At 45.4% G+C, this 58,790-nt stretch overlaps 6 protein-coding genes across 16 annotated transcripts; 2 read left to right on the top strand and 4 right to left on the bottom strand.

Moving 5' to 3' along the window:
* Positions 1–5,770: 5,770 nt before the first annotated feature.
* On the bottom strand, positions 5,771–8,912 carry Lrrn4cl (LRRN4 C-terminal like). 2 transcript variants are annotated; one of them, NM_001013019.3, is made up of 2 exons: positions 8,568–8,912; positions 5,771–8,025 (listed from the first exon to the last, which is right to left on the bottom strand). In NM_001013019.3, the coding sequence occupies exon 2, from the start codon at positions 8,018–8,020 to the stop codon at positions 7,301–7,303; it is 720 nt and encodes a 239-aa protein (NP_001013037.1). In that variant the 5' UTR covers positions 8,021–8,025; positions 8,568–8,912; the 3' UTR covers positions 5,771–7,300. The 2 variants fall into 2 exon arrangements, with proteins under 2 accessions (NP_001013037.1, NP_001347557.1); NM_001360628.1 differs by having other exon boundaries at positions 8,649–8,912.
* Positions 8,913–10,996: 2,084 nt separating this feature from the next.
* Bscl2 (Berardinelli-Seip congenital lipodystrophy 2 (seipin)) lies at positions 10,997–22,213 on the bottom strand. 5 transcript variants are annotated; one of them, NM_001136064.3, is made up of 12 exons: positions 21,816–22,213; positions 19,896–20,104; positions 18,256–18,572; positions 16,590–16,671; positions 14,366–14,509; positions 13,356–13,490; positions 13,117–13,214; positions 12,133–12,274; positions 11,947–12,013; positions 11,698–11,766; positions 11,519–11,599; positions 10,997–11,216 (listed from the first exon to the last, which is right to left on the bottom strand). In NM_001136064.3, exons 2-12 carry the CDS (start codon positions 19,968–19,970, stop codon positions 11,095–11,097), a joined length of 1,332 nt encoding a protein of 443 aa, NP_001129536.1. In that variant the 5' UTR covers positions 19,971–20,104; positions 21,816–22,213; the 3' UTR covers positions 10,997–11,094. The 5 variants fall into 5 exon arrangements, with proteins under 5 accessions (NP_001129536.1, NP_032170.3, NP_001277752.1 ...); NM_008144.5 differs by lacking the exon at positions 21,816–22,213 and having other exon boundaries at positions 19,896–20,352; NM_001290823.1 differs by lacking the exons at positions 19,896–20,104; positions 21,816–22,213 and adding an exon at positions 19,112–19,177.
* Gng3 (guanine nucleotide binding protein (G protein), gamma 3) lies at positions 20,434–22,751 on the top strand. The gene is made up of 3 exons (NM_010316.3): positions 20,434–20,689; positions 21,027–21,126; positions 21,409–22,751. The coding sequence occupies exons 2-3, from the start codon at positions 21,028–21,030 to the stop codon at positions 21,535–21,537; spliced, it is 228 nt and encodes a 75-aa protein (NP_034446.1). The 5' UTR covers positions 20,434–20,689; position 21,027; the 3' UTR covers positions 21,538–22,751.
* A 2,785-nt stretch (positions 22,752–25,536) lies between these two features.
* On the bottom strand, positions 25,537–40,279 carry Hnrnpul2 (heterogeneous nuclear ribonucleoprotein U-like 2). 2 transcript variants are annotated; one of them, NM_001081196.1, is made up of 14 exons: positions 38,867–40,279; positions 36,741–36,876; positions 36,374–36,450; positions 36,011–36,150; positions 35,369–35,459; positions 35,162–35,274; positions 34,557–34,820; positions 34,287–34,409; positions 33,580–33,708; positions 32,868–33,036; positions 29,730–29,930; positions 28,719–28,792; positions 28,348–28,455; positions 25,538–28,225 (listed from the first exon to the last, which is right to left on the bottom strand). In NM_001081196.1, exons 1-14 carry the CDS (start codon positions 39,396–39,398, stop codon positions 28,145–28,147), a joined length of 2,238 nt encoding a protein of 745 aa, NP_001074665.1. In that variant the 5' UTR covers positions 39,399–40,279; the 3' UTR covers positions 25,538–28,144. The 2 variants fall into 2 exon arrangements, 1 of the variants encoding a protein (NP_001074665.1); XR_003952813.1 differs by lacking the exon at positions 28,719–28,792 and having other exon boundaries at positions 25,537–28,225; positions 38,867–40,226.
* A 47-nt stretch (positions 40,280–40,326) lies between these two features.
* On the top strand, positions 40,327–50,614 carry Ttc9c (tetratricopeptide repeat domain 9C). 2 transcript variants are annotated; one of them, XR_386507.4, is made up of 5 exons: positions 40,327–40,659; positions 40,996–41,244; positions 43,644–43,826; positions 47,842–48,045; positions 48,764–50,614. XR_386507.4 is itself a non-coding variant. In NM_027412.3 (4 exons), exons 2-4 carry the CDS (start codon positions 41,007–41,009, stop codon positions 47,934–47,936), a joined length of 516 nt encoding a protein of 171 aa, NP_081688.2. In that variant the 5' UTR covers positions 40,386–40,659; positions 40,996–41,006; the 3' UTR covers positions 47,937–50,605. The 2 variants fall into 2 exon arrangements, 1 of the variants encoding a protein (NP_081688.2); NM_027412.3 differs by having other exon boundaries at positions 40,386–40,659; positions 47,842–50,605.
* Positions 50,615–54,826: 4,212 nt separating this feature from the next.
* On the bottom strand, positions 54,827–57,191 carry Zbtb3 (zinc finger and BTB domain containing 3). Of its 4 annotated transcripts, XM_006527420.4 has the most exons (3): positions 56,995–57,191; positions 55,759–56,706; positions 55,450–55,535 (listed from the first exon to the last, which is right to left on the bottom strand). In XM_006527420.4, the coding sequence occupies exons 2-3, from the start codon at positions 56,653–56,655 to the stop codon at positions 55,506–55,508; spliced, it is 927 nt and encodes a 308-aa protein (XP_006527483.1). In that variant the 5' UTR covers positions 56,656–56,706; positions 56,995–57,191; the 3' UTR covers positions 55,450–55,505. The 4 variants fall into 4 exon arrangements, with proteins under 4 accessions (XP_006527482.1, NP_598520.1, NP_001091707.1 ...); XM_006527419.2 differs by lacking the exon at positions 56,995–57,191 and adding an exon at positions 56,867–56,879 and having other exon boundaries at positions 54,827–56,706; NM_133759.4 differs by having other exon boundaries at positions 54,834–56,706; positions 57,149–57,167.
* Between the last annotated feature and the right edge of the window lie 1,599 nt (positions 57,192–58,790).

The raw sequence follows: 58,790 nt of genomic DNA, 5'->3' as shown, positions 1-58,790 counted from the left end.
ATGTTGGTGCTGGGAATTGAACTCAGGACCTACTGGAAGAGCAGTCAGTGCTCTTAACTGTTGGGCCACCTCTCCAGCCTGTTTTATTTTATTTGTAGACATATTTTTATTTTATGTATATGGGTGTTTCACCTCCATGTCTGTCTGCGAACCATTTAGTGCCTGTTTCCCATCGGGGCAAGAAGAGGGTTATGTATCCTTGGAACTGTAGTTACAGATGGTTGTGAGTCACCATGTAGTTCTTTGGAGGGGTCAATCGTGCCCTGAACTCCTGAGCCATCTCTCTGGCCCCTACTTAATTTTTCAAAGTTAGCTGGAGAGATAGCTGTGGGTACCAAGAACCAAATTCTTGCCTATTTGGTGTGAGCCTGGCCTTTAGCATCTGAACCATCTCTCTAGCCTTATGTATACAGTGTTCTGCCTGCATGTATGTCTCTATAGTTAGAAGAAGGCACCAGATCTCATTACAGATGGTTATGCGCCACCATGTGGTTGCTGAGAATTGAACTCAGGACCTCTGGAACAGCAGTCAGTGCTCCTAACCTCTGAGCCACCTCTCCAGCAGCCTGATTTGCTTTTTATTTTTTGTGTATGGGTGGTTTTGTTGTTGTTTGTTTGGAGACAGGGTCTCTCTCTACATAGCCCTGGAACTCATTCTCTTTACCAGGCTGACCTTAACCTAACAACATCATAGAAATCCTCCCTGCCTCTGCCTCTTGGGTACTGGAATTAAAGACCCGAATCACCATACCTAGCTTAGATTTATTTTTATTTTACTAGTGTGGGTGTTTTGCTTGAGTGTATGTCTGTGCACCATGTGTGTGCATTGTCTGTGAAGGCCAGAGCTGGGGATGGATTCCCTGGAATGGAGTTAGAGAAGGCTGTTAGCTGCCATGTTTGCAAGAGCTCTTAGCGGAAGTGGCATTTCTCCAGCTATTTATTTATTTATTTATTTATTTATTTATTTATTTTGGAATTTGCTAAAATCTTTATTGCATTTACTGAGAAATCACAATTTCTCACAGTAATTCTCCAAACTTCATTAGAAAGGTTTTGGAAGCCAGGCAATAGTGGCGCATGCCTTTTATCCCAGCACTTGGGAGGCAGGGGCAGGTGGATTTCTGAGTTCCAGGCCAGCCTGGCCTACAGAGTGAGTTCCAGGACAGCCAGGGCTATACAGAGAAACCCTGTCTCAGAAAACAAAAAAACAAAAACAAAAACAAAAACAAAAACAAAAAAAAAGAAAGGTTTTGGATACCAGGTGGTAGTGGTGGTGTGAGTCTTTAATCCCTGCACTCAGACTGCAGAGGCAGGTGGATCTCTGAGTTTGAGGCCAGCCTGGACTACACAGCAAGTTCCAGGGCAGCCAAGGCAACATAGAAACCCTATCTCAAGAAAACAAAAACAAAAACAAATAAATAAAAATCCAACCAACCAACCAAACAAATGGTTTTGGTTGTATATATATTAAGCTTCATTTTATTTAAAAATTAATTATACTGGGCCAGGCATGGTCACACATGACTCTAATCTTAGCATTTGGGAGGCAGAGACAGGAGAATGTCTGTGAGTTTGAAACCAGCCTCACATTCCAGGAGAGTCAGGACTATGTAAAAAGAACCTGTCAAAAAATAATAATATAAATCAATTATAAATTATGCTTAAAAAAAAAGGAAACAGAATCTCTCAAAAAGTAGGAAAATACTAAATTCTGGTAAATCCCAGCATGATCCCTATAGTACTTACTGCCTATCCTCTGCGGTCAGTGGCTCCCTCTGCAGGAGAGAGTGTGTGCTCACGTGGGACACATTTGTGTATTTGGAATACTTCGTTTTGCTGACTAAGAGAATTAGAAGCTTCAAAATATGTAAAATAATTTCTTCCAGATAAACTTTAGGGTCAAAAGGTCTGGAGAAATGGCTCAGTAGTTAAGAAGATTGGCGGTTCTTCCAGAGGACCAGGATTGAATTTCCAGCACCCACATGGTTGCTCAGGACTACCTGTAACTCTAGTCCCAGGGTGTCCAATGCCTTCTTCTGGCCTCCTCTGGAACCAAGCACCTACATGGCACATAGGCATAGAGGCAGGCAAAATATCCATATATATTAAATAAATAATTAAAAAAAATAAAAACATCAGCCAGGCGTGGTGGTGCACGCCTTTGATCCCAGCACTCCGGAGGCAGAGGCAGGTGGATTTCTGAGTTCCAGGCCAGCCTGGTCTACAGAGTGAGTTCCAGGACAGTCAGGGCTACACAGAGAAACCCTGTCTCGAAAAACCCAAAAATTAATTAATTAATTAATTAATTAATTAATTAAAATAAAATAATAGCATCAAAACAACAAAACCCCAGAGTTTCTGTGTAGCTCTGACTGTTTTTGGAACTTGCTTTGTAGACCACACTGGCCTCAAAACCCAAGATCCACCAACCTCTGCCTCCCAAGTGCTGGAGTTAAAGGCGTGCACCACCGCTGCGTGGCCGGTCTTCCATTATTTGACTGCCATATTTAGTGACCACATCAGAAGCCATTGGTAGACAATTTTGTAGTTTAATCACTAACCCCTCAGACTTCCTTCCATATCTGAAGCAGTCCCATATCCCACACCTGGGGTTAAAACAGAAACACATTCCAATAACATAACTGTGTTTTTAATTAATTAATCAATTTATTTATTTATTAATTTTTTTGTTTTTCGAGACCAGGTTTCTCTGTGTAGCCCTGGCTGTCCTGGAACTTACTCTGTAGACCAGGCTGGCCTCGAACTCAGTAATCTGCCTGCCTCTGCCTCCCATAACTGTGCTTTTAAAGAAACCAAAATTCTCACTGCATTGCCCCTTCTGTTTTATGCCATTAATTGTACTGTGCTTAGTGAGAAATTGTAAACAGAGACATGATCAGTTGGGTCTCTTATCCACTCATCCATTGGCACTGTCTCACATCAGGGTCTGATATGGCTTTGTTTACAGCTGAGACCAATCTTTGTAAGAACGCTGTGAAGGCTTCCTCAGAGCCTTGGAGAATCTTAGTGAATGAGGTGAACCTTTTCCCAGGCTCCTCATCTTCACCCCAAGCTCTTATAGCCATCTAGCGACATTATGCTAGAACAATGTCAAACTGAATCTGTTCTTTAGGTCAGAATACTGTCCTTCACCTAGCAGTTGATCTTTAGTGATATTCACTCCTCTTGCTCTATGGTATTCAGTATTCCTGGCTTCCTCCCTCCACCAAGTTAACCATTGTAACCGCTGACCAGTCTCTAGCACAGCTATCACCAATTCCTTCCAATATTGGGAAATAATTCTATTTTGGTTAGCCCAGTTACTTAATATTCATTTTACGTAATGAGAATGCATTCCATTGGAAATAAGAGCTTCTTTAAAATACCTCAGATCTATCTTTTCTATAGGATGCCACATTATCTCATCATGATCAGCACCATTAGCAGTCCTGTGCTGTACAATGTACTGGGAAAACTGATGGTGACTTTGTAATCCCAGGCCCCTCCCTCCTCTGGCAGCACATTTGGCTCAAGGATAACCCTTTCTCTCAAATCAGCCTGAAGCTCCCACTCTCAGTCGCCAGATCTGAACCTTTTATTTATACTTTTTCTGGCACTACTCTCTGCCCAAGTGCTTCTACCTCTACCTGAAACCTCTCCAGTTGCATGGTCACTTCTGTAACCCTTTCAGAAATGAGAGAATAGACTTTTCTGGTTTCCCATTTTATCATTTTTATTCCTTCATTTCCATTCACAACTTTTTTGTTTTGTTTTGTTTTGTTTTGTTTTGTTTTTCGATAGACCATTCACAACTTTTCAAACTGCTCAGTCATTCATTCTCTCAACCTTTGTTGAGCTTTGAGACAGGACATGAAGAAGGAGGAGGAGGAGGAGGAAGAGGAAGAGAAGGAAGAAGAAGAGGAAGAAGAAATAGAAAATCCTCTCTGGGAGCAAAGTAGTGGGGGAGGGAAAATCATGTTTCCCATTCTGCCTAGTGCCCATTTGGCGCCACTTATTACCATAACTATACTTTTTGGCTACCATGGGTTCTTTTATCTACCACTCTTATTCCACCCCAATCCCTTTCAACCCAACACTAGGTAGACAAGAAAGGTTAAAGGGAAAAGGAGGCATAAATCGCTCTCTTTTTTAAAAAAAGATTTATTTATTTATTTATTTATTTATTTATTGTATACAAGTACACTGTTGCTGTCTTCAGACACACCAAAAGAGGGTGTCAGATCCCATTACAGATGGTTGTGAGCTACCATGTGGTTGCTGGGAATTGAACTCAGGACCTCTGGAAGAGCAGTCAGTGCTCTTAACCGCTGAGCCATTTCTCCAGCCTAGAGGCATAAATCTCTTTAGACTACTTCCTGCTGATTATTAGCATCAAGTTCCTTGGGACAAGTCCAATCTTCAGGATATCTCCAACCAGCAATCCAGCAAACAGCAAAAGCAACAGTAGGAATCAGCCTGCTGCAGCAGCCCCTGCAACCTCTTGGGGCTCTGGCATTTTTATACCCTATCAAAAGTCCCCAGAATTATGTGCTGCCAGAGCACAAGAAAAATCATAGCTGGTTGCTGTTGACAATCTAAAGCAGCCCTATATCCCACACCTGGGATTAAAACAAAAACGTGTTCCTATAACATATCTGTGTTTTTAAAGAAACCAAAATTCTCAGTACTTTCCATATAGAACTCATAACAGCACAAGTTTTTCTTAATTAACTGTGAAGCCAACATACTCACCTGGGAATGCATGCTCTTTCTAATTAAAGATGATAGAGCTATTTTCTCATGCTCTAAATGCTCACCAAGTAGCTGAGGCAAAGCCTGGGAAGGAAAGCAGGGCTAGACTAAACCATGTGAACCCTGCTTGCAGAAGCAAGTGTACTGGAACCTGCACGGGCTGCTTGGTGGTGCTCCAGGTGAGTGCCACACTGTCACCCACATGCACGGTGCTGAGGGCACTTAAAAGACTCCTGTTGAGGTTTGTAAATACCTGCTTAAGAGCAGTGCTAGTTTTAGTGTGTGTTAAAGCTAAAAGATGAACAATGATTCTTTCTTTCTTTTTCTTTTTCTTTTTTCCTATTTGTCATCTATCTATCTATCTATCTATCTATCTATCTATCTATCTATCTATCTATCTATCTATCTCTATTGAGACAAGGCTTTTCTGTGTAGCTCTGCTGTCCTGAAACTCTCTATGGACCTCCAGGCTGACCTCCAGCACAGAGATCTTTCTGCTTGCCTCTGCATCCCAAATGCTGTGATTAGGGGGTGCACCACCACCACCTAGCTTAAACAATGATACTTTCAATGAGAATAATAGACAAAGAAAACCTGAGCAAGTAACCGATTCTGTGACAAGGCCTCACTGGGTAGGTAGTCAGTCCTACTTGGCCTGGAACTCTGCAGCCCAGGTTTTTCACCAATTCACAGAGATCCTCCTGCCTCTGCCTCCAAAGTGCTGAGATTAAAGTCTGTGTACCATTACATCTGACTTCAGGGGTGGCTTTAATTTTTTTCCTAGGTTCCCTTATTCACTTATTGAGAACTTGGGTAATAATAGCTTTGTTTCCAAACAACCAAACACCAAAACAGCCCAGGGTGGTGGCACACACCTTTAATCTCAGCACTCAGGAAGCAGAGGCAGGCTCTGTGAGTTTTAAGCCAACTGGTTCTACATAGGGAGTTTGGGACTATAAAGGGCTATACAGTGAATCTCTGTCTCAAACAAACACAACACAAAAGTCTGTATATTACTTTGAAAAATAGTCATACCTTTAATCTTGGCCAAAAGTCTAAGTCATAATGAAAAAAATCTATATGGAATTAAACAAGATCATGAAACTGAAAATGTAATGATTTTAGATTCCCTTTAATGTTAATACAGTGGAAAAACAATTACACAAAGTTGTGGGGAGTCATTGGTATAAACTGTTAGTTACAAATAAAACCACTGCTGGGCGGTGGTGGCGCATGCCTTTAATCCCAGCACTTGGGAGGCAGAGGCAGGCGGATTTCTGAGTTCGAGGCCAGCCTGGTCTACAAAGTGAGTTCCAGGACAGCCAGAGCTACACAGAGAAACCCTGTCTTGAAAAAACAAACAAACAAAAACCCCCAAAACAAACAAGACCACTAACTTATGTAGCCAGAAGCTTGGGCCCTGTCTCCTCCAGCCCATGCTGATTTTTAATCCCCAGCTTCCATAGCCCCAGGTGGAGTCTGAGCAGGATCATCCTTAGGAAGGAAACAACAAGTAGCAGAAAGACAGAGCTCCAGTCTCCACATCTACCCTGCTTATTCTCAAAATATGCGTGGAAGCCACCCACAGTCGCAGAGTCCTTTTCAGAATAACAGGTGTTGGCAAAACTCAGCTTATTCTCAAAATATGCAGGGAAGCCACCGACAGTCACAAAGTCCCTTTGAGAATGATAGGTGTTGGCAAATCAGCCAACAGGCCAAATGTAGTCTGCTGCTTGCTGTGAGAGACCTATGAGCTATGAACAGTTTACATTTTTAAACAGCTACACTTCAAATTAATTTTTATTTTATGTGTATGAGTGTTTTGTCTCTCTCTGTGTGTGTGTGTGTGTGTGTGTGTGTGTGTATGTATGTATGTATGTATGTATGTGTGCGTATGTATGTGCCTGATGCTGGCAGAGGTCAGAATTAGACACTGGATCTCCTGGAAATGGAATTACAGATGGTTGTGAGCTGCCATGTGGATGCTAGGAATAAAATTCTGTCCTCTGGAAAAATAGCCAGTATTCTTAACTGCTGAACAATCTCTCTATCCCGCCCCACCTTTTGTTTGTTTTGCTTCTGTTTTACTCTTTTTGAGACAGGGTCTCACTATATTATCTGGGTTGGCCTGGAATCTTTCTATGTAGATCAGGCTGCTTTGGAAACTCAGATCCGCCTGCCTCTGCTTCCAGGGTGCTGGAGACTAAAATTGTAAACCACCATGCCAGGCCTTTAAATAGCTCCATTTTAACTGGCTATATATAAGTTCATGTATAATGTCTGTAATTTTACCCCTTCAAACCCATAAAGCTTAAATCATTTTCATCAGACCTCCAAGGAATAATTGCTACTTTTTCTAACCCCCAACAGGGAAGGAACATAGTGACCAGTTAGGGACTAACCAAGCCCTCAGTGCTGAGGCTAATTGCCTGGGCTTCCGCTCTGGCTTGGCTGTGCCTCTGGTTGCCAGGTGGCAACAAGCCCCACACTCCTCCTGGGAGTGGGTTGGGCTCTCCAGATGAGTTGTTTGTAGTCGAGGGGACTCCTGTCAGAGAGCTTCTGACGCTTGGGCCATACCTTGACGTCGGGGGCAACCCCATCGCTCACGAAGGCAGAAATGCCAAACCAGGGCTGCACAGCTCAGCAGAGCTAAGGCTGTGCCCACTCCCACGGCTGCATAGACCAGGGTAACAGGCTTAGGCGGCATGATAAACTTGCGACAGGGCCCAAAGGAAGGGCCAGTCCAGTTCTCAGGACCCTCGACTTCTGCCCCAGGAACATTGCTCTCACCTGCGTCATTAGCAGCCACCACGCAAAGGACATAAGCAACCCCAGGCTTTAGTCCCTTCAGCTCTGCTCTTCGAACTGTAGCATTGAGAGGGGCACTCTTCTGTGGAGCCCCGTTGCTTTCCCAAAGCAGAAGCCAGTAGTGGCTGACTGGAGAGAAGGGAGCACACCAGTGAACCACTGCGTAGCCTTCTTCAGCCATTATTTGCACTTCTCCCAGGCGAGGAGGCTCTGGCTGTTGATCTTCCCTGGAGAGCCCTGGGCACAGGCAGGCTACTGGCCCAACCTTCTGCAGCTCCTGGCAGGACACCTGCAGGTGGCGGCAACGGTCATAGTCGCAACGGACAGCTAAGGAAGGTGTAGCTACTGTCACATCATCCTCTTCCCCTTCCTGGTAGTCTTCCAGGGTCAAGATCTGAGGTTGGGAAACCAAGGAGGTGGTCATGGCTGCCAGCCACAGAAGGGAAAGAGAGCCCAACATGGAGTCTGGAAGAGAAAGAGTGAATGGGTAAATGCTGTCAGCCCTGTCTTCCAGGGCTATGTGAAGTATGTGAAAAGTACACTATGTGAAAAGTACAACATAGAATCAAGACCGAAAGAGGTGGGCTGAGACATACAGTCATTGTCAACTGGCTTTTCAGAAGCCAGTGTTCTGGATTTTTGGCTGGTCTAAGGCTGCCCTTCAACTCTGTCTACACCTCCAAATCATTAGAATTATTAACATCACAAATGACTGCTTTGTTTGGGATAAAAATAATGAAATACGGCCCCACAGGAGAGAGAGATGTTTGGGAAGCACCGTGCAAAGTGCTAGAAGCAGGCATCTAATGGATAAACAAAAGTGCTGGGGAAAGAGGTAGAGGAAAGGATTTATTCAGTTTGGGGAAGAAAGGTGGACTGAGTCCACAGCCATCCTGAGAAATAACCAATCTAGAGCAATGCTTAGTAAGATTTACAAAAATCCAGAGAGAAGGCAGGAGATGAAGGAAGAAAGGGCGGCGGTGGGCACTGGAGTCCTCCCTCCCTACCTGCATTTGTACAAATCCCGCTCAGGCAATTCAGACTTCTCTCTGTGCACCCTCTTCCCGGGACCCACAGTAGCCCCTCACCAGTGGGTAGGCCTCGTCACAGTGAGGGTTTGCCCCCAGATATCCGTGGCTATCAGGCGGAGAGGCCACTGTCAGGTTGTATCTTCAATTCTATTTTGGTTGAGAACTTTTATACTCCTCAACTCTGATGTCATCACCTAGCCCCTGTGTGCCAAGAAGAGGGCTGGTTCCCTCAGAGGGACTGAGTCACGGGGCCAGGGAGAGGGGAAGCCACATGCAGCGGTTTCAGCTGGAGGCCAGGATGCCTGGGTTCTGACAGAGGAATGAAATGTGGAAAGCAGCCAGGAACTGAGAATCCAAAGGCTGCAGTCATGTGAAAGGATGGGGAGAGGAGTATTATCGGAGGAGGGAGGGAGGGAGGGCACCTGGCTGGTATCAGACAGGAAAACATCTGTGGATGGCTTGGGGCCTAAATTACAAAAAGCTGTTTTGGTAAAAATCCTTCCGCGTTCATGGCAGTCATTTCCTGTCTTCTGCCTCCCAATGGACAGAAAAGGGAGGGGTGTAAAGTCCAGAGTGATGCTCTCCGGGCACGCCCTCCTCTGACCCCCTCCCCTGAGGGAGATGAGAATCACATGCTAGAGCAGGATGCCTCTTACTGGCCAGGACAGGGTTTCTTCCCCAGGTTATGGACGGAAAGAGCTACATTGAGTGTGGTGGTGCATGCCTGAATTTCTTAGCACTAGGGAGGCTGAGGACGATCACTAGGAAACAGCCTGCGTAACATAGTGAGACCCTACCTCAGAAAATAAGCCAAAGCCATAACGCTTGTAATTCAGTACTTGGGATCTGTGGCAGAAGAGTTGCTAAAGGTTTGAGGCCAGCCTCTAAGAATGTTTAAAACTTAATAATAAAAAAGGAAGAAAACAGCCTGGCGTGATGGCTCATGCCTTTAATCCCAGTACTCGGGAGGCAGAGGCAGGCGGATTTCTGAGTTCGAGGCCAGCCTGGTCTACAAAGTGAGTTTCAGGACAGCCAAGGCTACACAGAGAAACCCTATCTTCAAAACAAAACAAAACAAAACAAAAGCAGTACAGGGCTAGAGAGATGGCTTAGTAGTTAAGAGTATTGGCCAGGGGGCTGGTGAGATGGCTCAGTGGGTAAGAGCACCCGACTGCTCTTCCGAAGGTCCAGAGTTCGAATCCCAGCAACCACATGGTGGCTCACAGCCATCCGTAACAAGATCTGACTCCCTCTTCTGGTGTGTCTGAAGACAGCTACAGTGTACTTACATATAATAATAAAATTTAAAAAAAATGGCCCCGTGGGCTTATATATTTAAAAAAAAAAAAAAAAAGAGTATTGGCCAGTCTTCCAATTTCAAATCTTAGCACTAGATGGTGGCTGTGTGGGCTGGTCTTATGTCAAGTTGACACACAAACTAGTCATCTAAAAGGGAGAAATCTTGAGACAAGCTCCACAACATCTGGCTGTAAGGTATTTTCTTAACTAGAGATTGGTGGTGGAGGGCCCAGCCCATCATGGATGGGGGCATCCCTGGGCTGGTCATCTTTGGTTCTATAAGAAAGCAGGCTGAGCAAGCTAAGTGGAACAGCACCCCTCCATGGGCTCTGCATCAGCTCCTGCCCCCAGGTTGCTGACCTAATTTCCTTTGATGAACAGCAATATGGAAGTGTAAGCCAAATAAACCCTTTTCTCCCCAACTTGCTTTTTGGTTGTGGTGTTTTATCACAGCAATAGAACCCTAAGACAGTGGCTTATTCACAGCCATGTATCTGCAGTTCTGGGAGATTAAATGCCCCCTTCCAGCCTCCAGTGGTACCCAAACTCACATGCACAGAATAAAAAATAAAACACTTAAAATGGGAACACACTGGGGGGCTAAAGAGATGTCTGAGTAGTTAAGAGTGCTTGCTGGCTGTTCTCAGAGAGTACAGTTCAGATCCCAGCACTCATGTGGGGAGGCTCACAGACACCTGTAACTCCAGCTCCAGGGGATCTGACATCCTCTTCTACCTCTCTCTTAGCAACCCACATGTCCATACATCCAGAGAAGCAGCACACATACACAGATATAAAAACAAATAATAAAAAACTGATACCCAGGGCTGGAATGATGGCCCAGTGGTTAAGAGAGTTTCCTGGTCTTACAGCAGATATAGGTTTGGTTCCCAGCTTCGATATGGTAGCTCATAACTCTCTATAACTCCAGCCTCTGGGGATCTACCCTCTTCTGACCTTACGGGCATTTGCACACATGTGGTGCATATGTTTATGTAGGTTCATACAGAGATACATAAAACAAAATCTTCCATGACCCAAGTTTGACTCTGCGGAACCCACATGGTGGTGGATGGAGAGAACTGACTCTAAAATATGTCCTCGGATGTCCACACAAGCAGCTGCCACAAAATAGTTTATTAAGGGAGCAAGGGAAAAGGTGTATGATGGGAAAGCGCTGGAATGTGAGGAATTCACCCTTTGTTCAGGAACTGGAGCAGGTCGGGCGTTGCCTGAGGCTACCCAGAGTCTCAGGGGCAAGGGCAGATGCTGAGGCAGAGGTAGGTGGGTTGGCCTCTGTCAGCAAAGCTGCATCTTCCCAGGAGCCTGAAGCAGAGCCAGAAAAGGGCCAAACAAAATGTGAGTGAGACAGGCTAGGAGGGGTGGGATAGCATCCCCACCACCATCACTCCATCACACATCCCCACCACCATCACCCCATCACACAGTGCCCTCCCCATCACACAGTGCCCTCCCCATCACACAGTGCCCTCCCCATCACACAGTGCCCTCCCCATCACACAGTGCCCTCCCCATCACACAGTACCCTCCCCATCACACAGTGCCCTCCCCATCACACAGTGCCCTCCCCATCACACAGTGCCCTCCCCATCACACAGTGCCCTCACCATCACTAGCCTCTGGCTCTTGCTCCTCCTCTCCATTCAGGGGCCGCTTCTCTGGTTTCTCTTCCTCAGACAGCTGGCCCTCTTCAGCCAAAGGGAAACAGAGGTGAGACAGAAGGTGAGAGCCAGGCACTGCAGGTGAGTGCTGGGGATGAGGAGCGAGGAAGAGGAACTGAACATACCTGTTCCTGAGGGATCTTCAGGGCTCTCACCATCCTCCGTCACATCCGACTGCTGGGTAGATTCCTGACCTTCAGGTTCCACAAACAGAGGACAGCTAGGGTCAGTGGTTATCCTTGGCTTGCAGTGCCAACTCTACCTCTTCCTCGAATCCTTAGTTCCAGAGTACTGCATACTTCATAGTGGAGGCAGGCCAACCCTCTAACCCAGCCAGCCTACCCTTCAAGGATACTGTCAACCAACCAGGTTACCTGGCTGATGGCGCGAGATCCGACGCGGGGCCCCGTGGTGTGAGTTATCCCTTTGTCGGATATTAACCTGTGGAGCAGTAACCACTGAGCAGTGAGGCCTGACTCCCCTCCGCAGCAATCATACCCTAGCCCTAACATGCCCCTGACCACCAAGGGAAGAAAAACGGGGCCTTTGCCCCTTGAGACCTGCAGAGAGAAGCGGTGGCGGGGCCAGACAGCACCCCACACCCACTGCATATAGCTGAAGAGCACGATGACGCTGAGGAACGTGAAGTTGCTGGCCACACCCACGAAGGCGCAGGTCATGGGGAAGTTGTACAGCAGGTACCTGAGGTGAGAAACAGGGTCAGGAAGGGAACAGCGGTTACTGGATAGCACTCGACACTATCACTCCAAGAAGATTTGTAGGACAGCCTGAGTGAGGATGGCTGGAGCTGCCTTCTGCCACTGTGGCACCCACTCCCCTGCCCAGGTTCCAGACCACCCTGCACCAGGTTCTAATAAAGGCCAAGGATTCCAGGCCATCTCAGAATCACAAGGCCACAGCATTTCAATGGCTTCGACTGTAACTCCTCTAGTCACTCCAATACTTTCTGAGCCAGTCCAACAAGGCAGTGGATTGCACGGAGATTTTATTGGGCCAGAGTGGTTGTGTGTGTATACGGATCTCACTTTGTTGTCTGAGAACCAGGGGCTAGACACGGGACTACACCCGGCTCATCGGATACTTTTCGTTTTCCCTTTTCATTATTTATGTTGAGAGTCTTGCTTTGTAGTTCAAGATTTCTTGCCTCAGGCCCATCCAGTGCTGGAACGAAGGGGTCTGTCATCTCCTACAGGATATTCACATCTGTATATGTCTGAGTATTTGCCTGGATGTACGTACACATATCACATGGATGCCTGGTGTCCCCAGAAGAATAAATGAGATCTCCTGGAACTAACCTTGTGGGTGCTCTTAAACCCTGAGCCATCTCTCCAAGCCCCCTTCACATGGCATTTTTAAGAAGCTCTCTTGAAAGGTGACAAGCACAGTGAAGCCAGGGAGAACCACCTCTGGCCTTTGTAAAATATGATGTGATTGTTACTGGTCACCTCTGCCTGGAACTCTCTTCATTTTAGGGCAGGGTATAGGAAAGCTGTCGATGTTTCCTTCCGTGGCTTTTTTACCTGAGCCCAGTGAAGTGGGCATGGATCCGGAGGTAGGCTCCATACATCTGGATGCGCTTGCTGTGGATCTCAATAATTGCTCCAGTTGTTGGCACATACTGCGAGGGTGCAAGGTGAGAGCAGAGTCAGTATGAGGTCTACTTCCAGTCTGTGGCTCTTGCAGTTGACTGTCCATGGGCTTCTCAGGTACAATCTTGGGCTCGTTGAAGAGTTGTCTCCTAACTCTGTCAGCCACTTACCGAATTCTCCCTATAGTCAGAGTAGAGTTCTACTTCCAGGAGCTGCTTCTGTTCAGCGAAGCCAAACAGCAGGAGGCTGGAGAACAGCAGCGTGTCGAGCACCTGGAGCAGCTGCGAGCGGTAATGCAGCATCACCTGACGGCCGAGAGGACAGATTGGGGACAGGCGCTGGGTCCATCTGCCCATGCTAAGCAACACGCTCGCTCGCTCATTCCAGGCTCCCTGCTCCTTCACTTTCTCTCTCTAACTTCCAGTCACCACCTACCCAACCTTTCCACCTGTTCTAGTAACACTCCCTACTTCCTGACCCCATTTCCTAATTCCAACACAGAGAAAGCCCCTCTCAAAAATTACCTCCCTGAGGTAAGCAGTCTGCTTGCACGTGGTCTGCCTTCTGGGCTGGGATCTGTGTCCCAGCATCCCACCTAAAGCTTTCCTCAAATGTGGTGACTCTGTTGACAGTTTACCAATGGGGCTCAGTGTTGAATGAGTGTTCAACACATGCTAGTAAGAACCCAGCATTTCTTCCTAGTCTTGTTAGGAAGAAGTTACTCTAAAACTCTAGCAATTAAGTCAGTTATCTCAAAGCTGGTATGTTTCTGGTGTCTGCTTGTTTTAAGAACAGCTGTATTGGGCTGGGGAGATGGCTCAGTGGTTAAGAGCACTGACTGCTCTTCCAGAGGTCCTGAGTTCAACCACATGGTGGCTCACAACCATCTGTAATGGGATCTGATGCACTCTTCTTGTGTGTCTGAAGACAGCGACAGTGTACTTACATACATACAATAAATGAATAATTTAAAAAAGGATACCTGTATTATTTACCCTGAATTTGGGCACACCATAGGATACCAGTGTTTGGCAAATGTTAAGCTTATTAAACAGCTTCTTCACTTATCTGGTTTAGGCCTGATCTCAGAGCCAAGGAGGTCTTCTTTTGAAACACTAGCCCGATATTCTGATTCTCCCATCATTGTTCAAACATTCCAGTATTGTCCATAAACACTTACTGAGCGTGAAGAAGTGGAGATGATTCGGCCACCTCTGGTATAACATGAAACAGTGACTAAGAACATGCCCAAGTCTTGATTCACAGGGGATTCGGGCAGTTCAAGCTCTAAGGTGACTCGATATGGCTGTCCATACATCAGTACCTGCCCAAGGTAACACACATCTTGTTAAAAAAAAAAAAAAATTGTGGTGTTTTGAGACTGGCCTGGAACTCACTCTGTAGATCAGGTTGGCCTCAAATTCAGAGAGCTGCTTGCCTCTGCCTCCCCAGTGCTGTGATTAAAGGTATGTGCCACCGTGCCTGGTATGTCTTAATCTATTTTTTTTTTTTTTAAAATGTACTGTCTCTGCTTAAGAACTCAACAAAATCCCTTTGGTCTTCTCATTGTTTAATCATGATTTGATGCTGCCCCCTGCTGGTCACTGGACACCCTGGCTTTCCAGACTTCTATTTTGTTTGCTGGTTTGATTTTATTTGGGGCCTAGGGGTTGGGTTGTCAGGTAGAGAACCCTGTGTTTTAAGTGGGTCTTGCTACATATCTCTGGCTAGCCAAGCACTGACTACAAAGCCTCAAATTCATAGAACTTCACTTGCCTCAGCCTCTGGCGCTGACATTTTAGGCTTGCACCACCACATTCACCCTGTGAGCTCTTAGGTCTGTCTTGGACTACTATGTTTACGAGAAGTGCCCTGTTGCATTTCTTTTCCAAAAGTGAACAGTCACATTGCCAACTGGGGCATCTGTGATTCAGGCCTGTGTGCCGCCGGAGCTGTCCCCCTGGGCCTAGTCTGCCCTCACTTGCTAATTAAGCAAGTGCTGCTCTGCCTCCCTAGTCAGCTCTTGCACAATCACTGCAGTGGCAGATCATCTTGTTATCCTGGTCTTTCTTCATTTTTAAAGGCAGAGTGCTTATTAATTTAAAAAAAAGATTAAGTTTGTCTATTTATATCAGTATGCGTGCAACACTGAACTTATTAAAAACAATAGAACTGCCTGGGGCGGCAGTGCATGGTTTTAATCCCAGCACACAAGAGGCCAAAGGGAGGAGGAGAGCTGTGGATTCAAGGCCAACCTGGTTGAAATGGCCAGTTCCAGGCCAGCCAAGGCTACATAGTGAAACTCTGTCCCAAATACATGCATCGAATGATATGACGACGACTGTATACCTTAAGAGGTAAACTGTATCTCATATAAATTTTAACTTAATAAACCTATTAAGAGGGTCTGGAGAGATGGCTCAGCAGTTAAGAGCACTGACTACTCTTCCAGAGGTCCTGAGTTCAATTCCCAGCAATCACATGGTGACTCACAACCATCTGTAATGGGATCCCAAGCCCTCTTCTGGTGTGTAAGAAAAAAAAAAAGAAAAAAGAAATCCAAGCCTGGCACGGTGGTGCCCACTTCCTAACAATCCCAACGCTTAGGAAGCCGAGCACGTCTGAGGTTACTCACTTCCAGTCTGGATTGGTACATGGCGTACCTTTAACTCCAGCACATAGGAGGCGGAGACATAGTGACCATAACTTTAAGGTAAACTACTTTTTATTTTTTAAATAGTCCAGGCTAGCCTTTCTGCCTCTACCTCCCAAGCTCCTTTGTTTTTTTTTTAATGAGAGGCCTTGAACTAACTTATTCAGGATGCTCTTAACTCCTAAACTCAAGATATCCTCCCTTGCGTGGTGATGGCCACACTTAGGAGGCAAAGGCAAGTGGATCTCAGCGTGCGAGGCCAGCCTGGGCAGCATCCTTCTATGTTAAGTATTGTGATTATAGATGTGTGCCACTGTGCCAGAGCTGATATTCTACTATAAAGTCAGTTTCTTCTTAAATACCACTTTAAAAAAATGTTCAAGTTAAGACTGACAACTAGAAAAACCTCATTTAATAAAAAATGACATTAATTCTCAAAGTCCTTTTTTGTTTTATTTTTTGATATCAAGGGACATTTTAAGCTTGTAATTCTATTTTTTATCAGAGCCTCTAGAGAGATAGGGTCTGGCTATGAAGCCCAAGCTGATATCAGATTTGGAATAATCTCCCTGTGTCTTTTTCCTCCTAGTGCTGGCATTACAGATATGTATCACAGTGACTGGGACCAACTTCCAGATTTTCTTTTCCACCCGTTTGCGTCAGAGCCTTTCTCTTCAATCTCGGTTGCTCAATCCCTGCTCTCCCCATCTTCCTCAAGCAATCAAAGCCTCTGTCTAGTTCTCATACTCACCCGATCACGTCCACTCTTAGCCAGTGAGACATTGGCAACAGGGAAAGAGCAGAGAGAGGCGGTGGAGGAATCACAGTCTGTCCTAAATGAGAAGGGATGAACAATGCTTTGTGAGGTGCCAGCCTGCCCAGCCTACCTGCTCACACACCTAGTCTCTAGGGCCCCTCCCCTCACTCATCCCTTTTCCCCATTACAGGAAATGGAGAACAGAAGTGGACACTAGAGTCAGGAGATCCTAATAAGACTTTCATTCTCTTCCTCATGAGAACAGAACCCATAGGGAGGAGCCGAAGGACACTCAGGGTTTCTATAGGCTCCCTTGAAGATCTCAGGGCATGTGGATTTTAGGGTCCCTCTCCTAAAGAGTCTGATTCAGCAGTTCTGGACTAGGTTGGAAAAAGAAATTCATCCTAAAGGACCTATGGATATGTCTTTTAAAGATAAATTATACGCAAAACTGCACATAGTATATGGTACACAGCTCCTACCTCAGTATACATACATATACCCCATGTATGTAAGACTCGTGCTCCCTTGGGGCTGGAGAGATGGCCCATTGGTCAAGAGCACTGGTTACTCTTGCAGAGGACCTGAGTTCAATTCCCAGCAACCACGTGGCAGCTCACGACCGCCTGTAACTCCAGTTGCAGGGGATCTGACACCTTCACACAACCACACGGGCAGGCAAAACACCAATGCACATGAAACAAAAATAATTATTAAAAAAGGATTCATGTTCCCTAAGTGTTTACATGGGTCTACCTTAGAAATGACAACACAAGATTAGGGATTTGGGACAGGGGAAAAAAAGGTTTTAAACCAATGATCATAAAAGCGTTTTCTGTATATGTTAATTTGTCTCATAGCCATTGCTGGGAGACATACAGAGACTTTGGCAGTGTGAGTAAAATGGATATGAACTCGAAGGCTAGGTTAGCAGTAGGACTGCCTTGGGTTACTGAATGTACCATTGGGGGTGAGTGGCAGTACACTAAAAGGCAAAGGAGGTATTTCCTAATAGCTCACGTGTTAATAAAGCCAGTGTAATTCTTAGATGCCATGGCAGTTGAATTGGCTCAAAGGTTTCATGCAACCTCAACAGAACAGACGCTGAGCCCTACTTGGTCTAAAAGTGATTTTTTTTTTTTTTCGAGACAGGGTTTCTCTGTGCAGTCCTGGCTGTCCTGGAACTCACTCTGTAGACCAGGCTGGCCTCGAACTCAGAAATCCACCTGCCTCTGCCTCCCAAGTGCTGGGATTACAGGCATGCACCACCACTGCCCGGCTAAAAGTGACTTTCTTTTCCTAGTCTTTTTTTTTTTTTTAGACCCCTTTGAGACAAGTTCTCAACCTGTCTTCCAGGCTGGCCTGGAACTCATGCTAATTCTCCCAACTCAGCCTCCCCAGACTGGTATTACACACGTGACCAGGCTCTTTTTCTCAGTTCTTAACCACAATTTCCAGCAGAGGCAGACCTAGAACCCTAAAGCCCTACCAGCCCAGACCTGCTCAAGCCTTGGCTCAGGAGGGCAGAAGTCCTGATAGCACACTAGAATAAGATTTCACCCTCGGTCAATACTGGGATTCAACAGAGGAGAGACTCCACAAGTCCCTGAAGTAATTTTCAAGTTAAGATCCATCTACTTGAATGGAGCAGCCTTCTCACCTGTAGTGGAAGTGCACAGGGCTGAGGTGGCTGACCGTCGGCATGTAGGAGTAGTAGAAGGAGCCATAGAGGAACACAGACACCCAAAGCAAAAGAAGGATGGTGCAGAAGAGCACCCCAAACTGCAGCATCAGCCTGCGGGCACGGCCTGCCAAGACGTGGCCCACTTCCTGGGCCCACAGTAAGGCGGGGACTGGTGGGTCATTGACCATGATGGGGACAGCAGGGGGTCTGGCCCCAGCCTCAGGCTTTGAGTTCCTGGCTGGTCTTCCACAGGGACGATACCCTTGGCCATGGGATAGGGCAGCTGAAGGTTCCTGGAGAAAGAGAAGGGAAAAGACAGTTTCTTTTCCAGGGTAGCTGGAGACAAAAAAGCTTATTCAACTGGCTTTGAAAACTAGAGGTAGCAGGGCAAAGCAAAGTCATTGCTTCACATGCGCTTCTCTTCCAATTACTCCTTCACCTCCCTCCACTGAGTGTGCTTCCAGCCTCTTCCTCCAGTTTCGGGAGCCTGGGACAAACCTCCTTGATACATTCACAGAAGTATAACGTACAGAGAACGAGGCCTTTAAATCTCTCTCGAAACCCAGATGACATGGATCCAAAATGCCAGAGGTTTGCAAGGAGGTGAGTGACTTGCCTAAGGTTGCACAGCCGGCCAGTCTGGCTCAAAGCCAGCAGCCTTAGAGCAGTCAAAATTGCCTCCCAAGAGTTTCTTTCCTCTGCCTGGACCTGTGCTCGCTCACGGAGGAAGTGACCCCTACCCCCGCACAGCACCCTGTGGCCGACGCTGCGGCGCCCACCCCTGGGGTAATGCGGTGTACACCAGATCGCCACCGCGGCGAGGCAGACTCACCGGCCTCTCGCTGCCCAGGCAATATACAGAAGGCAGTTCCGGCTGCCGAGGAAGCCCCGCCCAACTGTCAATCGCCTACAGGGGCTGAGCCTTGCATAGAGGGCAGAGCCTGTAAAATGCTTTGCTCCCCAGTGTCTCTGCCCATTACACTTTAGTTAAGTGACCAAAGGACCCATTATAATCTCCAACGCAGTCTGGGACTCCTTGGTCCTCCTTTCCAGGCCTCAACCACAACCCTCTGCCCATACCTTTACCACCTGTCTTTTCAGTGTGATTGAATGGAGGTGTGAAATAAATGCTGATTTTGTTTTGTTTTGTTTTGTTTGTTTGTTTTTTGTAAATTCAGTAGAGTTCCTTGGGCCTGTAGGAGTCCAACTGGAGCTCAGAGAGCCTTGCACCCTGCCAGAATCTGAATCTTGTGTGTTGTGTGCGCAGATGGTGCCGTCCGCTAGTCAAGCGTGGCGGCATTTCAACCCCTTTCAGTCTCCAGTTTTTATGCTGCGTGATTGACCTTCTGTGACCCACGTGATGCAGCCAACCTCAAAATCCCTACAAAAAACCATGAGACTAGATTTCTGATGGTGGCATCGTCTGGATAACGTCCTCCAGGAGGCAAGGCCAATGCACATCTTTTTGAATAGTAGTAATCCACTCAAATTACATGAAAAATTTCCAATCGATTCCCTATTTCCCCAGTGCCAACTCTTGCCACCCTACTCCCCACTCCGAGAAGCCCACCTGTGTTCACAACATTCACACTAACTCTCGTGGCAAGGTGCCTTACCTCGTCTTTGTCTGATCCTTTGATCTGGTCTCTGCATGTCTCTCTTGCCCCAGCTTCTCTTCTTTGATGTATCATTTCTTTAGCTATCTTCCTGATGGGTTACCTCTGGGTCTCCCAGCTCGCGTCACTCACGTGGTAGAAAGTGGTGATCTAGAAGCTGATCACCTGTAGAGTGTTACATTTTCCTAGCTCTGAAGAACGGTGGGTCACTGAAAGAAACCAAGATTCAGGTGCTAAGTGCTGTGTCAGGGTGGGGGTGGGGGTGGGGGAGCAGCAGCCCAGCTGATGTCAGACTTTCAAATGAGCAGGGTCTTCCGCAGTGGGGACAGACTCTAATGCAGGGGCTGTCACAGGCCCAGACCACCCCATTTGAGAGGGGAGCCTGCTTCTGCCTCAGGCCCTTTGGGGAGCTATCTAGTTTAGACTAAGGACTTGTACAATGGCAGGGGCAGGTAGTGAGAGAGCAGCAGTGAGGGTGTGCACAGGGGATGCAAACAGCAGACTGACTCCCCCACTGTCCAGGCAGTTGGTATGCGCCAGAATCAGCAGCTCCTTCTAGCATCCTTCATCCTTCAGGTACCAGCCATCTGGGCAGAACTTAAGCTGTGGAGACTGAGACCACCCCTCCAAGGATCTCGTCTGAGCATCTCTAGTGACCTTCTCTGCATTAACTGTCAGTGCTACGGATATTTTTAGCTCCAAGTCCTGGCAGGGTGGGGCACCTATCTGAGGCAGGGTTTGGTGCCCCCTCCCCACTGACCCTACATCCCTGGCTGCCGCTGCTGTTACTTCAGGTGAGTAGAAAGCAGCTTTTTTTCTCTTCAGGGCTTGAGGGGGGACAGGTGGCTGATGTGATTTCATCAGGGTGGGGCTCTTTCTGACTGAGGCTTTCATTGCTGGTAACATATTTGGCTCAAAGACTTAAAATCCTTAAATCGTTTGTATAATTTGATGACCAGGACCCAGGGGTTAGGAGAATATTTCATTTTATCTTCTCCATTCTCCCTACTTAAAAAAAAAAAAAAAAAAGAAAGAAAAAAAAACCTGGGATGGCCACTGGAGAATGGGGGCACAATCCCAGGTGTGTGGTTGTGAAGAGCTGAGTGTTTCAGCTGACTGTCTTTACTCCAGGATGAAAGGGGAGACCCCCGTTAACAGCACTATGAGTATTGGTCAAGCACGCAAGATGGTGGAACAGCTTAAGATTGAGGCCAGCTTGTGCCGGATAAAGGTGGGTGCGACCCTGGCTCCCATCAGCCCTTCAGGGCTCAGCTGTGGGTTTGCAATACCCTCCCCTCCCCCCTCCCCCCAAGAAAAGATGCTTCTTTTCTTGACACCCTGAGGTCAGTGGCAGAAACTGGGCTTTGTCAGCAAAGTTGTTCCCGAGGACTGGCGTTGGGGGAGAGGGCTGTCTCAAAGGGCACTAGAAACAAAAAGATAGTCTATTGGAGAAGAGAACTGCAGTCCCTTTCAGGAATTCTGGTTAATGTATCCCTTCCTGGCTGGGTTCCAGGTGTCCAAGGCAGCAGCAGACCTGATGACATACTGTGATGCCCACGCTTGTGAGGACCCCCTCATCACTCCTGTGCCCACTTCCGAGAACCCCTTCCGGGAGAAGAAGTTCTTCTGTGCGCTCCTCTGAAGAGCGGTGGACCTCCTCTGAACTCATCGCCCCCTCCCAGACCCGCCCTTAGATTGGAAATTGTAGTAGATCACTTCTACCCGCATTTACCCGGAGATTATTTGAAGCACAAGGCCCTCCTTACCCATGTCTACCCCATCTCCTCACCCTTTCAGGCTAACTCCAAGCACCTTCTACTCTATCTATAAAGGGACCCCGCTAAACTGCCAAAATCCTGCCTGTTTCCCTCGGTGATCCATCCGTTCAGGCAATGGAGAGGGGGATGCCCGGGTGCTCACCTGGAGCTATGAAAGGTAAAGGCATTTGAAGAATAAAGTCATTCAGAGCCTCAGAGGACAACGTCTGTGTTAGCGTTCTTGGGAAAGAGGATCCTTAATCGATACACTTGCCATATCCAGGGAACAGGGCCAGTCGAGCCCGTTAGACATTGTAAGGATTGGAGATCGCAAAGTATAAGGTGCCCGAGCGCCCCCAGTGGGGGGTTGTTAAAACGAGCGCTCAGAAGCCGCGGAGCATTCACACGAGCGCGCAACGTAAGCGGCGAGAACCACACAAGGGCGAGCAGGGTGGGTTTCCGCAGGCCCAGGGACAGCAGCCCCGGGGGGAGGTGGCCCGAGAGGCCGTGGGGCGGGACAGGGCGACTCGGCGCGGCAGCCAATGCCCAAGATGGCGGCTGCCTGTTCGTACCCGCATGGAGGCACGCGCCGAGGGTGCTCTTAAAATGGCGGTCCCCAGCGTTCCCAATAGGGAACGATCCCTTATGCGATCCTCTGGTCTTAAAATGGCTGCCCCTGCCCTCTCAAAGTCAGAGTCAGGTTCTCTGTCCCATAGAATCTGGAACTAGACATGCTTTGGAGACCAATCACGGGGAGTGGGGATGGGGAGACACCTAAAGCAGTCATGGGTTCTTAAGTTCAGTGTGGTGACCAACACTCCGGAGGTGTTGGACACACACAGAGGCAGATGGATCTCTGAGTTCCAAGCCAGCCACGACGACACACAATACACAATGAAATCCTGACTTAAAACAACCAGTCACTAGGACTGGGACCCAAGAAGCCCAGAGTGAGTTTTGCATAAGAATCTCGCCTGAGTAGAGGTTCCCTTTGAGGTGTATGTAATAACACAAATGTGTTAAACAGGCCATCTTGGAGCACCCTGTTCCTTGGTCTCTGTGGGATCTAAATAAGTAATAAATTTGTTTTCTTGTTGAATTGGGGCTTTTTTATTTTCTCCTCAAGGTAACTGAAAACATCACAAGGGTTCAGAATGTCGTCTGACTGGAAACCATGTCTCAAGAATGCCTCCTAGAGTGAGATCCCGGCAAAGGGTTAGGGGATCCAGGCCACCGCCTAGAAGCTTTTTGGTCTGAGTGAACGTACATATATGTTTTGGATCCTGGGCTACATTTAAATGTCCTAGTTGTTTTGTTTTTGTTTTTATTCTTTTTGGTTTTTCGAGACAGGGTTTCTCTGTATAGCCCTGGCTGTCCTGGAACTCACTTTGTAGACCAGGCTGGCCTCAAACTCAGAGATCCGCCTGCCTCTGCCTCCCTGAATGCTGGGATTAAAGGCGTGCGCCACCATGCCCGGCTGTTCTAGTTTTAGGTGACAAATCGTTCTGGGTAGGAAGGTCTAACTATTCCCTGGGTGTCATAACCAAATGGCTGAACAGGTACAGGTGTTTGACTGCAGGCCCAGTGAGTTTCAACCATCAAGGTGGTGGGGGAGAACTCAAGAGTTTTTCTGACTCCACAAGAGTACCCTGCACACTCTCTCTCTAGAGCGCGTGCATGCGCACACACGCAGACTTCAGTATTTTATAACCTTTGCTCCTTCTTTCTTGTGAAAACCCCAGGAAGGATCCTTGTTATAATCCCTGCCTGCTTACAATGTCTAGAATGCAATAGGTGCCTAATACCTAATGAATGTTTTTTTCTATGTGTATATGCTTAAACTGTACACAGGGAGTAGCAAGAGACTAAAAAGACTAATCTCTATCAGCTCAGATGTGGTAAAAAGCCAAAAGTGCTTAAAATGTGTTATTAGGTTAATCCTTGCCCTACCTTATCCTCTAAAATACCCATCTTAGTTTTCTCATGCAATTTGATACCTATTCAAATTAGGAGTGACTATCTGGTTGAGGAGAACCAGGCCTAGCAACTCGTACAGACAAGGTGTAAGCTGTTTCAGAGTAGGGCTAGAAGAGGGTTCTCAAAGGAGTCACATGGTGGCTTACAAACTGACCTTAACTCCACTTCAAGAGGATCCAATGCCCTCTTCCTACTCTGCATGCACCAGACACAAGCATGGTACACACAGATATATGCAGACAAAACATTCATGGGTATAAATCTTAGGAATAGACCATCAGTGGATTGAGACAGGGTCTGAACTCCTGATCCTCCTGCCTCCCAACTCCAAGTGCTCAGATTACATTCATACACCAGTATAAGCTACTGTTGTTTTTGAAACAGGGTCTTGCTCTGTAGGCCAAGTTGATCTGGAATATTCTGGTTTTGAATTCATAGCATTTCTCCTGTCTTGGCCTATCTAGTGTTAGGACAAAGGCATTCGATATCACGTCAGGCTGAACACTAATTATAATCAGCTCCAAAATGCCAATAATGGAGCCTAAGATGGTTCAGTGGGTAGAAGTTCCTGTCATCAAGTCTGATGACTGGATTCAATTCCTGAGTCCTAAATGGTAGAAAGGAGACTCCCAAGTCATCCTTCGATCTTCACAGGTGTACTGTGGCTCATGCGTGCTAACAGGCAAAAAACCCAAAGTCCTCCTGAGCCTGGTATGGTTGCAGCCTAGGCTACAATAGCCAATACCCAGCTTCAAAACAACAAACACAAAACAAAGTTTCTGTAGCTTTCATTCTTCAAATTCAATAGAAAAATGAAGACTTTCCTTCTTAGGTAATATCACATACTTAATGGATTTCATAAACAAAACATCAAAAATCTAACTGATTATTTTAGCAGAGCCCAAGAGTTAAATTTTCCATTCTAATGGCTCAAGATCTTAGTACAAGAGGGATAGAGAGATGGCTCAGTGGTTAGGAGCACTGGCTGTTCTACTGGCTGTAGAGAATCAGGATTCAGAGTTCCTAGCACCACCATTTAAAAGGATTTTTTTTGTGTGTGTCTATTTTAAAATTTTGTATTTATGGTTTTGTTTTTAAATGTTGTGTGGTTCAGATACACCAGAAGAGGGCATCCGATTCTATTACAGATGGTTGTAATGTGCCATGTGGTTGCTGGGAATTGAACTCAAGACCTCTGGAAGAGCAGTCACTGCTCTTAAACCACTGAACCATGTCTCCAGCCCTAGCACCACCATTTAAGCTCACAACCATGGGACACTGCAGTTCCAGGGGATCCAATGCCCTCTTCTAGCCTCCGAAGGTACTGCATATGTGGTAGACCCAGATGCAGGTAAAACACTTGTATATATAAATAAAATTAAAAATAAAGATGTTACTCTAAGCACACACCAGGTTGACAGATTCCTATGTAGCTAGTCCCAAGTGAAGGCGTAGAGAAGAGCACAGCTGTCATATACAGAGGCCATCCTCGGCTGTAACCAGTGCATCTTGATAACTAAGCACTAAAAAATAGGTGGCTTGGCATGTCACCAAAGTTTGGCAATTTGTGTTTGGTCCTTGGAACCTGTATAAGGATAGGAGAAAGACTCCACAAAGTTGTCCTCTGACCACCATGTGACTCATATCCCCATTTTCTGCATGTACACTCGATCCCTGTGCACTTCTGTGCACATACCAAAATTTAAAATAGGTGATTAAGATGGTTATAGTGACAAACATGTATAAATGCAGCATTTTGGGTTTTAAGGCATGATGATCAAGAGTTCCAGGCCAGTCTGAGATACAAGGAGATTCTGCCTCAAAAGAAATTATTTTGAAAAAATACATTTTAAAAATAAACACCTCCATGATCATTCCAGTCAGTGCAGCCACAGGAGATAGGAAAATTCAATCCAAATGGTTATTTATTCTAAAACTGGAACTACTGTGTCTACATTTTTTGCCAGAATGGTGTAATGAGAACAGGGTAAGAGTTACATATGTAAACAATGACACAGTTACATTTTTAAAAATGGAACCCCCCTCCCCCGTTTTTTTACTGGCCACTTCCAAGAATGCTTTACAGGTTGTGCAAAAACATTTACAGGCTCCATGTGGTGTTTGTTTGTTTACAAGCTTTTCCATCTACAACTACAACAGACATCTGATAAAACACTAAACAACTCTTTTAAGGAAAACAAAACCAGGGATTCCTCTTATTACCATAATCTACACCCCACACCCGTCCCAATAACATTTCTTTTCATAATAAAAACACAAGACAGAAACAAAATGCAGACGTCCACTTTGATGCAGGAGACCTCCTGAACAGACCCAACAAGGATGTGGCAGTGTCATTCTCCATTCCACTAGAAAAACAGCTTTTTTTAAAAAAAAGGACTTTGACTTTTCTGGTGTTGAAAATCAACAGCGAGTATACTCTCTGACCCATGTTGCCTCAAACTTCAGTGTTAAGTTTTTGCACTTTTGAGGGCTCTACCACCTAAAATCCAGATCACAGAGTACCGTCAAAGTATTATTTGTTGGAGGACTAAACATCTGAAGGGACAGCTTCTGCCTCTGGAAATTAAGTTTCCTATTCTAACATAATCTTCTTCTAAGGGGATTTCTTTGGGCTCCAGTTTCTATCTTCCTGCCCTGACATTATAAACAATGCTTTCTTGAACTCCCTTTCTAATACCAGCGAGTTACAAAAGATGCATGCAATCATTCCACCCACTGCCACACACAAACCCATCTGTGGCACCATAGGGACAAGTGCAATAGAAAAGACACAGTATGAGCACGCTTCTCTCCTCCCAGGCCCACTGCAGCCTTGGAAAGAGGTCCTTGAGCAGAACGGTGTGTCCTAACAAACCAGGACTCAGAATGAGGTCTGCACACCCTGAGAAGCCTTGCCTGCGTGGGAAGGACATCAGGACAGGGAAGATTCAAATCTCAGCACAAGTTTAAACAAGAGAACTGCTCAGGCAAGGAAGTGGAAGTGAAGTATGTCCTAGTAACTCAGCCCAGAGATTTTCTCACCAGGAAGTGTTGTAGGATGCTGTTGCTGAGTAAGCTTTTAGCTAAGCAAGATGATGATTTAAATTGAAGATCAATATTGAAAGCGCATTGCTATATCCTGCTCACATTCTTGAACCCAGCAACCTGTAGCTATTCTGTCAAGAACTGGGAGGGTGTTGTTAAAGTTACAAACTATATGATCCCAAATGAAGTCTCTTGATAAGAGGCCTCTCTGAGGACTTGAAGGGAAGCACCCTTGAAGGAATCCTGTTTCAACAAGTTGGGAAAAGGTGTTTCCTTGCACACACCCATACACACATTCACATAGTCTTTCCAAGTTTCTGCAGCCCAACTGAGCTGCCTCCTAACCCCACAACCCCTTTCTACTCTCTACCTGTGTATCAAAACAAAAACAAAAACAAAAAACAGCAGCAGGGCAGAGCCCCCTACATTGTATAAAATAGTTGCAATTCTCAGCACCTGGGCCTGACAGCCCACACCACAGGATTCACCTATATACATATCTTGACGCAGTAAACAAAAGTCTTGCTGCGTTTCTGTGAGCTGAAACCCTGAGAATCATTCCTTCCCTCACACTTGTAAGAGGCAGGCAATATTAGTAAATGATTCCAGAGATCTCTTGCCTCTATCAACTAGGAAGACAGAGACTAGGGACTGGCAAATCACCATCTTCAGACTAAGGGCTGTGTTCCCACCCTCCTCCAGACTTTATAGGAATTTACTGAATATAATATAGATAGGGACAAAGTATTATGCTCTGCAGTCCCCAAGAGCCCCCGTTCCCCCTTGGCCTGGGAATCCTATATACTAGAACCACCCAACTAGCAGTCTCTGTGCCTTAGGCAGACAGCACAAAGGCACAATATAAGTGGACAATCTATTACCTCAATAGCCCAAGAAGGAAAGGTTGGTAAAGAAAATACAAACGGTTAGTTGGTGCAAGTGATTCATAACAGCCAATTGTTTATTTCCACTGCCCTGTTCACAGGCACCCCCTCTGCCCCTGCTCCTGTCTCCTCTGTTTCCGCTCCTAACTGCTAGCAGATTCCCTCATGCTGTTCCCCTTCTCCCCACAACACTCTCCCTTACTGGGCTACCAATCCACCTGTCTTAGAATGCTGGAGGTGTCATTTTTAGTTCTTTTCCTATCCAGCTGCAGGGTACAGAATAGGCAGCTCTAAGTGCTGCTTTCTGTGCAAACGGTTTTTTTGATTACAAATAACCTAACTAGGTTTGAAATGTTTTATAGAATAAGACAATATTTTTTTCAACAAACTTTAAAAAAAATGTACAGTTTTGTTTCCACTCCCCCCTCCCCCACCCCTACTTGCACACCCTCCCCCCAACCACCCCTCCCTGGCAGCTCAGCCCCACCCCGACAGCCCCTGTTTTCCTTGGTTGTGTTTTAGGGGGTGCCTGGCACCCCCAAAGATTCAGCTTCATGGCTGACAGGCGAAAACAGCAGGGGCTTCACCGATACCCTTGGTAACCGTAGTAATTCCTGTAGTATCGGTCTCTGTCCTGTTGGTGGTGGTAGTAGTAATTCTGCCACTAGAAGAGAGGGAAACCCCATCACTTAGAGCCAGAGCTGGCTGACGATGAAGAGGCACGACACTCATCCATCCAGCGGGTCCTGTCCCCTTCACCCTCAATCTACCCAAGATAATACTCACATCCCGGTTGTATTGTCTGTAATAGTCTCTGTATCTGTTGTACTCATAATCTCGACTGTAGAATCGTTCATAGTCACCTCTGTATCGATCATAGAAATTACGGTAGCCCTGAGGAAGGAGAGAGAGGAGTGTTGACGATATATGGGTCTTCAAAAGTACACCCCAGTTTCCCATTACTGAACAAGAAATATTTCATCTCGACACTGTAAGCAGGGTAAATTCTTTTCCCGGGTTAAATTCTTCCAGATAAACATATTAAGTGGGCAAAACCCTAAAGCCCTAAGAAAACAGCCCAAACCCCTCTGCTCCCCCAAGTCAATAGGAATGGCTTCACAGCCCAGAGGGAGGAGCAGAAGGAGAGCTGCACTCACCCCTCTGTTTCCAGACTGCCCCCAGTACTGCTGCCCGTAGGCCCGGTTGTCGTAGCCTCGGCGCTGCCCGCCCACTGGAAGAGAAATGGAGAGGGCGCTCAGACAGCTGGCATGGGGTCCTGGCTCCACATCTGAGTGGAAATCAAAAAGCTGGAGCCAAAGGCAATACTACGGGAGGAGGAGGCTTGCTCTGGCCTGGCTCACACACTGTTAATTAAAGCACCAGCCAGGATCTTTTATTAAAAGAGTCTGAGAGGGGAGGGCACAAGAATAGACACAAGAAAACAAAGCCACCCTGATTCTGAAGCTCTCCAATCCTGCAAAAACATCTTAGATGACAAAAGGATACATGGCAGATGTAGAAACGTGAGTAAAAACTGCCACTCACAGGATCAGACTCTCAGCCCAGAAAGGGGTCAGAGATGTCTGTCATATAGCCTATACCTATCACTGTACAGAAAGAAAACAAAATCTGCATTAATCAAGGCTAGGAACCCGTTATTCCCAGTGTCTAGGACATAGCTAGCACTAACCACCTTCTGATTTACAGTTGCACACACATAAACACATACTTTAAAAAGAGCAATTATAAATATACACTGGGGATTTAACTGACAAACTAACTAGACATTCTGAGGGAAAATTAATCCCACTAATAACTAACTTCCTTTGTAACAATCTAAAACGAGGAAGAATCCATTCAGTTTTGTCTGTGAAACTGGACTGATTTAATAAAGCATCAAGTGATCTTAAGATGAGAATTAGATCTCACTGCACATCCTTAAGACTGCAGTGAAGTGGGGAACCAACTTGCTTGCCTGCATGGAAACCAGGCATATGAGGAGGCTCTGTACTGTTTCAAGGGATGGTATTTCTGCCCCCCAGTAACTATTTTCTGGCTGAAAGACTATGGGGAAAGCTTATGAAGCAGGGGGTAAAGGGCACAACAAGAAGAAAGAAGCTTCATCAGGAAAGCTGCTCACTGTGGGCAGCCAGGTCTCTAGGACTCACCATAGCCTTGGCCTCGGCTTCGGTTCTGCCGGTTTCTCTTGTTGCGGTTGTTCCGGCGGTTTGTACGCTTCTCAGAGGGGGGCAGTAGCTTCCTTGCTTCCTCCTTGTATTTAGTAACAATGGGTTGAGCTTCCTCTTTTTCCAGCTCCCCATATGTCACCTCATCCATATAGTCGCATTTCTCAGGCAGAGAGAAGTTGGCTATAAGAATAAGAGAGAAGCTTGTGGGCCTAGAAAGTGCACAGACAGGGTAAGAATGCATGAAAATCTACCAGAGGAAGCATACTTTAGTTTTGGGTGGTTTGGGGATCAAACCAGGGCTTTGCAAATGTTAATTAAGTGCTCTCTCACTGAGCTGTATCAAGTTTTTGTTTTGTTTTTCACTTTGAGACTTAAGTTATAAGGCTATCTAGCCTTAACTGCCTTGGCCTCTTGCCTCTTTGGGAACAGCATTATAGTTTCGAGTCTACACCCAGTTATTTATTGAGACAGGAGCTTTCTACATAGCCCAGGCTATCCTGGAACTCACTATGTACATCTGGCTTCAAATCCAGAGATTCACCTCTCTGATGGGATAAAAGATGCACCATGCCCAGCTTTGTTGTTAATAGTCTATGTCTAAATCACACTGCTCCTTTGCAGACAGGGTCATTCAGTGGGATTTCAGAAGTACACAGGGTTCCTGGCTTGTTATCTGGGTATGTGAGTACTGGGATCAAAACTCCAGGCTTCAAGGGCTGAGACAGGTTAGCTCTTATGTCTTTTTTAGACATAAGGCCTCACGCATCTCAGGGTGGTCTGAATGTTTCTACCTCCTGCCTTCTGAGAACTGGGATTACAATTATTGCTGTTGTTACCATACTTTGCTTCTCTTTTGAGTTTTTTTTCCTCCACTCCTTTGAAATAGCTTTATTATTATGTATAACTCGGGCTGGACTTTCGCTTGCTATACAGTTTGTGCCCACTTCAAACTCAAGATCCTCCTGGCTTACCCTCCCCAAGTGACAGGACAACAGGCCTGTTCATCAAGCAAGCCAAGCCTAACACTTCAAAGCTTAACTCAGTAATGCTCTAAAATGTGCTAAGCTCATACCAACTCATCCTGAAATAAACAAACAACTGCTTTTTTGAGACATGGTCTCATGTAGCTCAGGCTGGCCTGGAACTCCCTTATATACTTGAGGATGACCTTAATCCTCCTGCTTCCAATCTCACAAGTACTGAGATCATAGGTAAGTATCACCATGACTTTCTCCCCCTTTGTAAAGGCAGGGTCTGTTCATATAGCGCAGGATCATCTAGAACGCACAACAATCTTCTTGCCTCAGCCTTCTGATGCTAGGCAAGTGCTACTATGCCTAAACACAAACTTTCGTTTCCCTAAAGTGCAATAGCACAAGATAAGGGGCTATCTGGAAACTAGATTAACAAGTTCTTAAGTAATCTGCAATAGATTCGCAGTGAGCTATCAGGAACACAGGCTAAATGTAATCGAGAAAGTTTTGGTGTTACTTAGAAAAAAACTGCTCAGGAGAGATAACTCAATATTAAAGCATCTTGTTGTCCTTGTAGAGGACCCAGGCTCAGTTCCCAGCACCCACACAGTACTTATAACCATCTCTAGTTGCAGTTCAGGGGCTCCTGATGCCGTCTTCTGACTTCCAAGGGCACCACCACGCACACATTTAATACATATATGTAGGCAAAATACAGAAATAAGTAAACCTAGAGAGAGAAGGGTGGGGAGAGGGAGAAGAATGTGGTCTTAAGTAGTCTGCCTGGCCTATAACTTCCTGTCTAGACCAGGTTGGTCTCAAGTTCATAAAGATGTACTTGTCTCTGCCTCTGCTAGGATCAAAGGCAAGCACCACCCATGCCTGGACAAGAAGTAACATTATTAGAGCTTCAAGCTGGGACTGAGGGTATAGGTGAGGGTATCACACTTGCCTCACATGTACAAGGCCCTGGGTTTCAATTCTCAGCACAACCCACTCCATATATACACACAGTTACACAAAGAGGCTAAAAGCATCTCCTTGCCACTAAAGGCCTCTCATCTATCAGTTACACATGATGGCCAATTATACTATCTGCCTGTATTTGGACATCAAGTTCATAGACTGTGTCATAGTGAATTTGATTTCAATTATGATTCTCACATTAATCCAGCTATCCGTATCTTATAAAACTGTACTAAATTCCTCCAAGTGCCTGAATATTTATTTGCCAGGTATGTTAAAATTAATTCTTATAAGTTCAGATGCTCCTGGTCATCGATATGAGAAGTGACTCCCACAGCCAGGGGTTATGAGTTTCCATAGCCAGCAGTTCACAGGGTAAGTGGGCACCTAAGCTAAAGGAAAAACGATGAAAAATACGATCTCAGGAGAACATGAAGCAAAAACAATGAACATATTTAACACTGCCTTAAAAGGACAGTACACTCAGGCAAATACCAAATCAAGAAAATAAACAAAAATGAAAACAAAACATAAACCTATTAGCACCCCAGAAATTAAGGCACAGAAGACAGACTTCTATCACTACTGTATTTAAATTTAAACCCAAACAATCATCCTTGCCATTTTCATGGAGTATCAATCCTAATTTTAAAATCTGAGTTATGAGGGTGAAGTTCATTTCATATGCTGATATTTCCCAATGACGAGGGCAGTGCTGGACAAATAAGTAAATACCTCTTTAAATCACTGACTCAAGCGCTTCCTTAACTTCAAGTATCTTGTTTGGATTTAAACATCTCATTTCTCATTCTACCATTTTTTTTTGAGACAGCCTCTCATTTAGCTCAGATTAGCACTCATCTTCCAAGTGCCGAGATTAGAGGCATGCATCACCCTGACTTTTTTCCAACCCCAAATATGGTCCTACTGTATCAGGATGGTCTCTCCTAACTCATAGTCTTCTTTCCTGAACATCTCACGGGCTGGGATTACAAGCACATGCTGCCATGTACAGTTATTTACCCCCTTGCTCTCTACTCATTAGTTTACCTACAGTGGTTCTAACTATTAAATTGCTCTTAAATGTACACCTTAGATGTGGAGAGTCACTCTTGGTGATAAGCAAGGTTGCACTAACCAGGGAGTGGATTCTCTCATCCGTAAAATTCCAGCTCACCTTTCATCTCCAGCATTATAGACTCAGGCACATCATCTCCCTCCACTTCTTTCCTCAACTCCAGCCTCCTCTTCCAATCTTCCTCATTAGGAACAACTACCACCACCTTCCTGGAGAATGTCTTGAACAGCAGTAACTTCCTTCGTTGGCCAGAGTTGTACACATTACACTAGTAACAGGAGTAATAACATGTTTAAGGTTAAAAGTCACTACTCAACTTATGAAAGAAAACTTTATCTTTATAACTAAAGCATCAGATTAGAAGTCAATACACAATTTCCTTTAATAATAATCACTATTATCATTGCGTTGTGGTAATCAGGACCAAAACTAGAGCTCTGCATATGCTAGAAAATTGTTCTACCCGTGAGCTATAACCCCCACTCTCCTTTAATTTTTGAGATACTACTTGACAAATGATATTTCACATATCAGGAAAACTGAAGTTAGAGAGGTAAAAGACTTGTCCAAAAGCTAGGATAGATTGAAGAATTCAAATGGAATGAATGAATCCAAATCTCCTTTCTCTCCATCTACCACCTGAGTTCAGACACTCTCAGTAAACTGTGTAAGTATATTACATAACTCACAAGCAGAGAGTCATTAGGTAACCTGAGTCTATTCCTTAATTCCGTTCTACATGTGATCCCAGACTAACTTTAAAATAGATACAAGATTTTCATCTCTGGATCCCCCTTGAATGTCTGTATACCTGATCAAGAATAAAATTCCTCTTTGATCGTGAAGCAATCTGGACCAGCTTACTAAGGCACTGGGAGGCTTGCTGAACTAAGAGGTCTCGGCTTTTGGGGTCCATCTCTGGCTCCTCAAGTCCCTTCATCTGATGAGTGAGAAATGCAAAGAGTTACACAGCAAGTTTAAGAGTCCAAGTCAGAGAGACGGAGCATGGCAGGGTAGGAGAAGAACCAAGATGGTTTTGGACATGTGTCCGGGTGGCATTTACCAGCCACAAGTAGCTATGATTTCTCAAGGTTAGAAATATTGGGATAAAGCTCTTATCATTATCAATTGGCTCTGAAATTATTGTATTGGCATCTTGTAAATTGTGATATTATTGATACATAAATCTGATGGTTTAAAAAAAAAAAAAAAGAGTCCAAAAGTCAACTATTCAAATTCTACAAGTGTCACATGAACTCATCACACTGTTAATTTCCTGTAGTAGTCACTTCTATATTTAACCTGGATTTATTTCAGATTGTATGTTTGCAGAAATTTGACAATCCAGGAGAGGTGGGGCATATCTTAACACACTGACAGTGTGTGGTGTCTTTGTTCTCATACACTTCAAAGACCCCCCCCATCCCTGACTAAGAACAGGCTATCAGAGATTTTCAGTGTCTCCACAGCAAACACCGTAGCTGACTAGTCACCTTTCCCCACCTCTCAGCAACTGACCCTCATTTGCGTGAGAACAGTCTCAGCTCCCAGAACATTGTATCTTCTCTCAGGGTTGTCTTTTGCGTATTTCAGTGCCCACTGGGTCTTTCCAGATCCAGGAAGTCCCACCATCAGAATCACCTGCAAGTAAAAGAAACAGGAATGAAATAAAAATCAATCAATTTTATAAAATCTTTCTTTAGAAAATCTTGTTATATTTTCCCTATCCAAGTTTGAAAGTACATATCCACCACTCTCCTAAAGCATGAAGCCTAGACTTGCGCATACCTCACACTCCTCTATGGTCTTGGGAGGGACTGCAGTCCGCACACGTTCCTCAACAGGCACAGCATGGATGAACACAAACTCTTCTGGTGGTGGGAAAAAGGGCTCCTCCTTCTGACCAAAGTTTAATTCTACGACACAATTCTTGCAAAGGACATGGGGTAGAAGGGCTCGATCTGCCAGAGACTCCTTGCTAATTCGGAATGCCACACCCAAGTCTTCTCCATTCTTGGAGAAGGAAAGCTCAACTTCTTCAGTCTCAAAATTCTACAAGGACAGAAGCACAGGAGCACGTGCAGGTTGATAGGCTTTAAGGACAATCACGTATTACCACTTATTTATTTATTTTCTAATGTTAGGAGGATGGAGAGATGGGTCAGATAGGAGAGAACTGTCCTGACTTCCACATAAATATTTTGATATGCACCCTCTCCCACAAATAAATGTAGAAATAAGCAAATAAATGAATGCTGGGGCTATTGCACATCTCAAATAACCAAGCAATGCATCAAATGTATAAAAGTCCATATTGATAGGAAGCATAGCAGAATCCTCTTAGCCTTTTATCTACCCTTTGCTACAAATTCACAATTTTCAGGAACACTCACAGCAAAACAGCCAATAACATCATTCTCCCCAAAAGTCTGGCCAAATTCCTCAAACTGCCCGTTTTCTGCCTTGAGTCCTCTTCCGTCAAAACCGTAGGAGAACTCGTCTTCACCTAGGAGAGTCAACGATCAATCATCTGCCTGCCATGTCTCCAGAGTAGGCGAGATGGTAACAAACACAAACAAGAAGTTACAAAATCACCTTACCAAGCTGTGAACAGGAAAAATCAACAGACCACCCAACTCTAAGGAGAGAGACTTCTGTGCAGCCTTCTTTCATTGGGAGATTCTGAGTTACCTGGTCAAGTCAGAAAATGAATTCTTAGATCTATGACAAATGCAGGTACAAAGTCAAGAGTTACAAATTCATATACAAATTGGAAAATAAAAAAATCTCAGCTCAATACTAGAAAAAGAACTTTTACTAAACCTAAATCAAAGTTTGTGGGCCTGGGACTATAGCTCAGAGATACAGTGCCCAATATGTACAAGGCACTAAGATCAATCATACCAGCACATAAAACAAACAAACAAACAACAAGCCGGGCATGGTGGTGCATACCTTTAATTCCAGCACTTAGGAGGCAGAGCCAGGTGGATCTCTGAGTTCGAGGCCAGCCTGGTCTACAGAGTGAGTTCCAGGACAGCCAGGGCTACACAGAGAAACCCTGTCTCGAAAAACAAAAAACAAACAAACAAAAACCAAACAACAAAACAAAGTTGTAAGAGTCAATTTGTTGTTCAGTGTTAAGGGTATGTTCAAGCAGGCTGACCTTTCTGCACTAATGAAATGGTGGGTAGGAGTCTAATACACAGTTTAAATTAATAAACGCTTTAAGAATGACTTACCTTGGCTTCAAAGCATACTTTTCCCTTTGTTACTCCATAAGTACTTCTTGCCCCAGACCAAAGGGTAGGGAACTTTTCTGAGAAGAGCGGCTGGCCTCCATATCGGTCTTTGCTTATTTGAAAATGGAGATCCGAGGTATCTGTTAAGAAGATGCAACTGGCTTACTGCAACGCTCAACACCAAGAAGTGCTGAGCCAACAAATACAAACACTGTCCAGGTACCCACACCACGACATTTTACTCTCAAAAGTCACTTTTAGATAGTCCAGAGGCTAATAATGCAGGAGGATCACAAGGTGGAATCCAGCCTGAAATACACAACAAAGCCCTATCTGAAAACACAAAGCAATCTTTATACATACACGTGTCCAGGTTCACAAGCGTCTGGTCCTCCTCTTCATCTTTTGCTTCTTCTTCTGGAGGTGGTGGGGACTTTGAGCTACAGGCAGGAAAGCAAATGCAACATAACCAAAGCTACCTTCTTTGTCTGTGAGGTATTTGTGTGGCACTGTCCATTTTAAACTATTGGTGAATTACCAAGTTCCAGCAGACAGCTTCTTTCAGTCAATGAGAAAAGGGAATACGAGTTTCCATCATAGATTTACTCTAAAACTTATGCCTATAAGGACCTAGTCCAGTTTTCAATCCACCCCTCCTTCCACACTGCAATCAACAATAGGAATACCAAAAGCAGAGCAGACACTCCCATCAAGGGAGTGTTTCCCTCACCGGCTGTGGTAAGCCTCCTCTCGGAATTCATAGTAAGCTCGGCCATGTTCATCCTTCTCATCCCGCTGTCTCTTTACCCCCCGCCGCTCACCATCTGAGCCTGCTGGTTTTGACTTTTCACTATCTTGGTCATCTCCTACAAAAGGGAGGGAAAGAAAATCAGTAGTTTTTATACTGGAGCGTACAATGAGCTCAGAACTAAGAGAATCTAAGTAAAATTTAGGAAACTGAGGGTATCTGATTGAGACAAAGTGTTCCTATTATATCCATGTTTTATTTCCAAATTTCAAAATCACTGATTAAGATGGGCGGGGGGTGGGGGTAGGTTGGGATGGAAACCACTATGGGCTTATTAAATTGGTCAATTTTCCCATTCTAAATTTATCTACTTCAATCAAGCCAACCTGGCACATCTCCCCACTGATATGACAGAAAAGCATCCCTTAAGTCTTTTAAAAACCTTCACAGGTGAATTTCAATTCTCATCAGATCTGGAGTTATGTCAAGTACTTAATGACTATTTTCTAGCACTTTTCAGCAGTTACTTGACACAGAAATCTCACATTTTCTTTAAGAGACTACCTTTTCTGCATTAAAATGCACAGTCTTACAGTGGCAGGTGTATTTTTAACAGGAACTTGAAAGTTACCAGAGAAATTCTTAGGTCACAAGCAAACCATAAATAACACTGCATCTTTACTGCATGAAATTTGGGGCAGGAAGGTGGTGTTATATATTAAGTAACATTCTTTTGTTGTTGTTTCTAGACAGGGTCTCACTATGTAGTTCTGCTTGTCCTAAAACTCACTATTTAGATCAGACTGGCCTCAAACACAGAGATCTGCCTGCCTCTGCCTTCAAGTGCTGGGACTGAAGGCCAGTGACACCAAACCTGGCAGTAACATTCTTTACACGGAGTAACACATGGAATTTTTCCTTAGGCTTTCATGTTTTGAAGGCTTAAGTGTTTTCAACAATTCCTTTAAAACACTCCCTTATTCTTTAATGCTTTTGATCTGCTATTTGGGATAACACAAATTAAGGGTTATGTAATAGGACCTCAGTCCCAGGACATCGGACACAACAAAAACCCCGAACACTATACTTTGCATACAATCATTGTAAAATAGATTCCAATTTTATAACACTAAGATCCAGAACAAAAACCAAGAAACAACGAAACAGTACAAAAAACTCTAAGGCAAAAAAACCTACTTGGAAGTAAAACTTAGAAGCAGCTCTCCCTCCTGACAGTCACTATAGGTTAGCTCTAACCATGCAAGCATTTCAAAAGGAGAAAGTCGTTAACTCCTGGGGGAAGTTTCCACAAACCTACCACAAGGTTACTCCACTAGAACCCCTAAATCATTTCAGCTCAGTTAGTTAGGAGCCTTAAGGGCACCAGTGTAGAATAAGTCTATAAATATGCTTATTTACAGCCTGGACAGGAGACTTAAAATATAAACACAACAGGGACAAAGTAAAAAGCCCCAGTCAAGTAACTAACATTCTACTAAAATGTTACTAGACTAAGTTTCTCTTTGCTAGTTAATGATTAAACCCAAAAGGCTCACACACTGTCTCCGACGGCTTAAGCAGGAAGGAGCAAGGTTAAATATCCAGAGTCTCTTTGAAGACTAACTTGGGTTTGACAGAGCAGCATTTCACGGACTGTTTTTTGCTTAACATTTTTAAGGTAAGGAACGAACTGTCAGGCCTTAGCTTCCAACTGGTCTCGGGAGAGCGCCAATTTTTCAGCATATTTGCGGCTAAAGGTATTCTGCTAAAGAGGGGTGGGCACCAGAAGACTGATCCACAGGTAGCTCGAAAGCCACACACACACACACACACACACACACACACACTTCCATCCACTAACACCAAGGAACCACGTTAGGCAGGAACCTCCCTCCTGCAAACAGTGTAAAGACAAGACGCCCAAACCTTCAAAAAGATGGACAGCGGATGAAAGCCACCTTCCCAGGAGAATCTCATCAAAAAGCCACTAGAACAGTGCACTTTCGGGCAAGTGGAAACAAGGAATCAGATAGCGCGGTGCAGGGTGGGGTGCTGGATCGGAGACGCACCCGGCAGGTTGAAGCCCGGCTTGGCTGCCAGTTCCTCACCTTGTTCCTCTACGGCCTTGTCACCCGGTGCCTCGGATCCCGGAGTCTCGTCTCCGCTCCGTTCCTCCGGCCCGTCTTCCTCCCCCTTGCCGTTGTCATGCTCTTCGCCACCATTTACCCCACCTGACCCAGCCGTGGCCTCCGCCGGTGTGTCGGAAGCTTCGGACTCGGCCTCCATGGCTGACGTCTCCGGGGGCTCCGGAGGCGGCTGCGCGGCCTGGCCCAAAGCCTGAGCAGGTGGTGGTTCCTCGTCTTCGTCCTCAAGCAGCGCCTCCTCGTCCTCCTCCTCGTCGTCGTCCTCCTCCTCCTCGTCCCCGCCCGGGCCTCCGCCCGACGCGGCCACAGGCCGAGGCTCCGCCTTGCAGGCCCCACCGGGCCCGGCCCCACCAACGCCGGCCTCGTCCTCCAGCATCTCAGCATCCAGTGCCTCCTGAAGACGCTGCGCCAGATCCATTTTGAGGCCGCGCGAATCCAGGCCCCGCCGCTGAAGCTCCGACCGCAGCTCGGTCACTTTCAGCCGCTTCACCTCCATCGCCGCCGTCGCCTCCTCCGCCTCCCGCCGCCTCCTCCCCTGCGAACTGTCGACCGAGCCCGACCGCGCAGGCGCCGCCGCCGCCCGCCTCCGCCTCCCGCGCCAGCACTGAGCCCGCGCTAGCAAGCGCACGCACACAGAGGCAGAGGCCGCGCTGTCTTCGCGGCGTGTTTATGTCGCCTTCCTCCTGCCCTGCCCCTTTCGGCTCACTGAGCGCAAAACAAGACGGCGAGGAGCAGCTTCCGACACACTCTGTACTCGACCGCGGGGGAGTGCGCGCCGAGGACGACGGAGTTCCCTCACTTCCCCTCCCTCCTCTCAGAGATCCGGGCCAATCAGCGCAAGCGGCCTAACCGCGCAGCCGCACAGGGGCCTGAGTCGGGCAAGGCTGGCTGCGGCTCAAGTGCCTCGTAGCACGGAAGCGTGAGCGCGCTCCTCTTTCCGTACTTCAGTCGTAGGCTCTGCGCAGTCGCGCCGGAGTCCCGCCCATCTCAGGTCTCTTACTTCCTGCCCGCTCCCAATTACCGGAGCACCCTAGGGCTTACTCGATGTCCTCTCTTGCTTATTCTTTGACTGTAACTTCTGAGACTAGTAACCGAAGCCAAGCTGGAAGGATGGGTGGTGCAGGGTTTTCGTAGCCAGGAGGGAAAGGCCTTTCCAGCATCAAGGGAGAGAGAGAGAGGGAGAGAGCAATGCCGGGACCTCTTTCTGTGCTTAAACATCTACCCAGCAACAGAGGCGCCAACCCCACCCCTTCCTTCTCTCGTTGGCCAGCTTGAATCGTAGTCTGTTGCTCTGATTGGTCCTCCGATATCGTGCGGCTTTTTTTCCTATTGGAGAAGTGGCCGGGAATTTTTTTTTTCCGGGTTGGTCCGCTGGGGAGGCGGGGCCGGTTCTGCGGGATTACTTTTCTAGACTCCTTTCTGATTGGGTGGCATGACGCAATGCGCGTGCCCCGTTAGAGGCTAAACTGCTGGCAGGTCTGGTCTCTTCCTCTCTGTGCTCCTGCAACTTAAACCGAATTCCTGGAGGAGTCTTCCGGCTTGGGCCTCCGCTGTGGTGCGGTTGTTGGGCACAATGCTTCCGGCCTCTTGTGCCTCACTTGTGGACTGGAGACTCAGGCCTCACTCACTTCGGTTCCTCAATTAACAGCAGAACCATCAACAAATGTTTGTTGGATAAGGACAAATAAAGAGATTGGAAAGGAGCGAAGCCTTTTTGACTTGTTTCACTTGTTCCCGCCTACTCCATCTTCTTCCAGGTCAGGGGGTGTGCCTCAGAGAAAGAAGGAAACGAATTTTGCGGGCGGTCACACACTTGGAACGTTTAGTCGGGCCTTTGGATTTCCCTAGTGTCTGTAATCACGCCGGGATCTCTTCTAATGGAACTCATTTGGTCAATGGCCTCACTATCCTCACATCATTCCTTTTTTTAGTTTGCGGTACTTCTGGAAACTGAAAACTAGCACAGGAGAATAGATGGGACTAGTAAAAACAGCAAAACCCACATCCCTGCGAGCTTCTTGCTTACGAAATCGATGCTCTAATCATTTATTTTGATCCCATTCTACTGCTTCAGTTTCTCTTTCATTTAACAGTTCCAACAGTCATGGAGAAGCGCCTTCAGGAGGCTCAGGTATACAAGGAGGAAGGAAACCAGCGCTACCGGGAAGGAAAGTACCGAGATGCTGTGAGTAGGTACCATCGAGCTCTTCTTCAGCTGCGGGGTCTGGACCCAAGTCTGCCTTCCCCTCTTTCTAGTCTGGGACCTCAGGGCCCAGCTCTCACACCGGAGCAAGAAAACATACTGCACACCATCCAGACCCACTGCTACAACAACCTAGCTGGTAAGTATGGGACGAGCGTGGGCAGAGAATCAAGACCGCAGGGCCGGGCAGTGGTGGAGCATGACTTTAATCCCACTACTCAGGAGGTAGAGGCAGTTCAAATACAGAGTGAGTTCCAGGACAGTCAGGGCTACACAGAGAAACCCTGTATCAAAAAGCAAAACAAACAAAAAAGATAGAATCATCAAGCCCTGTGAACATTGGAAGATGTTCTTTTTCACTGCCACCTGGCTATTTAGCAGTCGATTGAAACCTGTTTCCAATTTGTAGAGTATTCTAAAAGCAAGCGGGATTTCACAAACCTCACCTGAAACTACTTCCTGGGCTCTAAAGCCCAGATATCTTGATTTGGTGGACCTAGAATGGGTTTATTTCGAAGAATGATGCTAACACCTGTAATTGCAGCACTGGAGAAGTCCAAGTAGAAAAATGGCTTCAAGTTTGAGAGCCAGACTAGCCTGTGATGTGTGCTAATACCCTAATTCAAACAAGTAAGAATTAACTGTATCCCGTCGTGGTGGCGCAAGCCTTTAATCCCAGCACTTGGGAGGCAGAGGCAGGCGGATTTCTGAGTTCGAGGCCAGCCTGGTCTACAAAGTGAGTTCCAGGACAGCCAAGGCTACACAGAGAAACCCTGTCTCAAAAAAACAAACAAAATAAAAAACAAAACAAAACAAAAAAAAATAAATTGAAAAATGGAGATAGTCATAGTCCTGGGGATGTTTCGTTTAAGGGATGGTTACATAGGATTCATAGATGTGACATTTATGACGTAGAATGTCAGGTATTTAGGTCACTACACATTGATCTATGTAACTGTCATAACAGTTCTTTCAGTTTAGTCTAATGAAATCATATCTAGTAATGAGTAGATTTAAAATTATACCCAAACAGCCTTAATTCCCAGAGCTTAAATGCTTCTTGCAAGATTCTGTGCCCTTTAAAAAACAGAAAATGCACTAAGGAATTTGCCAAAGATCACCTTTCTTAGAGAAGCCTTCAGTCACTAAGCAACAGTTTAACTTCACTTTTTCTCTAGCAGTTTGATTTTCTTCAAAGTATATTTAAAATTTCATTTGCTTGTGTATGCTTTCCACTTTGTGGTGCCCTGGCAGAATTTAATCCTTGCTTGAACTCAGTTGCTCCTCAGTAGAGATCAGTGAAGCCTTCCATCCTAGAGTGCTTTCCCTAAGCTGGTAAAATCCTGCCTCAAAGCTGGGGCCCGAAGCTAGAGCGGCACAATAGGATTGAGTGTGTTGTGTCTTAGCCAGTGTCCTCCTAAGCTGTTAAATCAGCTCCCTCCTCTCTTAAGCTCAAAGACCTCTCCCTTCTAACCTCTGTGAGAGGGATTTCCCACCTCAACCAACACCCCCACCCCTGATGGCTAGCATTACTCAAAGATATTTCTCGTGAAATCTGTTTTGGCACATGATGAGATGTCCAATCAAGCCTGGAGGTGGAGCACTTTCTTATTTAGACTAAACAAGTTTAGAGAGATGGCCCAGTAGTTAGGAACTCTGGCTGCTCTAGCAGAGGATCAGAGTTCAATTCCCAGCACCCACATGATGATTTACAACCATCTGTAACTCCAGTCTCAAGGGATATGACACTGCCCTCCCTTCTTACCACCTCAGGCACTAGGCACACACATGGTTCACGTACATAAATAGCGGCAAAACACTCAAGAGGGTGTGTGTATGTGTAAAATCATCTAGATGCTTGCCTTGTTCTCTCTACTCTTTGCTCCTGGTTTAGTGTCTGATCATAATCAGTGCTTGGTAAGTACTTACCAGTTGAAATTTTGAAGCTAAAGTGCTGGATTAATTGACCTGTGGAGAATACCCCATGTAAATAAAGCCTGCTTAGTAGGGGTGTTATAGCAGGGATGCAAGCATAGTGAAGGCTTGTTAATGGCTTCATTCTACCTGAATCTCTGCCACCTGAACATGATTTAGTTATGTTTTATTTTTTTATTTTTTTTTAAAGATTTATTTATTTATTATATGTAAGTACACTGTAGCTGTCTTCAAACACTCCAGAAGAAGGAGTCAGATCTCATTACAGATGTTTGTGAACCACCATGTGGTTGCTGTGATTTGAACTCCAGACCTTCAGAAGAGCAGTCGGGTGCTCTTACCCACTGAGCCATCTCACCAGCCCCTTATATTTTTAATTATACTTAATTCTGATAGCTGTAAAATAGAAAGTCTTTTCCTTACTTTTTTTACTTTTAAAAAATAATTATGAGCTGGGTGTGGTGGCGCACGCCTTTAATCCCAGCGCTCGGCTATAGAGACACTTGAGCTTTAGTTAATAAATGAAGGCCATGAGCTGAGCAGTGGAATCTCTCTCGTGTATAATAAGCCCTCCTCCTTTTTCCCTTTAACTTGGCCCATTAGCCTGTCTCCTCCAGATGGAGCCAGTGAACTATGAACGAGTGAGGGAATACAGTCAGAAAGTCCTAGAACGACAACCCGATAATGCCAAGGCCTTGTATCGGGCTGGAGTAGCCTTCTTCCACCTGCAAGACTATGACCGGGCTCGACACCACCTGCTTGCTGCTGTCAATAGGCAACCTAAAGGTAAGTGAGAGATGAGCATATATAAAATTGTCAGTACAAAGAAGGGATGAGTGATCAGGATGATAGTGCTAATTGCTGTGTAATTGACATTGCACACTGTATACATCATGTATTGAACTATATGCACCATTCACATTGTTATGTACATCTATTACAAAGCAACAGAAAAATACTTCTTAAAGAAAAAGAAGGGGTAGGGATGGATAGGGGTGTGTGTGTGTGTCTTAGTTGGTAGGCATGCACAAAGCTCTGATTTCAATCCTCAGCATTGCATAAAAAGCATATGTAGTGCTGTGCGTGCCTGTGGTCCCAGCACTTGGGAAGTAGAGGCAAGAGGATAAGTGTCTGTTAGTTACATAGGGAGTCTGAATATGGCTGGAGTCTGAATACATACATACATACATACACTCTGTCTCAAAACAAAACTTCCTCATTCTGGGTGGTTGCATGTCTTTAATCCCAGCACTCAGGAGGTAGAGGCAGGCAGATCTCTTGAGATTTAGGCCAGCCTGGTTTATAGAGTAAGTTTCAGGACAGCCAAGGGTATACAGAGAAACCCTGTCTCAACAAAACACCCCCCACCCCCAAAAATTGTATTGAAGTAGTACCCATGGAAAGGAAGTGTTAGTTTATTTAACTTTTCTACCTTTTTGTTTTTTTCTTTTTTTTTAAGACCTATTTATTTTTAGATATACCAGTGTTTCACTACATATGTATTGTTTACCGCTTTGTTGGTGGTGTGGACCTGGGAGAGTGGGGCTAAAAATGAGGTCACTGAAGTCTTCTTATTCAGTAGCCAACTATACTAAGAGCATTAGACAATTTATACTCTGCGGGTTACAAGAGCAAGCCACACAAAAAACAAACAATAGTAATAGCCTGCTGTAATGAGTGAATTAACACCAGTTCACTCCTATCCACTGTACCTAGGAGGGGCACATTTTAAGAGCAATTCCTTGTTTTTGAAAACATTGAGATCACAGGACTCTTACTTTCTTGGAGTTTTCTCACAGCACTCAGAATTCTCCTCACACAACTTCATTCTTGGACTGTGTCCCAACACTATAGCTGTGCACCACATGTGTCCCTGGTGCCTTTTGGGCCAAAAAGACAGTCATTCAATCTTATGGAACTAGAGTTACAGCCTGTAATGAGACACCACGTGGGTGCCAGAACTGAACCCGGATCCTCTGTAAAAGCAACGAGTTTTCTTAATAGCTGAACCATCTCTTCAGCCCTAGTTTTTAACTGTTTTTAAAATCGTTACTCAGTCCCAGGAAGGAACCGGCAAGGTGGTCATGAAAGTCTTTGCTGGGGAGCTGTCGGCCCTTGATAGCTGTCAAAAGAGGCAGAGTTAGTTGTCTATGAGGTGATCCCCTTGGAGGTCAGCCACACTCCAGCACAGGCCCCATTCCCAAGAGTAGTTAGACAACACAAACTTGACTAGATGGGGCTGAGGAAGAAGAAAACTCAAAACTTATGTGGGGAGAAAGTCAGGGAGGGCAGAGACAGCAGGATAGATATGGGAGGAGTTGGAAAAGAGGGGAATAAAATTAATATGTATTGTGTAAAATTCTCAAAGAATTAACAAAATATTAATTTAAAAATACATTTCCTTGGCAGTGGTGGTATATATATCTAAGAAAAATGATATATATATATATAACAAAGTGTACACATAAATAAGTTTTCCACTTTTGTGGGATTTTTGAGGTTTTTTTGTTTTTACTTATTGTGTGTGAGGTGGGGGTTGGAGTGGTCACAGGCCACAGCTCGTGTGGTGGCCAGAGGATGGCTTGTAGGGACTGCTTCTCTCCTTCCGCCGTGCGGGTTCTGCTTGTCAGCCTGGCTGGCAGCAAATGCCTTTACTTACTGAGACATTGTGTTAGTCCATGATTTTGTTCTTTTGAGACAGGGTTTTCCCTTCATTGCCCCGGCTAGCCTGCAGCTGCATCCCTAGTGCCAGCCTCCCTGAGGAGTGCTAGCTTTACAGGAGTTTACCGCCCACTCAGAATACTCCTGTGCTCTTGTTTCCACAGGAAAGCAACTATTTGTCCTATCTATGTCATTAGGAATATTTATGCTTAAACAGGCATATGCATTAATATTCCCTGTATCAGCTCTATAGGCCAATGGTTTATATATACAAGCCTGTTTCTGTTGATTTTGCTGTATTATAGATCAAATGTAGGGCCTTGTGCCTACCCTGCAAATACTCTACCCCTGTGACATCCCAGCCAGTTTATTCTGTATATGTAAAATATCTACTACCACCCTACCCCTTTTCTGTTTTGCCGCTGGGAACTATACTCGGGACATTACACCTACCAGGTACTGCACCCACGTCCTTTTAGTTAAATTAACTAATTTATTTATTTTGGAGTTTTGTAGGACAGAATTTCACTAGAGATCAAGCTGGATTGAACTTGGCCATCTGAACTTTTTTGTTTCTTTTTTTTTCTCTGTATGTGTGTGTGTTTGGAGACAGGATCTCCTGTAACTCAGGCTCACCTCAAGCTCAGTTTGTAGCACAGGCTGGCCTTGAACTTCTGATCTTCTCCTCTACTTCCCAAGTGCTAGTTTAACAGATATGTACCAGTTTAGGAGTTTTACTTTAAAGCCCCTACCTTTTATAGAAAGAGTGTTAATGGATCCCTGTAAATGAACTTGATCATCGCTGTTCAGCCTACTCTCCAGACAGGAGCTGGCCTTTTGCTCTACGTAGTATTTTATCATTGAGCTCAGGTAACTCCAGGTGTGACCTAGAAAAACAAGCTACTGACTGGGAGAATTTCAGATCTGGCACTCAGTTTTCAATACAGAAGGGACACTGAAGCAGATGGCAGGTTCATTTCTATATCATTTCTGTATTGTTGGTTTAACACTGAATATGGTGTCGTTCTCTATCCCCTCTGCACCCCCCCCCCATTTTATTTTTTTGACAGGGTCTCTCTTCTTTGTTCTAGCTGTTCTAAAACTCACTATGTAGACCAGGTTTACCTCAAACTCAGGTCCAATTGCCTCTGCCTTCTCTGTGCTGAGCTTAAAGGCCACCAACTCTGTTGCTTTCCTTTTTTCATTTTTTTTTTTTTAAGATTTATTTTATGTATATGAGTACACCATTGCTCTCTTCCGACACACCAGAAGAGGGCACCAGTTCCCATTATAGATGGTTCTGAGTCACCATGTGGTTGCTGGGAATTGAACTCAGGACCTTGGGAAGAGCAGCGGTGCTTTTAACTGCTGAGCCATCTCCAGCCCTCTTTTTTTCATTCCTAAAGCCACTACTGGAAGTTAAGAAGCAGAGGAACTCCAAACATAACAGTGTAATAAAATTTCTCTAAATTAAATGAGTGTTAAAGCCACTACAAGCTAATGAAGGAATAAAAGCCATTTGTTTGTTTTTTGTTTTTTTGGTTTTTCGAGACAGGGTTTCTCTGTATAGCCCTGGCTGTCCTGGAACTCCCTCTGTAGACCAGGTGGACTTCAAACTTACAGAGATCTGCCTGCCTCTGCCTTCTGAGTGCTGTGATTAAAAGCATGCACCTGCCTCTGCCATCTCTCCAGCCCCTTGTTTAATTTTAAGCTGGGTTTGGTGGTAGAAGCAAAAGAATCGGGTGTTCAAGGCCATTTTCAGATATAGATCAAATTCAAAGTCAGTCTCTTAATAATAATAACTCATAGTGGCATTAAAAATAGAATTTACGCTGGGCAGTGGTGGCGCACGCCTTTAATCCCAGCACTTGGGAGGCAGAGGCTGGTGGATTTCTGAGTTCAAGGCCAGCCTGGTCTACAAAGTGAGTTCCAGGACAGCCAGGGCTACACAGAGAAACCCTGTCTCCAAATAAATAAATAAATAAATAAATAAATAAATAAATAATAGAATTTACTATTATATGGAATAGTTGTGATACATTCAGAGTTTGGAGAACTAAAATAACTAGGAGTGTTAACAATGCTCTGTGGTCCATTTGTGTCATTATGGTCTGTCTGTAAACCTCTATTGTCTTTGAAGATGCCAATGTTCGGCGGTACCTCCAGTTGACGCAGTCAGAACTCAGCAGCTACCATAGGAAGGAGAAACAGCTGTACCTGGGCATGTTTGGTTAATGAAGAAAAGAGACATTTCTCAACTTGAACTCAAGTGGACAAGCAAAGGCCCATTGGGGAATCTGAGCCTCACTCAGCAAAAGGAGTTCACCCTTTACCTCTGACCCAGGTGGATTTCCATTTTGTTTCCTGTTCTGCACAAGTTCTTTGCTCCTTAGACCATCTGCATCGTTTATTGTCTGTCCCCTAGTGTATTTGTATGGCTTACAATCTGAGAACATTCATCGACTGTGGGTGGAATCAACTGTATTTGTGGCATAGATTTAATGGGGTGTTATTAAATGTTCTCAGACACAGAGGAGAGGGCCGGTGAAGGGTGAGAGAGTAAGGACAGGCAAACAGGAATCTTCTGTAGTATCTTCAGATGCTTTTGTTTTGCTTAGTGGGATTTTTTTTTCTTTTAATTATAAATTGAGCCCAAGTATATTTACATTAAAGATTTGAAATTAGCTGGGTGTGGTGGCGCACACGTTTAGTCCCAGCACTTGGGGGAGTCAGGCAGATTTCTGAGTTTGAGGCTAGTCTGGTCTACAGAGTGAGTTCCAGGACAGCCAGGGCTACACAGAGAAACCCTGTCTGGAAAAACCAAAAACAAACAAACAAAAAAAGATTTGAAATTAATCATTTTAGGGCTAAGGCTGTAGCTCAGTGGTAGAGTGCTCGCCTAGCACGAATAAGGCCCTGGGTTTAATTCCCCAGTGCTACAAAACCAACCAACGAAATAACAAGAAATGAATCAAACTGTTATTTAAATTAATTTCTTATACTCCTTTAATATTTCAGAGACATTCAGATTATTTTCCTCCATAAAAGTATCTTCTTTCTAGGCAGACTTGGTGGTAGATGCCTGCAATCCCAGCACTTTGGAGTCTAAACCATGACAATCACAAATTCAAGGTCAGTCAGATCTTGTCTCAGAATTAAAGGGCTGGAGATAACAGCTCTGTGGGAAAACCCTGGGTTTAATTCCCCTTTCTGGTTTTTGGTTTGCTTTGTTCCCTCCTGGTAATTTCTAGTCCTTGCTATTGCTTGCACTCAGATCACTGACAAAGTACAACTTATTTGTCATTAATTTAGTCTTTTTTTAAAACTTCTGGAGTGAATGCCTGGGATACATGAAACCCTGTTTTTACCTTCTCTCTGACCTTGTGCCAAGAAGGAACCCAAGTGCTGGTGCACTTTCTCTGGGTGTGTGTGTATGTATGGTGTGGGAGCTTAAACCCACCTTGCACATGCGAGGCAAGCACCCTGTCATCAAGCTACACAGCTAGTCCCACAGAATTTGGTTTGTATTTCAAAAAGTTTCTCTGCGTAGCTTTGGCTGTCCAAGTCTGAATATTTCATAGATACATTCTAAAGTGTTCACTTTTCTGAAAGGCATTACTTTTGTCTTCTTGAAAGTGTACCGTAGGGGCTGGAGAGATGGCTCAGCGGTTAAGAGCACTGACTGCTCTTCCAAAAGTCCTGAGTTCAAATGCAGCGACCACTTGGTGGCTCACAACCATCCCTAATGAGATCTGACTCCCTCTTCTGGAGTGTCTGAAGACAGCAACAGTGTACTTACATATAATAAACCTTAAAAAAAAGTGTACCCTAATAAATCATGACAGAACCTGTTTCCTCTTCAGCTGTCACTCTGTCTTGTAGGTGCTCAGGACCTTACAGAGGAAAGAAAGTACAAGGAAAGATGTTTATTGTTTAGTGTGTTGGAAGCACCTGATAGAATCCTGAAGAAGCTGTGTCACTCATGGGTGCAAACCTAGGGTTGTCTTGCCTTGCCTTGCCTCGGTGGCATTCAGCTACTGGTGGCTGGTCTGTCATTCTGTTTACCCTGGATCCTCTTTATGTCATGGCTGACAATTAGTAGCTAAGACCATGTAGTAGGCCTCCACCTTTATAAGCAGAGATAATAAGCATGTGTCGCTAGCCATTATATAATCAAAAACCAAATATGTTTCTTGGGGTGGGACCAACTAGCTTATTAATAATACCTAAAACTCTCCTAATACTCTGTGCTTCTATGTTCCTCCCCATAATTTAAATAATATATCCAACAAGATAAAAAGCTTTTCTACCAAACCTAAAAAAATACAAGGACAGAACTAAGTAGAATATTTTATCTTGCAGACTTCTTAAACTGCTAAAGTTAGCATATGTCTGTGATTTCAGCACTCAAGAGTGCTGAGGCAGAAGGATTACTATAAGGCCAGTCTGGCTATATACTGAATTCCAGACTAGCCAGACTTACCTAACAAAATCATGTCTTAAAAACTCAGATGGATAAAATCCCTATACTGGTTTGGCAAAATTTTGTCATAGTGAGTCCTGTCACATTAAGTTAGAACCCCTTTTTTTTTTTTAAGTTTCTACTCAGTAATTTTCCAGTATAAATCTCACCACTACCCCTCAATTATAAATATCCACTTGTCTAATTGGAGTCAATTAGGTCCAATCTCTGTGTCCCGCTGTAAAATCTAGTTGCTATAGTTCCTATGCCATGACTGCCCCTGAATGGTCCATTTCCTATGCTTTTAAAAATAATTAAAATCATTGTCATCTTGCATGTTTCACTTCTTCAGAGCTGGTTTTGCTTCCTGGCTGTTGTGTAAAAATTTGATGTTAAAGGAAGCTGTCTATTACATCAATGAGGAAAAATAAAACTGATATTCACAAATGCATCTTAGAAATTTATTTCACTGATAATTTCTCAGCCTTCCTAGCAGTGTCAGACTTATTCTGTAGCTCAGCGCCCAACAGACTCAGTAAGTCACAGAAAAATAAAACCAAGCCTGACCTAGGGCTTGAAGAGGTCTGATGAGCCCACATTGTGAATCAGCCTCAGAGGATCCCTAAATATAAGTTCAGTAGTCTGTGGAGGGGACAGGCTCCAGCTTTACCAGGCTTTAAGCATTTCCAACAAGATTTGAAGGTTCTAAGTGAAGAGGTAGTCTTTGTGGTGCATGTGAAAGGACACACATGAGGGCATTTTGAGACCCACTCCGTCATAGTTTGGCCTCAAGTTCTATTTACATATTACCTGTGTTAGTGCTTAGGCCATGTGAGAGTTGTTACGTGTTAGCTTTGCAGTAGAGCACTTGCCTAGCACTGCCCAAAAATTACTTGTAAGATATTTTCAGTTTTTAATGTTCCTGTAGCCTTGCCTGCACTGGATCTCATGGCAGTCCTCCTGTGTTGGCCCCCTAGGTGCTAGGATTATAAGCATGAGCCAGCATACCAGCTATCTTTTTTTATGTACATTAGTGTTTTGTCTGCTTGTATGTCAGTATGTGATGGTGTCAGATCTTGGAGTTAATTGTAAGCTGCCACATGGGTGCTGGGAATAGAAAATGGGTCCTATGGAAGAGCAGTCAGTGCTTTTATCTGCTGAGCCATCTCTCCAGCCCCATTAGCTGTCTTCACACACTGGTTCTTCCTAAGTTGCCCAGGCTAGCCCCATCTATTTGAGCTCAAATGAATCTTCTGCCTGAACCCGCCAAGTAACTAAAACTACTGGCAAGTTCCACTCACCTGCCTTTAAAACTGAAGGTGTATTTACTTATTCGTGGATTCTTTTTCTTTCTCCTCTGTGCTAGGGCTTTACAGATGTTAGGCAGGTACTTTCCCACTAAATTATACTCTGACTTTTCAGTTAAGTGTTGGCCAAAGGCCTGACTAGCCCAGTAGTGCCTATTACTCAGATTGTCTAGAGAAACTACATCCAAAAGGACATTGTTCTTTACTTTGAGGAACTGATGTTCTAAAAACAACATATTCAACCCCACCCTCTACCTTTTAAGTGAGAAATCAGTAACTATAAAGCTAGCCCTTTTGAAGGCAGCTGATTTTTTTATTTTTTTCGAGACAGGGTTTCTCTGTATAGCCCTGGCTATCCTGGATTCACTTTGTAGACCAGGCTGGCCTCGAACTCAGAAATCCACCTGCCTCTGCCTCCAAAGTGCTGGGATTAAAGGCAAGTGCCACCACTGCCCGGTGGCAGCTGATTCTTATAGGCATATTGATATTTACTGTAGAAAAGACTGAAAAGGGTACTCTACTTGCTTAGAATAGCTTTTACTATTTATATTTTGCCCTGTCTTGGGAGGAATTAAGGCAGTAATACATTTGCATAAATAAAATTGGAAGATAGTTAATGTAAGGATGTGAGCTGGGCTTGGTTGTATATCCTGTAATCACAGTACTGATAAGGCTAAGGCAGAAGATCTAGAGTTTCAGGCTAACCTGGTCTACATTGCAAAACTCTCTCAAAAGACCAAGGAGGTAGGCATAGTAGTTTATGCCTACACTACCAGAACTTGGGGTGTTAAAGGCAAGTGGATCAGGAAGGAGGACAAGGTAATCTTCAGCTACTTCCCAAGTTCAGGGCCGACAGGTCTACAAGAAACCTGGTTTCCAAAACCAGAAGGCAGGGAGGAAAAGGAGTGACTGGTGTACAACTCACTTTTCATTCTGGGGCAGATGGGGTCCTCTGTTTTGCTGCCTCCACCTGCCAAGTAGACAGGAGCGGCTGCCATTGTGCTCGCACTCAGCTTTAGAATTTCTCTCCGCAGCAAAACAACAAAAACCCCAAAAACCTCTCGCTTCCCATAGGGAGCTTTCTTTGGCCAAACCGTTGCTGTTCAGCTCAGTCTCCTCCTATCTCAAAACAGCAGTAGCTCAGCAGTTCTGAGTGTGAAAGCTTGTTGTAGTTTGACCTTTTTCAGTTTCCCTTCCTGTTTGATTTGCATTTAGGTCCTTGTGTGCAGGAGAGGATGTCTGTAGGGCACTGGCTACTCTTGTTACAGCTTTACCTTCACAAACTGCAAAGCTGCTCCATTTACACTGAGCTGTTTCCCCTCATCCCATCTCAACACTTCACAGACTCTAGGCTTTGGTTTTTCTCACTCTGTTGCCAATGCTTTATTGAGTTCTTACGCTTTTTAGGCTCCTGTTGTTAGGCTTTTACTTTCTTTTTTGGAATACTTGGGAACAAACCTAAGGTCTCAGGTTAGGTAAGCAATCAGTCTCCAGCCCCACACATTAGAAGTAAAAGTCTAAGATTAGATGACTGTAAGATCCTCATGGGGTTTCCTTTCCTGCTTTTGCTTTCTCAAGCATCAGTCACAGGTTTTCTTAGCTCCTGTAAAAGTCCCTACCCGGGGGCTGGTGAGATGGCTCAGCAGGTAAGAGCACCAAACTGCTCTTCCAAAGGTCCTGAGTTCAAATCCCAGCAACCACATGGTGGCTCACAACCATCCGTAACAAGATCTGACTCCCTCTTCTGGAGTGTCTGAAGACAGCTACAGTGTACTTACATATAATAAATAAATAATCTAAAAAAAAAAAAATCTCGGGCTGGTGAGGTGGCTCAGTGGGTAAGAGCACCCGACTGCTCTTCTGAAGGTTCAGAGTTCGAATCCCAGCAACCACATGGTGGCTCACAACCATCCGTAATGAGATCTGACTCCCTCTTCTGGTGTGTCTGAAGACAGCTACACTACACTTACATATATTAATAAATTTAAAAAAAAAAAATCTCTCCCCACAGGGTATATTGTTTTCTCTCGTTTCTTCAGAGACCTCAATTCAAATTCACAAATAGGCAAAAATTTCTAGTTATCAATACATGACACTTTGTTGACAACAGTGTCTGTCGTCATAATAGCCAACCAAAGACCTTTCTAGGTACAAAGCAGAGGTGACAAGGTAAGAGAACAAAACCATTCACTCAAAAGAATTAGAAAACTACTTCTAGGGCTGGAGAAGTTCTGACCCCCCCCCCCCCCCTGTTCTTCAAGAGGCCCCAGGTTCAATCCTCAGCATCCACATGGTGGTTAACAACCATCTGTAACCCCAGGTCCAGAGGATTCTATGCCCTCTTCTGGCCTCAGATAACAGGCATGCATGTGGCACACAGACCAGCATGCAGCCAAAACCCTACACACACAAAATAAGAATACAAGCTGGGCAGAGGCAGGTGGATCATTGTGAGTTCAAGACCAGCCTGGTCTACAGTTCCAACTTCCAGGACAGCCAGGGCTACACACAGAGAAACTCTGCCTCGAGAAAACAAAATAAGAATACATTTTTATTTTATTTTGGTTTTTTTGAGATAGGGTGTGTCGCCCTAGGTATCCTGATCTTGGAGACTAGGCTGTCCTCAGAGATCCACCTGCCTCTGCCTCCCAATACCGAGATTAAAAGCAAACTGTCTACCACTGCCCTCCTAATAAATCTTTTCTCTTGGTTCTTTGAGATGGGGTTTCTGTGTAACAGCCCTGTGTAATTCACCACTACACCTGGTGAATAAATAAATCATAAAAAAAAAAAAGGCCAGTTGGTGCTGGTGCATGCATTTGATCCCAGCACTGGGGAGACAGCAGGCTTAACTCTGAAATCTTGCCTGGTCTACAGAGTGAATCCCAGGACAGCCAACACTGTCATACAGAGAAACCCTGTCTCAAAAAAAGAAACCGACTTCTACCTGCCTTGAACGTTTGCTGTGGACCACAATAACAAGCATGTTGTCTGGAGTCACAAGCCAAGTTCAAATCCTAGTTTTCTCCATAACCAGCTCTATGACCCTGAACGAATGAATGAGTCCCAAGTCTCAAGTCTCGGGAAAGGGAGGTGGGCCTAATACCCCCATGAAGTTGTCAAAAGATTAATCGTGAAGTGCCCAATCCAGCCCAGAACACAAGTTCAACTACAGCAATCCATGTCTAAGATTCCCTCTTTGTACTTTAAGTCTATGCCACCCTCTCCCTGTCTCACTTTTTGCCTCATGAGCAATTAGACTCACATGCTTACCCAATACAGGTGTCAGATAAAAGAACTAGAGGGCAGACATGAAGTCATGTAGACATGTGGAAGAAACCAGCCAACACCAGTTCAAAGGGATAATTTCAGTGCTAGTTTTATGTTCCAGAATGTGGAATGAGCAGTTACACCTCAGGAAAATTCTCAGTGCCCTTGGAGAACTGGCTGACTTGCTCTGCCCTATAACATCCTGTTTATCTGGCTGGGCAAAGAAAAGGGTAGACAGCTTCGGGTTGGGAAGAACCTTCATTCTGCCACCCTGGAGTGATGAGGTGCTTCCAGCCTTCTCTGTAGCCATCTAGCAATGGTAAGAGCAGGCCTGGCATCAGTTCATGCTCCCCAGATGTTAATTTTTAGGACCAAGTGCAAATTCTTTGGGTGGACCTCCACCACCACTGCTATGTCTCTCTGTCGTTTGGGAGCCAGAGAGGGGCTGCACCCCTAGAATGGTGCTAGCCTCTGGATCTGGTTTGCTGCGTTTGGCCAGGTCCTCATTGTGAGCCTTGCGGATGTGGCGGTAGAGGTCCCCTGACTGTGTGTAGCTTCGTAGGCAATAGCGGCACTCATAGGGCCGCTCACGTGTGTGCACTGTGGCATGTCGCCTTAGTGTATAAGAACATGAGAAGGTCTTTCCACAAGTCTTGCAGGTGGGAACATCCTCTGTAAAATTTCCAAAGCTCCCTTGGGCTGCTTCATACTCAGGAGGAGGGTAGAGTGGTTCATGCAGGGCTGCTGGTGCAGGCAGGGGTGAGGTTACCAGCCCTCGATGATACTGCCCTGGACCTGGCAGCAGATGGTATGGTAGATGAGATTCCGGAGGCAGGAAGTGGTCACTTGGCCCCACCTCCTCTAGTCCTGTTGCCCCTGGCTCCTCAAAAGCCTCTGCCTGTGAGGGCTGTCCCCCATACACTGCTCCTCCAGGTGGGAACAGCCCTTCAGATCTGTGGGGCTGTTCCTCTGACAAGTCAGCCTCCTCATCAGAGATCACAATAGCTTCTACTTTTACCTGGACCAGTTCAGCTTCAACTGGGGCTGGAGCCTGGGATAGAACTGGGGCTGGCGCTGGGGGTGGGGCTGGAGCTGGGGGATAGAAGCCTTGCAATGGTCCTCCAGTATCCCTTGGTTCCACCACCCTCAGACTCTCAGGAACCACATCAAGAGGAGTCAAGGGCTCCACCGAAACTCCTGGAAGGCCAGAAGAGAAGTAGTTTACAGGAATGGTCTCTGTAGAGCTACTTGGGCTGGCAAGAGAGACGGAGACATCAGCCACTGGTGGAGGAGGTGCCCGAAGATGTGATGAGTCAACTTCCATGCTTGGTTGTGTAGTGTCTGCCCCCCCAGATACTGGTGGCTCATCTGCAGGATGAGCAATGGGTAAGGGAGTGGCTGGACCCTTCCATTCCTCTTTGTTCCAGCGGGCTGACGGTTCAACAGATGCCAGTAAAGGCTGTGGGCCTCGAGAACTGCCTGACAAAAACTCCAGACTAGCAGGATTGGTTTCCTCTTCCTTCTTGGTACTGTCTGCCTCTGCCAGAGCTCGGGCCTGCAATCGTTGCTTACAAACCTTAACAATGTCATTCATGTGCAAGTAGCTGGCAGCTGCCAGCACATCTTCTAGAGGAGTATCTCCCCTAAGGGCCAGCTGGCCAGCATACATAAAGTCCAAAAGCAACCCAAAGGCTGGGGCCGTGACAATCTCATTGTGAATACACACCAGGTCCCTCTTGTCCAATTCCCGCTCCTTGTAGAAAAGCTGAAAGAATGGGCTGCAGGAGGCCAGCACAGCCCGATGGGCCAAGAACTGGGTACTACCAACCATCACAGTGCAGTCACAAAGGAAACCCTGGGACCGTTGCTCCCGCAGGCTCTGAAGCAGCTGCTGACTGTGTTCTGGGAACTCCATAGCACCCCAAGGAGGGAAGGGTGCCCAAGAGAGTTCCCTACCACTGACTCCCTGGGAAGAAAGGACAGTAAATTAGGTAACTTCCATAGCAACCTCCACATCAGCCCTTAAATAGAGCTGACCACCCAAGGCCTCTGGCAACATGCTGTCCCCCACCCCCAACCATGTTTCAGTTAACTGCCCTTCTTTTTCCACTATCCCACCCAAAGACCTGTTGGCTCCGCCCCCTGAGCCTAACCTTAGGAATCGTCCCCGCCCCTATTCGAAAAAAAGCCCTGCCCCCGGAAGTCCCGCCCCCTAAGCAGCCTGTGCTTCCTCGATTCTCAGCCGGTGCCTTACAATGAGTCCTCCAACTAGGACTGTCTTTTGCGCCCAAGCTTTCCCGGGTGATGCCTTCACGCCCCAGACCCGGAACTTCCTGCGCTTTTCCCTCTCGAACTCCAAGGCTAAGGACTCCCAACGTAGGAACTAGCAGAGAAAGCTGAGCCCTCACCCACGACCTAGCAGCTACTAGGAGAGCTCCGCCTCTTCCCACCTCCGCTATCTTAATTGGCTCAAGCTTGCCCTCTCTTGTTGTGGATTGGCTCACTGTGAGCTACCCCGCCCCTCGATAACCGGCTTCTCCAAATGGGCAATCCCTGCCATTGCTCAGGCGTCGAGGCTCACAATTGGTTGTTGCTCCTGTCCTAAACTTTTCTTCCTCATCCCGCCTTCCCTCAGAGACCTCAGGATTGGCTGAACTTATTCATCTGTTTCCCATAGGGAAATTACCCGCCTGGGTGGGGCGAGGTTGGCAGTAACGCAGTGTATTCGGGAGTATACAGCCTGTTTCTGCTGCGGACTACCTAGAAGGAGAACTATAACAAAATGGTGTGATAACCTGTAGGCCCACGTCTAGACCAAGCTCTGCCGAAACAGTGGGCAGTAAGCCACACCTCCCAAAAGTGCAGTTCACTCTTGCAGATCTGGTCCTCGAAAATTACAGGATGCGCCACTAGTTCAGGCTCAGTAGTGGTGTTAGTAACTACCTCTAACTCTATGAAGATGATGGACTGTTCTCTAGGCAAGCCCTAGTAAGGACAGAAATGGGACAGAGTCTAAGGATATCTGTGTTGTTAAAATCTTTTCCCTGAGGGGGGCTGCGATCGGAATGTAAAGTCAATAAGTAGAGAAAACAAAACAAAACAAAAAACTCTTCTGTAAGGTCCCAATGATAAACCAAGGTACTATGCCACTAGTACCTTGGGCCCCTGAGAACTTATTGGCCTTTCTTACAGAGCCTAGGTGAGGGGTTACTTACAGGAGTGTGGGTGAGCCACTTCAGAAGTCCCTGGCTAAAGGGTTTACCCAGCATAATGTTCCTGTAGCCATATAGATGGAGCTCCCTCCCTAAGTCATTCTCCACCTATAGAATTCTGGGTATATATATATATATATATATATATATATATATATATATATATATATATATATATATATATATATATATATATGTATATCAATCAGGTAATATATGTAATATATATATTACACACACACCCAGCCCTGGAGATCCTGGGGTCATGTGCAATTAGGGAACTGGTTGAGGGAAGTGACTGGATACTCAAGTGAGGGTCTCATGACCCTCCACAGCCCCTCATCCTATAAGGGAAAGTCAACAGTCAGCAAGCACAGCTGAGGTGGTCTTCTGCCTGCAGACCCAGCTAAAGTTCTGAGGAGGATGGTAGTTTGCCTCCAAAGATAGTCCTGTTTGGTCCCATAATACACATGTGGTTGTGCATGTCCACAATATGTTCAGGAGGTAGAAGACAGAGCATCGGAACTTCAAGGCCAGCCGGAACAACAAACTTTCAGCACAGCCTGGACAGCATAAAACCCAAGTGTAGGTGATGTGCTCTTTTAATCCCAACACTTGGGAAATAGAGGCAGGCAGATCTCTGAGAGTTTAAAGTCAACCTGGTCAATATAGTGAGTTCTAGGCCACCAGAGCTGCACCATGAGTCCCTGGAAATAGTTCCACGAATGGAGTTTTGTTTATTTTTTCAATTGAGCTACTTCTTGTTTGCTTGAGAGGATTTCCACATGTAGCACAGGTTGTCTTGGAACTTAGAGTGCTCCTGCCAATGTCTCACCAG

Source organism: Mus musculus, chromosome 19 (genome assembly GCF_000001635.26).
Source record: "Mus musculus strain C57BL/6J chromosome 19, GRCm38.p6 C57BL/6J".
NCBI lineage: Eukaryota > Metazoa > Chordata > Mammalia > Rodentia > Muridae > Mus > Mus musculus.
This window is presented reverse-complemented; position numbering and strand designations above follow the sequence as displayed.

Coding starts and splice junctions, on each gene's coding strand:
- Lrrn4cl (NM_001013019.3), bottom strand. CDS start 8,020: ATGTTGGGCTCTCTTTCCCTTCTGTGGCTGGCAGCCATGACCACCTCC.
- Bscl2 (NM_001136064.3), bottom strand. CDS start 19,970: ATGATACATCAAAGAAGAGAAGCTGGGGCAAGAGAGACATGCAGAGAC. Junction 16,672..18,255: donor CCTGTGCACTTCCACTACAG/GTGAGAAGGCTG, acceptor CTTCTCATTTAG/GACAGACTGTGATTCCTCCA. Junction 12,014..12,132: donor GCCACCGCTTCTCTCTGCAG/GTCTCAAGGGGC, acceptor ACTGCTCCACAG/GTTAATATCCGACAAAGGGA.
- Gng3 (NM_010316.3), top strand. CDS start 21,028: ATGAAAGGGGAGACCCCCGTTAACAGCACTATGAGTATTGGTCAAGCA. Junction 21,127..21,408: donor CCAGCTTGTGCCGGATAAAG/GTGGGTGCGACC, acceptor GCTGGGTTCCAG/GTGTCCAAGGCAGCAGCAGA.
- Hnrnpul2 (NM_001081196.1), bottom strand. CDS start 39,398: ATGGAGGTGAAGCGGCTGAAAGTGACCGAGCTGCGGTCGGAGCTTCAG. Junction 36,151..36,373: donor GCTTGTGAACCTGGACACGT/GTATGTATAAAG, acceptor TCTTCTTAACAG/ATACCTCGGATCTCCATTTT. Junction 33,709..34,286: donor CTGTTCTCACGCAAATGAGG/GTCAGTTGCTGA, acceptor CTCACTCATCAG/ATGAAGGGACTTGAGGAGCC.
- Ttc9c (NM_027412.3), top strand. CDS start 41,007: ATGGAGAAGCGCCTTCAGGAGGCTCAGGTATACAAGGAGGAAGGAAAC. Junction 41,245..43,643: donor CTGCTACAACAACCTAGCTG/GTAAGTATGGGA, acceptor TTGGCCCATTAG/CCTGTCTCCTCCAGATGGAG. Junction 43,827..47,841: donor TGTCAATAGGCAACCTAAAG/GTAAGTGAGAGA, acceptor TTGTCTTTGAAG/ATGCCAATGTTCGGCGGTAC.
- Zbtb3 (NM_133759.4), bottom strand. CDS start 56,655: ATGGAGTTCCCAGAACACAGTCAGCAGCTGCTTCAGAGCCTGCGGGAG.